This window comes from Coregonus lavaretus (genome assembly GCF_964263955.1).
Source record: "Coregonus lavaretus genome assembly, chromosome: 12".
Taxonomy (NCBI): domain Eukaryota; kingdom Metazoa; phylum Chordata; class Actinopteri; order Salmoniformes; family Salmonidae; genus Coregonus; species Coregonus lavaretus.
In genome coordinates, this window is record NC_139999.1 from 59935631 (window position 1) to 60007719 (window position 72089).

Here is a 72089-nt window from a genome sequence, read left to right on the forward strand (position 1 = left end):
AAATAAGGGATAACGCCAGTTTTGTTACTCCTTTCTACCGATAGAATTGTCGCTGTTGCTCAAGCTAGGCTCTGTTCTCTTCATATCTCCACACAGTTTTGCCCTTGAAATTTATGAAAAGAACAGGATGGACTCAAAAACTGTGGTCACTCTCAGAGGCTCTTTGTCTTTGGCCAAGTGACCAAGTTACACAGAGACAAGAGAGGAAAAATACTAGCTTATTTTTACATGAAACAAAGAGACAGTGGAAATGTACAGGTTTAAGGCTTATACAGCGCATGTGCATAACAGAGTTTGTCAGACTGCTTAGCTTCCAAGATCAGGCGTATTTTGGCTGGTATGGCCTTAAGACATAGAATGAGAGTTTGATAGACTTTAAAGTTTATGTACACCAAAATAGTTGAAAGAATAGCCATTCCATTTTTAAATTGCCTTTATATTATTACTGTTATAAATAAAAAAGTGTTTACAGCAGTACACTCTACTGGGCAAAAGCTTACAGCAACTGGTATTCCTAGGCGGTCTCCCATCCAAGCCCAAGCCTGCTTAGCTTCCGAGATCAGCCGTATTCAGGCTGGTATGGCCTTAAGCTACAGAATGAGAGTTGGATAGACTATTTAAAGTTAATGTACACCAAAATAGTTGAAAGACTAGAATAGCCATTCCATTTCAAAATGGCTTTTATATTATTAATGTTATAAATAATAGAGCGTTTACAACAGTACACTCTACTGGGCAAAATCCTTACGGCACCTGGTATTCCCAGGCTGTTTCCCATCCAAGTACTAACCAGGCCCGATCCTGCTTAGCTTCCGAGATGAGACAAGTTCGGGCACATTCAGGCTGGTATGGCCATAAGCCATTGACTATGAGTTGGACGGACTATTTAAAGTTTACGTAACTTGAAAAAGTAGAGGGACTAGAATAGCCATTCCATTCATTTTAAAATGAGGTGTCATAATACCCATAAAACCTAGCAGTCAAACAGGGAAATGTTTCCGATCGTTTTTCCACCATTAATTTTTCCCATAGGGGAATGTGTTTTAAGTGTTTTCAATGGAAACACTTAAAGTAAGGGGTGTGTTTTGTGTAGGCTAACCATGTAAATATCTTGGACAAGGTGACTTTTATCAATATATTCGGCTCTATTTACTCTCAGATTCGAAAATGCTAATTAGGATCAAAGTAGACATCATGCAAAACTACAAATCCGTGAAACACAGCCCTTAAGTGTTTCTAAAATCCCCTATGGGAAAAATGAATTGTGGAAAAACGATTGGAATCATTTCCCTGTTTGACCGCTAGGTTTTATATGTATTATGCTGTGGTACTCTATAAGACACAGTTGCAAAGAAGAGTCATCTATCTATCTCTATGGCCTATTGTTCACACACGTATCTGCCCTCTCATTGGCTAGAATGGTCCCACCTGACCTCACCTCCTCCCTCCTGCCTTCCATCTTTGAGGACATGTATTTCCATTGTTAAAGCGGTCACTCGAATATCTTTTAAATAGAATAGACAATCTTTGAATATAGTCAGCCTGGAACGTGACCACGGATTCTTTACAGCATGCGCCATTAGATGAGCGCGGGGAACAAGACGCAGCAACAGTTTTTTTTTTCGAACTCGCATACATTTTTCTCAGCACATCAAGGTTATTTAGATTGTTGTCTGTTTACGCTGTTTCTACTGCTTTGGGGTATCAAAAACCCATATTTGAAGTTACATGTAGCTATTGTTAGTTTGCTATTAACAACGCGGTAGAAAAAAACGTTCGTAGCTTCCAAACGAGAGGCCTACTAGCTAGCTATCCTGTTAGCTAGTTTGTTGCAACAAGAAAACGTTACAAGAAACACTCAGGAGTCTTGTCTTGTTTGAGAAGAAAAAACATTTTTCAGGTATGTTAATGTTCGTTAACGTTACTTGCATACCTGAACGTTGTCTTAATACGTTGTATAGTAATTGCTTGCTTGCTAATTTTCTTGTATAACATTACAGTAGCTTAGTTAGCTTGCTACTTCGTGTGTGGTCATAGCTAGTTAGGTAACGTTAGATGGCTAACTTAGCTAGCGTTAGTTAGCTCGCTACCTCCCCTGTTCATCCGTGTGTTACCTAGCTAGCTAACGTGGTCAAGTCAGAAGGTCTTTAGTCAAGTGAACAACATGTTACCTAACCAAGAACATCTCATATGGACAAGCCACGTAATACAAGCCGGTATGGTAAACATACAGACCGCTCATATTTAGCTAGTAGTTCATGTTTTGTGGGGTGAACTGAAGCTTACCTGTTAACAAGCATGTGTTGGCTAGCTAGCGTGGTTAGTATGTTGTGGTACAATGAACGCAATAAATGTATTGCATCAACGGGGTGTAAATACACGATTCTCGTATGACGTGTTGTAGCTAACGTTAATGCATTATTCAAATTATGTTTATCTTCCCCTTTAGTGCTCCATCATCATGGCTGATGACTTTGACATAGAAGCAATGCTTGAGGCTCCATATAGAAAGGTGGGTTTTGGCCTACGGTATTGTTTGTGATTGTATTGTAAATACTGTGTCCATATCGCAACAAAACCATACCTCTTAACTCCAGGGGCGTTTTCCAAATGACCCCACGATGAACGCTGGAATCAATTATTTTAGTATTTTGCAGTTTCTAAAAAATATTTTTGTCAGTGTCTGTCAGACAGGCCCAGGCAATACGTTTGTAATTTGAATGCACTTTATTGTAAATACTGTGGTGGCCTATGTCACCTCTTTGCCCCAGACCCTATATTTCTAGACAAGTAGCCTATTCTATATGTTTCTGTTGTGATGCTGCAGTTCCTTTTGAGACTCTGAATAAACGCCCATCTATCTCTTTTTGTAGACTTGCCTAACGATATCTCACCTCTACTTCCATGAATTCCAGTGTGATCTGTCAAAAAATGAAGGTAGTAATTGCCCAATGTATTGCTGTACTGTGGTCCCCTTGGTAACATAATTGTGGTCATCGAATGGCCAGTCTACAAGGCGAATGCAGTGGATGCACAAGAACATTTTAATTTAGGAGCTGGGTTCTTGATCAGGCCCAGTTGGCATTCTCCTATATTTTATCAACTGGGCTAACATTTTGTGCATGGGCTATGCGAAACCCATTGCTAATGCGCTATACATTTCATTTGGGCGAATCTTATGGTCATGTAGTTGGTAACCAAGAATTTGTCAGCTTTCAAACAATTCCTGTCACATGTCTGAGGAGTTTGTCACAAAGTAGAATCCAGGGCTGTATGTGAGGTGTTCAGAATAGATTCCCTATTTTAGCCTAAATTACAGACAATTGTAGTTCAAGCCTTCTGACTGTTTCACCTCACATACAGCCATTATGCTGCTTTGTGACACTGCAGAACGTTAGCCCAGTCGATTAGGAAAAACACAAATGCTTACCGGGCCTGGTCAAGAAGCCAGTTCTTTTAATTTAAAAGACATACTATGGAGTCAGTATTCAAATATTTGTATGCATGGTGTGGTTGTTCCACATGTTTGACTTTACCCCACTGTTGATTTTAAGACCTCTTGGTAAAAATCTGCCTCTGTATTGATAAAGGTTTGGTAAGCTGACACATTATTGAAATACATGATTGTATGTCCTTTACCTTCAATAAATGAGATGTGTATGGTTAAGTAGAGGAAGCAGGTCTGTTCACAATGTTCACTCTTTTTTCTTATTCTAGTGAGAGAGGACGTGTGGATTTTGTCATTATGCTGCTTTCACCAACAAGTTATTTTACATAACCTGTTTAACAGAAAATTGCTTTTTCTCCATGGTTGACCAGAATGTAATTATTTTTTGCATGCTTATTCACGAGTAAATGTTTATTTCCCCATAAGTCCATTTTATATTTGCCACTGTTTTATGTAAGGGTAAAATTTGATAGAACTAAGTACAAACAGTAGGAAACATGGAACTCTTTTATGCTGCTGGCTACAGCACCAACTAAGGAATTTCATATACCTCATCTAATATTTAATCATGACTTTCCTTGGAAGTCAATATTGCTAAGCAGTCTGAATCCATGTTTGCTTCAGGGCGAGATAGGTGGCATCGCGCTCTTATCGTCCAAGAAACGAAAATGAGTAGAGATCACTAGAATGGCATCCCCACACTGGAAATCGATCAGTGTCTCGCTGCTAGCATGGGCACATTGGTCTTAGGCAAAGAATAGCCGTGGTACTGATCCGGATGGGGCTGCTGAAGACAGATGCACCAGAGATAGTCCCGTGTAGCTCAGTTGGTAGAGCATGGCGTTTGCAACGCCAGGGTTGTGGGTTCGATTCCCACGGGGGGCCAGTATGAAAATGTATGCACTCACTAACTGTAAGTCGCTCTGGATACAGTGAGGGGGAAAAAGTATTTGATCCCCTGCTGATTTTGTATGTTTGCCCACTGACAAAGAAATGATCAGTCTATAATTTTAATGTTAGGTTTATTTGAACAGTGAGAGACAGAATAACAACAACAAGATCCAGAAAAACGCATGTAAATTGTTTTATTGATTGATTTGCATTTTAATGAGGGAAATAAGTATTTGACCCCCTCGCAATCAGAAAGATTTCTGGCTCCCAGGTGTCTTTTATACAGGTAACGAGCTGAGATTAGGAGCACACTCTTAAAAGGAGTGCTCCTAATCTCAGCTTGTTAACTGTATAAAAGACACCTGTCCACAGAAGCAATCAATCAATCAGATTCCAAACTCTCCACCATGGCCAAGACCAACGAGCTCTCCAAGGATGTCAGGGACAAGATTGTAGACCTACACAAGGCTGGAATGGGCTACAAGACCATCGCCAAGCAGCTTGGTGAGAAGGTGACAACAGTTGGTGCGATTATTCGCAAATGGAAGAAACACAAAATAATTGTCAATCTCCCTCGGCCTGGGGCTCCATGCAAGATCTCACCTTGTGGAGTTGCAATGATCATGAGAACGGTGAGGAATCAGCCCAGAACTACACGGGAGGATCTTGTCAATGATCTCAAGGCAGCTGGGACCATAGTCACCAAGAAAACAATGGGTAACACACTATGCCGTGAAGGACTGAAATCCTGCAGCACCCGCAAGGTCCCCCTGCTCAAGAAAGCACATATACAGGGCCGTCTGAAGTTTGCCAATGAACATCTGAATAATTCAGAGGAGAACTTGGTGAAAGTGTTGTGGTCAGATGAGACCAAAATCGAGCTCTTTGGCATCAACTCAACGTGTTTGGAGGAGGAGGAATGCTGCCTATGACCCCAAGAACACCGTCAAACATGGAGGTGGAAACATTATGCTTTGGGGGTGTTTTTCTGCTAAGGGGACAGGACAACTTCACTGCATCAAAGGGACGATGGACGGGGCCATGTACCGTCAAATCTTGGGTGAGAACCTCCTTCCCTCAGCCAGGGCATTGAAAATGGGTCGTGGATGGGTATTCCAGCATGACAATGACCCAAAACACACGGCCAAGGCAACAAAGGAGTGGCTCAAGAAGAGCACATTAAGGTCCTGGAGTGGCCTAGCCAGTCTCCAGACCTTAATCCAATAGAAAATCTGTGGAGGGAGCTGAAGGTTCGAGTTGCCAAACGTCAGGCTCAACCTTAATGACTTGGAGAAGATCTGCAAAGAGGTGTTGAACAAAATCCCTCCTGAGATGTGTGCAAACCTGGTGGCCAACTACAAGAAACGTCTGACCTCTGTGATTGCCACCAAGTACTAAGTCATGTTTTGCAGAGGGGTCAAATACTTATTTCCCTCTTTAAAATGCAAATCAATTTATAACAATTTTGACATGTGTTTTTCTGGATTTTGTTGTTAGTCTGTCTCTCACTGTTCAAATAAACCTACCATTAAAATTGTAGACTGATCATGTCTTTGTCAGTGGGCAAACATACAAAATCAGCAGGGGATCAAATACTTTTTCCCTCACTGTAAGAGCGTCTACTAAATGACGTAAATGTAGAAAATGTAGGTTATGGATTAGTACTCATAGAGCTTGATTTTACGCTAAATGGCTAATCAACATTATGATTGGGGGGGGGAAGCTAGTAGACACTTGTTAAATAACCTAACTGTAGATCTCAGTCCCTTAACTTTTGTATGAATACTTTTTAAAACTATATTTTCTCTTGTTCCCACCCACCTTGATCCTGACGACTTGAAATGTTGCCTCTTCGTCCTCATGCTGTTCTATCTACCTTGCTTAGGATGAGATCAAGCACAGTAGTCCCAATGGCCACGAGGAACGCAGCAAGAAGTAAGTTAAACAGACATGGTTTGGTAACAATCAACACTCAAATGTATTTATTCTTGTTTATTGATCTTTCCTCCTTAACTGCCTTTATATTGAGTAATTCTCTTTCCTCAGGAAAAAGAAGAGCAGGAGCCGAAGCAAAGACCGGAAGCGAAGCAAGAGCCGTGATCGCAAGAAGAGCCATGACCACAAGAGGAGCCGCAGCCGCGAGCGAAAGCGGAGCCGCAGCAAGGAGAGGCGCCGGAGCCGCACTCGGAGCAGAGAGCGCAGCGGCCGATACAGGGACCACAAGACCACCTTGTATGTATGCCTCATCTGGTGTCAGCATCTCCCTTCAGTCTGCGTCACCCCAGTCTGTATAGGAAAGTGTGAGCGTCCCGTTCGCATTCAGCTCCAATTCAAACGGACAATTAAGGCATTGCTTTTTATCAGTAGTTGAGACGAGGGGGAACATTTAGGCTTGCAGGGTAAAGGTTTTGTTCAATAGTCCCCTGTAGCTCAGTTGGTAGAGCATGGCGCTTGCAACGCCAGGGTTGTGGGTTCGTTTCCCAAGGGGGGCCAGTATGAAAATGTATGCACTCACTAACTGTAAGTCGCTCTGGATAAGAGCGTCTGCTAAATGACTAAAATGTAATAAATAAATAAAAAAAGAGAAGAGATGCGGAATAAAGAGCTTCGGCCCTCAGAGTTGATTAGGCTTTGATGGAAGCGTTTAGAAAGGCAAGAGCCACCACATGGACCCCAATACCACTTTGTTTATTTTGGACCCCAGGAGAGTATCTTCTGCAAAAGCTAATGGGGATCCAAAGAAACAAATAACAACCCCCCACTCCCTCCTGCAGTGTCTTGACTGGCACACTTTAATTCCTGGAGTGCCTTATCCCCCTTATGAGATCAGTAATAGTGGCCTTAGATACTGAGATAAACCTTGTTTTCAATCGCAGCTCTGGGCCGAAATTTAACGGTGGTTCCAGAGGGAAGATTGGCCCTCCACCTGTCATCAAGCTAAGGTTTCTATGACACTATTTTCTGCTGTTTGTGTGGGTAGTTTTGTGCTGTGTGACGCTGCAATGAATGAACTCATAGATTCTAATGGAGCCCTTTCTTTCAGCCGAAGGCGTTCCAGAAGCCGAAGCCCTTTCAAGAAAGAGAAGAGTCCTGTGAGGTAAGTGTTTAGACAACTTTACTGTTGCTTTGTCTAGGGGACCTAGGCTTGCCTAATTGCTCTGTAACCTGACAGTGTGCATCAAAATGAAAGTATGATTGTGTGGACAGTGTTGGGTGTGTGTGCCTGGGGACAGCGGTTTTGCATTCCAGGGGGACAGCTCTGGTGTGACTCCATGGTCAGCCAGCCCAAGCAGGTCATTTATGTTCAGTTGGTGACAATTAATAATCAGAAACTCCAAAAGGGCGTCAAATGAAAGATATGAAATCAAAAGCCCCGAGGGTCGGGAGATCACTTGTTCAACTGATTAGCTTGTTAATTTCCCTCACCTGTGCATACCACAGAACTTCTTATGCTCTGGTATAGAGCTTCCTTACCTGGCCTCAGCAGCCATTGCCCCCTAGGTGTAGGATGTGTATCATGGTAGTGTGCTATCTGTGGCTTACCACTCTTAGTCACCTACCACTTTTAGAGAATACACATCAGAGCTCACTGTGATTCAAAGGGGGGGGGGGCATTTGGCCCATAGTAGACTTGCCCAAAACTTGCAGAGGAGCTGGCACGAGATTTTCATTCCGAGTTGCCGAGATTACCATTTTGATGGCAAAATATAGTAAAATACAAGTGCTTTCTGTCTCAAAGATTGAGGCCACTGTGAAAGACAAAATGGGTTTAACTCATAAGAGTAATTCAATGCTTTGTTTCTACAGGCAGCCAATAGACAATCTGACTCCAGAGGAAAGGGATGCTCGCACTGTGTTCTGCATGCAGCTGGCAGCCAGAATCCGACCACGAGACCTGGAGGAGTTCTTCTCTGCAGTGGGAAAAGTGAGTATCTCAGCTGGTAATGTCATTGTTGTCATTCATGCCGAAAAAGTTTGGACCCAGATTTGCCAAGTGTTTGCACCAGTTGCACCAGTTTTTTTCCAGCAAATATTTAAACATGAAACTTTACTATATAATTGATTTCTCCTGACCTTTTTGTTCAAGCCTCAATATTTAATTTTCTCTTGAAGATAGGTGTTGCACCTAGTGCAAATTTGTATTTTTGACTTATCACAACCACGAAGACCAATGGATTTAGCAATGTCTTTTCCTCTCATGCCTAAACCATCCATTTGAAAACAGATTATTCTTGTTCATTTTCAAGGTGAGAGATGTGCGCATGATCTCTGACAGAAATTCGAGGAGGTCGAAGGGGATAGCTTACATTGAGTTTGTGGAGGCCAACTCTGTGCCACTGGCTATAGGATTGTCTGGCCAGCGACTTCTGGGAGTGCCAATCATTGTTCAGGCCTCGCAGGTAATGGTCAGTAATCATCTCACATGGATTTTACATTTTCTATTTATTTTAACTAGGGCTGTCAAAGTGAATTCATGAATTATGGTTAACTTTTGAAATGTTCATGCCTTAAATTTTTCATTTAATCACATCTCCATCTGTTTTTCCGAACGCACCCCTTAGAGCTCAACGCGCTCTGTGCTCTCTCGGAAGCTGCAATAGAGCTGTCTGTCTTGTGGTAGGGTGTCCAATCAAAAACGCATCTTTTGACCAATGGGTAAAATAATGTTAATAGTATAGATAATCCTCTAATAAAACCAATGGTCCAAACCTCAAGTCTCTATCATAATCCATTCAAAAGTTATTGGAGTTCTTACCGTTGTAGGATGGTCAGAATCAATGGCAGCCAGAGAGAAAATGTGGTCAAAAATCTGATAAAAACAAAAAAATATCCGGTCTGTGCAAGAATTAAGGTTACTGCAGTGTTTTCCACAAGCACGTGGAGTAGCCAGCCAGCATCCCCTGTGCCGGCTAAGATTTTGGACAAAAAAGCTCTATTTTGGTCTCTGGGACATTCTAATGCATTGATTCCATCCGAAATAAACCGCGAAATATTGAATACTTTGAGTTTACCTTCCAGATTGGAAAAATTAGGTTTACTATTGTTAACAATTTTAAATTATAGAATTTATGAATTCAGTGTATTATTTTTTGGGGGGGATATCGCCTAGACCTATATGATCAGGACAATTTTAAGTAAGAACATTAAACCTTTTATTAACATTTAATTTGTCTTCTCTTGAGATTTAAAGCATTTTACTGCAAGATATGAATTGTCACAATTATGTTTGTTCTTCAAATTATGTATTTTATTAAAACAGAAATTAAGTAAATAGCCCAAACATTTCAAAATAAATGAAAGGTTAAATATAAAAAAAAAAACATTTTGTGATTTAGCACAACATTTTTCACATGGAACAATTTCTCTAAAATAAACAGAACAGATGCTCAATTAAGTTCTGGGTCCATATGTGTTAAGAGAAGAAATAGAACGACATCAGTTAAATTAGTGAAATAATTAATAAGTGTTTGCAACTCTCTTTGTGAATTGCAGTATGTCATTTATTGAAGAAAAAAAAATACTTGTTTAACAACTGACCTACAGATTTCTTCTTAAATAATCTTGTAAGAGTCTGCTGATTTCCAAAGGCCCATATGCCACTGGGTTAGAGAAATTGTCATTCTTTTTGGGCAGAATTTAGGTTTTATGTGTTGGTCAGTCTGTTTAGCTCAAAATGCCCGCCTACTTGGCGGGCAGGCCCTGAATCGACTCGTAAGATTCACTATTTTTGGAACGGAGTCTGATTTAGTTGCTATACTTCTGAGAACACACACACTTACATCTTTCATAGCAGACTGAGTCAGAACCGTTCACTAGGCCTATCTATTGGAAATCAAAAGCTGTATCTCGCAATGGAATGCTGTATTTAGCAATTTCTTGTCTTGCAATGTCTCACAACTTCAGTAAAGCAGGGCCTATCATTCATGAATAGGCTAGGATATTCTACACGCAACAGACCGATGACTGAACACACACTAGCATCATTAGCTAAGAGAGAGCGCAGGCAAGCCAGCTGCACTGATTTTAATTTTGTGGGGGGAAACCCCCCAAACAATTTTTCCGTTAGGGATTTTTCTTAACGTTAGGATCCCAATTTCGTTTAAATGCTCACACCCCTAATATAGAGGTAAGATTGATATTGATTTTGAGACATGACGTAGTGTTTTCACTTTTTAGTATACACTTTTCAGATTAATTAGAAATTCCAGTTATTTTTTGAAGATTTCTCACAAAAACAAGCGTACCTCTGATGTCAACGGAGCACTGTGCGTATACCAAGAATGTTTATAATGCCATGGCTGAATGCCTCTAGATTCAACACTAATTTCCCACAATGATTTTAATCAAAACAGAACTTCTATTCCATTTAGCTAGAGTTTTTGTTGTAGTTCTCAGGTCAAAAGATGTTGAAACTAGTTAATGTTGAACATGGATAAAAAGTAGCCTAGGCTAGATCTAACTATGATATTTTACATTAACTTTTATATCAGACCTGGCTGAGATGTTATCGTCTTAGAATAGTTTTATTTTGCGATTTCTTCCCCTATAATCAAAATATATTATACTTACAACCCAATGGAATGTGTTTTAAATTGAAACATTTTTAATTACGGTCAAATTTGAAAAATGTAAATTATTCGTAGTTAACTATAGAAAACCATGCAATTTATCTCGATGTAATTATTTAAATCATTCGACAGCCTTTATTTTAACAGCCTGAGGCGATTTGCACCATTTCCCTACGGTCACTTTGTGTGTGTTCTTTCTAGGCTGAAAAAAACAGGGCTGCTGCCATGGCCAACAACCTGCAGAAGGGCAACGCTGGCCCGATGAGGCTCTACGTCGGATCCTTACACTTTAACATCACAGAGGAGATGCTGAGAGGAATCTTTGAGCCTTTTGGAAGGGTGAGAGTTGTTGTATAATGTACCCATAGGCGGCACATGAGTTTCAAGTTTGGGGAAGCTGTTATTCCACACACACAAAAAAATCGCCTTTATAATAAAGTATTCCATGCGTCTATCATCACATTTGCAGACTAACATAAGGTGAAATTCATAATGTGATGAGTAGATTCAGACCTGCCAACCTGCACGCATTTTGTGTACCATGCATGCAATTTGAGGTCAAAGTACGCTGATACGAAAAACGACCCTAAAATATGCAAAGATAGGCTTCTAGTTGACACATTGTGGTTTTTGACTCAACCGTCTGAAGTTGGAGCTGAGCCAATCAGAGGACTTCGGCGAGGAGAAAAAAATCTGTAGCGCTCTGCTCTGACCCGTAGTCATAGTATTATTTTCCTTCCTCAAGCTGGATGGCAGCTCTCCACTTCATCCGTTGATACCACTGTGAGGAAAAAGTTTAGGGAAAATGGAGAACGAACTGTTTAAGTGTTAGTCAAGCACATAACCAGTTTTGTAATTAGCTCCTTATCTAAGGCGTCATTACGACAAAGGTAGTTAGCGACAGCGTTTAGTCAACTAAGCGAACATTTTCTTGCCCGCACATGCTTTGATCGCCAACGGTAGTAGGTGCAAGCGCATTGACGAGCAAGGAAACGTGCTGTGTTGAGGTAGTTCAGAGCGTGTCGCTGTGTGGATGGAAACAGACGTGGCAGAGGGAGCTGTTCCGCTAATAGCATCCTTCACAGAAAGTTATGTTAGGCCTACTAATCTTTAAGTCTATGTTAATTATCAGGTCTTGATCTCTCCTCTTGATATAGCTGTATGTCAACAGTAGGCTCGATATGATAATAGTCAGTTCACCAATGACGACAAAGCATGTTGAATGACTGGTAGCCTAGTAATCAGACCTAACTTGATGGATTAGGGTGTGGCACTCTGAAACAAGCTCAAATAGGCCTAGTTCAGTTTCATATTCCAAATAGCCTACAGTAAGCTAGACTACTACATTGCATCCAGTAATTGAATTCAGTATTTTTTCCCCAAACAAAGTTAAGAAACCAGTTTACAATTCAATTTCACTAGACTATCCACATAAAAACACCTATGAATTTGAATAATCATTATCCCTAAATGTAACCTACAAAATGTAAAGTGTCATTGAGACCACCTCAATTTAATTCAGGAGCAAACAATACTTTTGTGTTGGCTACATTGTTTGATATAATTTCAGACTCTGTTTCAGGAAATGGCAGTTACAGGTTTTTCAAAAATGTAAAATGTGCCAACCTCCTTAGGGGGAAGTTGACTGACCCCCCCGACCTCCCCTCTACCCAACCTTAGGCCTACATCAGCACCATCTTGTCAGAAAATCAGATTGCGAGCCCTGATTGTACATTTAAACGTATTTCTAGTTAGCTACTGAAGAGCAGTCAATTACCAAATACCAATAAGTCTATAGCCTACTGGGGCAGTCTTCTGCCAACATCATTATTAGGCAAAAAAAATATTCATGTAATTCTGTAATTTCATATGACTGGAGACATTAGCAGCATCTTTTTCATTCCACAAAAATGACTGAAATCACAGGCTACTCTGACAAACTGAGATCAATAAAAACAAGCTTGTCTTAAATGCAACCAAAAGCCTAGGCCTATGAAAAGAGGGTAGACACACAGATTGCCTACAATATATCAGTGCAATGCAGATTTTAATCTGTTATCCATTTCCTTCCACCAGATTGAGAGTATTCAGCTCATGATGGACAGTGAGACTGGGAGATCTAAAGGATATGGCTTCATCACTGTAAGTATCACACTCAATCCAGTCAATCTTATCTCTTCCTGTATCAGAAAATTAAATCCCCTCATTGACTACATTTACATGCACACCAGGGTTTCCGTTAGCCGGTAATATCCGGCTTTTGGCCGATTAAAAAAATATAATAAAAGCTGATAAATCAAATTGCCGCTTGCCAAAAAAGAAATCCCCTTGTGAAATAATGTATTTTTGCATGTTAATTTATTTGAAATACCAGTGATGTAGCGCAAGAGCTGCTCATTGAGCTCCAACAGCTGTTTGTTGCTGGTGGTGTGAAACATGTGCTTTTAATAAAGGCCAATCATTGGGCAACAATTCTGAAGGCAATCGTGTGTTTAAAAAAAAAAAAAAAAAAAAAAACAATGGCCGCGATTTGAAAATGGCTATTATTTGTATTTACATTTACATTTACATTTTAGTCATTTAGCAGACGCTCTTATCCAGAGCGACTTACAGAAGCAATATTTCTCAACTGGCAATTGAAGCGCGCTTTCCATTCACCATTCAAGTGCATAGGCAACTAGGAAGGCTTTAGCGCTTCACACTACATTTAACATTTAAGTCATTTAGCAGACGCTCTTATCCAGAGCAACTTACAAATTGAATGCCAAGAGTGTGCAGAACTGTCATCAAGGCAAAGGGTGGCTATTTGAAGAATCTCAAATATAAAATATATTTTGATTTGTTTAACACTTGTGTGGTTATTACTACATGATTCCATATGTGTTATTTCATAGTTTTGATGTCTTCACTATTAATCTACAATATAGAAAAAATATATCATAACCCTTGAATGAGTAGGTGTCAACTGTTGATTGGTACTGTATTTTTTAGCATGATCTTTCATTTTAATAAATTCCAATAACGTGGAGGAAAAAGGTAATTGCACCGCGTATTCTCTAACATCTTCAAATTGCTAATCAGAATTCAGTAAGCATAACGCATGCCGTTGCATGTTCTGTTAAAGATGCACTATGCAGAAATCTTTCGGCTATTTCCTGGTTGCTAAAATTATAATAGTTTGCCTCATTTCAGTTTGCGACAAAACAAGTATAGTGTAGATAATCATTGTACCCTCTAAACCGCTGTGAAATTTGTTTTCCATAACCAAAAATATTGTTTTTCAGCTGTTTGAAGATGGTGCACAAAACCGAAAGTAAGACGCAAAAACTAACCTTATGAACAGGAAGTATAAAAATAACACACAACATATCTACCTCTTCTTAGACTTGCTTTCAATCAGTGACAGATCTATCACTTGCATTTCTATGTGAATTTGGTCAGGTCACCCACAAAGTTACATATTGCAGCTTTAAGATGAATTACCATAAACTAAATGTGATTTGTCATTCTGAGATCTGTGGGTGGATGCCCTAATCAGGTTACGCAACCAATGCATATGGGTCCTGTACATTTCTTAAATGTCAGATAAATGAAAATGCTGCTGGTCAAATGTCCGGCGCCACATTTTCCTAACGGAAACCCTGATGCATACAACACTAAGATTATTGTAAATACTCAGATTAATAAAATGCTTAGATTAAAACGTTTACATGTTTTGCAAAAATATATTTATTTTCCCTTAGTCTGGTTTATATGGACATTTTATTATCTGATGGGACTTTGAACTTTTATTTTGACATTTTTCAATCACACCCATGTTATTTAGGGCTGGGAATTGCCAGGGACCTTGTGATTTTATTTAAAGGTCAATGCAGCCATTTTTTCTCTCTCAAATCATTTCTGGGTAACAATTAAGCACCTAATTTAAGTATTCAAATGGTCAAAAAGAAACTAATAACTTAACAAAGAGCAATTTCTCAAGCAAAAATGTTGCTAGGACTGTCTGGGAGTGGTCTGAGTGGGGAGGGGAAAACCGAAAACTAGCTGTTATTGGTAGAGGTTTGGAACTCTCTTCTTATTGGTCTAACTAATTTACCTAACTAATTGGTGATGTCACCAGGCAGGCGCAAACTCCATCCCACCAAAACAGGCACTATTTTCCAACAGCACACTAAAAGGGCATTATTATAATTTTCACAATATTATTCCAATCTCATTGTGGAAATATAAAACAGGAAAATGTTTTTGACTGCACTGGGCAGTTAACTGTTATTTTGACAGGGAGTCATGCTGAGACCAAGGCTTTTTTTTATATACCGTATTTTCCGCACTATAAGGCGCACTTAAAAGCCTTTAATTTTCTCCAAAAACGACAGTGCGCCTTATAATCCGGAGCGCCTTATATATGGATCAATTGGTTAATTGGTTGATCCATGCTGGTTGTACACGCCGCTCAAGGCGCTCTGTCAAAATGTTTCAGTATGAAAAACCAATAAAAACAATTTAATAATAATGAAATGTTTCAGTACGACTGGTAAACTACAAAGCCGCACCGCTTGCAGCATTACGGCTACCGTTGTCAGTAAACACTGGTACTGTGCTTACTCACAGTCCCACACCACTTGTCTGTGTATAAAGACCCCAAAATGGCAGCTTTCAAGAGACACGCTTACGACGCAGAGTTCAAGCTCAAGGCTGTCGGTCACGCAGTAGAATATGGGAATAGAGCAGCAGCGAGAGAATTCAACATTAATGAATCAATGGGTCTCAACTGTGGTCCAAGCTTTCACGAAGGCAGGAATAATCTCTAAACTGCCAGGCAACAGCAGCGACACTGACTCGGATAATGACGAGAGGGAGCCGGGCAGGTTGGATGCCGTAGTCGCCCAACTGTTCAATTCGGACACTGAAGAAGAAGAATTTGAGGGATTCGTGGACGGGAATGAACTGAAAAAGTGAGCTTTACGTGTTATACGTAACTGAACAATGTTGAGTTATGCACTAACGTTTGATTTAGTGGTATCAGACTGTTTCTTTTACTACGTGTTTACTGAATCAGGGAAAAGTTCCCCTCCACGTTTGGGAGAAGAGTGAGCAAGGCTGGGAGATATTGTTAATATGCACATTAACGTTTGAACAACGTTACCATGGTAGTGAACGGAGTTGTCAGAACGCTTAATCCAGGCTCTGTCGTAGCTGGCCGCGACCGGGAGACCCATGGGGCGGCGCACAATTGGCCCAGCGTCGTCCAGGGTAGGGGAGGGAATTGCCGGCAGGGATGTAGCTCAGTTGGTAGAGCATGGTGTTTGCAACACCAGGGCTGTGGGTTCAATTCCCACGGGGGTATAAAAAATAATGTATGCACTAACTGTAAATCGCTCTGGATAAGAGCGTCTGCTAAATGACTAAAATGTAAAATGTAAATGTTAATAAAGTTTGACTTTATCTGACTGTTTTGTTGACATTCCCTTTAGCACAGCTCCATCTAGTGGATGCATAACGCAACCCCAGTCAATCGTTTGACTATTTTCTATTCTATGCGCCTTATAATCCAGTGCGCCCTATATATGAAAACAGTTCTAAAATAAACCAGTCATTGAAGGTGCGCCTTATAATCCGGTGCGCCTTATAGTGCGGAAAATACGGTAATCATGAGGCCTGTATACTCGTCGATACAAATCGGCCACACGGTGGCGCTATAACGGGCACGTGTTTATCTCTTGATCTGTTTGACTGATGAAATTTAGCGTACACACTCAGAGGTGATTAGCTAACCTGTAAAGTATGGTTCAGTTTGGCCGCATGAGGGCACTGTTGGACATAACCATTCATGTAAGCTCATTGGCTTATTGTGGCCATATAGTCTTGGAAAATATTGCCTTTTGAAGATGTGCATCCATACAGGCTATATACCAAATTTGGTGCCTAGCGGTTCTGGTTGAAGACATTTACATTTTAGTCATTGGTGAAGTGCGAAGGTCCACACCATCTCATGCCAATAGGCCACATGGTGGCGCTATAACAATCTAACATGCAAACTTTGAAAGGTCACGCCCCTCACCCCATTTGACCTAGTCATGAAATTCGGTACGTAGGTCCCTCTTCAAAACAAAAAACATTTGCCTCGAGGACCCATAAGGTCCACCATGATGGATTTCCCTCCATCTTAAATTTTGTGAAAAACACTTAAAACGTTACTCCTCTGGCACCGAATGACCGATCTGTGCGAAACGTAATGTGGCCATCTACAATTGAAGTCGGAATTTTACATACACCTCAGCCAAATACATTTAAACTCAGTTTTTTCACAATTCCTGACATTTAATCCTATTAAAAAGTCCCTGTCTTAGGTCAGTTAGGATCACCACTTTATTTTAACATTTTTACATTTTAGTCATTTAGCAGACGCTCTTATCCAGAGCGACTTACAGGAGCAATTAGGGTTAAGTATGTGAAATGTCAGAATAATAGTAGAGAAATATTTATTTCAGCTTTTATTTCTTTCATCACATTCCCAGTAGGTCAGAAGTTACACTCAATTAGTATTTGGTAGCATTCCCTTTAAATTGTTTAACTTGTGTCAAATGTTTCGGGTAGCCTTCCACAAGCTTTCCACAATAAATTGTGTGAATTTTGGCCCATTCCTCCTGACAGAGCTGGTGTAACTGAGTCAGGTTTGTAGGCCTCCTTGCTCGCACACGCTTTTTCAGTTCTGCCCACAAATGTTCTATAGGATTGAGGTCAGGGCTTTGTGATGGCCACTCCAATACCTTGACTTTGTTGTCCTTAAGCCATTTTTCCACAACTTTGGAAGTATGCATGGGGTCATTGTCCATTTGGAAGACCCATTTGTGACCAAGCTTTAACTTCCTGACTGATGTCTTGAGATGTTGCTTCAATATAGCCACAATTTCCCTTCCTCATGATGCCATCTATTTTGTGAAGTGCACCAGTCCCTCTTGCAGCAAAGCACCCCCACAGCATGATGCTGCCACCCCCCATGCTTCACAGTTGGGATAGTGTTCTTTGGCTTGCAAGCAACCACCTTTTTCCTCTAAACATAACAATGGTCATTATGGCCAAACAGTTCTATTTTTGTTTCATCAGACCAGAGGACATTTCTCCAAAAAGTAAGATCTCCCCATGTGCAGTTGCAAACGTAGTCTGGCCTTTTTATGGCGGTTTTGGAGCAGTGGCTTCTTCCTTGCTGAGCGGCCTTTCAGGTGGTCGATATAGGACTCGTTTTACTGTGGATATAGATACTTTTGTACCTGTTCCCTCCAGCATCTTCACAAGGTCCTTTGCTGTTATTCTGGAATTCATTTGCACCAAAGTACGTTCATCTCTATGAGTCAGAACGCGTCTCCTTCCTGAGCGGTATGACGGCTGCGTGAGACATGGTGTTTATCCTTGCGTACTATTGTTTGTACAGAAGAACGTGGTACCTTCAGTCATTTGGAAATTGCTCCCATGGATGAACCAGACTTGTGGAGATCTACACATGTTTTTCTGAGGTCTTGGCAGATTTCTTTTGATTTTTCCATCATGTCAAGCAAAGAGGCACTGAGTTTGAAGGTAGGCCTTGAAATACATCCACAGGTACACCTTCAATTGACTCAAATTATGTCAATTAGCCTATCAGAAGCTTCTGAAGCCATTACATTTTCCAAGCTGTTTAAAGGCACAGTGAACTTAGTGTATGTAAACTTCTGACCCTCTGGAATTGTGATACAGTGAAATAATCTGTCTGTAAACAATTGTTGCAAAAATTACTTGTGTCATGCACAAAGTAGATGTCATAACCGACTTGCCAAAACTATAGTTTGTTAACAAGAAATTTGTGGAGTGGTTGAAAAACGAGTTTTAATGACTCCAACCTTAGTGTATGTAAACTTCCGACTTCAACTGTATGAACCAAAGTTCTCCAACGCAACATTTTCCAGACTAGTACCTAAAACATGGCTATTGACCAATAAATTAAGCTAACATATGGAGGTGTTTTAACATGGTCATACCATGGATCATTTAGGTATAATAAAATATATATAATTTGGCCTTTACTACTATATAGCCCGTAGAAACGCATTGAATGACATTCATAAATGGCAAAAAATACAGTCAAAATATAACTCAAAGGAATAAGGTTTTGAAGTGTCTGTCCTATATCTAAGATTTATAAGAAAGCTCCGGAAATATACATTTTTGTTGGCACAAAACTACTTCCCATACTTCCATTCGTTTGTATTCAGACAAGTCCGAAGCGAAACTGAAAACGCCATCGCATTCGTGAGAGTCTCCCCTTTCCATAGTGTGGTCATATTATACTGAACAAAAATATATACGCAACAATTTCAAAGATTTTACTGAGTTACAGTTCATATAAGGAAATCCGTCAATTGAAATAATTTCACAATTATTTTATTTCAATTGATTACAGAAGTAGCTCATCTTAGGGCGATTTGTCCTGATGGTGGCACAGTGAGCCCACAGCTTCAACCCCAGAATTGCTGCTTGCAGCTTGAATTATGGTTTGTGTCTGGACCATGGTCTATTTTCAGTGCCCACATTATTCTGACTTATTTTAGAATGTTATAATGTGAATGTCAACGCATAATGCCAGGAGACCTATCAAAAAAAGCATTATTCTTAACGGTAATGCATACTTTTTTTGCATGCAGTTTTGTGGGAGTGTGTTCTCTCTATATTACAACAATTAAATGTAATTTTCACGGACCTCAATTTTATAATGAAGTGTTTGAGAAAGGTTTTCAATTGGTCTGTACAAACCCTGATTAGTGTGCATGTAAACAGTCATTGAAATGGCATGTTTCCTCTCCAGTTCTCAGACGCCGAGTGTGCCAAGAAGGCCCTGGAGCAGTTGAACGGCTTTGAGCTGGCCGGCCGGCCCATGAAGGTGGGCCATGTGACGGAGCGCACAGATGCCTCCAGCGCCAGTTCATTCCTGGACAGCGACGAGCTGGAGAGGACGGGCATCGACCTGGGCACCACCGGGCGCCTGCAGCTCATGGCCCGGCTGGCTGAAGGTAAAGCCAGAGACCCCAGGGCCTGTATTTACAAATAATCTTGAAATCATGCGTACTCTTAAATCACGTCAGATTCTTACTGAGTTTCACTTAAGAACCGATTCATAAAGTGTGAACAAGTACGAATGTCGAGCCCAATATCTTCTCTTTCAGGCACGGGACTGCAAATTCCCCCAGCCGCACAGCAAGCCCTGCAGATGAGTGGGGCCATTGCTATTGGTGCCATGGCCGCTGTATCAGGTAATAAAAGGATGATCAATTGGACAAGCACATCTGACTGCCGTGGCTGGTTTTCTCTGAGCTATTTGGAAAAGGCAGGTTTTATCCGGCATTGATCGAATCTGTAGATTTGCCAGTGAGACGCTATGATTGGTTGATATAATGCGAGGAGCTGGTCTGTGAGACTCGCAAATTAAACATGAATAATGTTCAGTTAGTTTAATGTGATATGACACATTTTGACACTTTATTATTTTTACATTTTAGCTGCCATGAATCCTGCTATGAACATGAACATGAATATGAACAATATGAACATGAATACAGCTATGAACCTGCCATCCCAGCCACTTGCTACACACTGTTTCCAGCTGTCTAACATGTTCAACCCTCAGTCGTAAGTATTGAACTATTAATCTACTTGTTCAATGCAGCATCCTTGTATCCCAAGGGGGCCAGCTGATGAAAGAACACAAACTATAGACTTCTTGGACCTTAAGATGATATTTGTTCCCAAATACTGGTCCCAATCACTAGTCCCTTGTGGGTGATGATTTCCGATCTGGTTTTACAGTGAAGATGACCCAGGCTGGGATGTTGACATTCAGCATGATGTCATTGAGGAATGCAACAAACATGGAGGAGTTGTGCACATATACGTCGATAAGAATTCCACTGAAGTAAGACTTGAATGTAGTTGAATGGTTTTGAAATGGTTGCAGTCTTAAATAGAAATTAATTACAGTTTTTATTTTTAGGGCAACGTGTATGTGAAATGTCCAACCATTCCTGCTGCCATGGCTGCAGTAAACGCATTACATGGTCGATATTTTGCAGGTAAGAGAACTGACTAATGACTCAATTATACACTCACCGGGCAGTTTATTAGGTACTGTCGGACCCCCCCTTTGCCTCCAGAACAGACTGAATTCTTCGGGGCATTGTACAAGGTGTCGGAAATGTTCCACAGGTATGTTGGTCCATGCTGACACGATGGCATCACGCAGTTGCTGCAGATTGGACAGCGGTACATTCATGCTGCGAACTGCCCATTCCATCTCATTCCAAAGATGCTCTATTGGGTTGAGGTCTGGGGACAACACAGGCCACTCAAGTAAACTGAACTCGCTGTGATGTTACAGGCGATGTTTTTCCACTCAATTGTCCAGTTTTGGTGATCGTGTGCGTTTTTAGCTGATAGGAGTGGAACCCGGTGTGGTCGTCTGCTGCAATAGCCCAAGGATCGACGAGTTGGGGGGGGTAGAAGGATTACTTTATCCTATCCCAGGTATTCCTTAAAGAGGTGGGGTTTCAAATGTCTCCGGAAGGTGGTGAGTGACTCCGCTGTCCTGGCGTCGTGAGGGAGCTTGTTCCACCATTGGGGTGCCAGAGCAGCGAACAGTTTTGACTGGGCTGAGCGGGAACTATGCTTCCGCAGAGGAAGGGGAGCCAGCAGGCCAGAGGTGGATGAACGCAATGCCCTCGTTTGGGTGTAGGGACTGATCAGAGCCTGAAGGTACGGAGGTGCCGTTCCCCTCACTGCTCCATAGGCAAGCACCATGGTCTTGTAACGGATGCGAGCTTCAACTGGAAGCCAGTGGAGTGTGCGGAGGAGGGGGGTGACGTGAGAGAACTTGGGAAGGTTGAACACCAGACGGGCTGCGGCATTCTGGATGAGTTGTAGGGGTTTAATGGCACAGGCAGGGAGCCCAGCCAACAGCGAGTTGCAGTAATCCAGACGGGAGATGACAAGTGCCTGGATTAGGACCTGTGCCACTTCCTGTGTAAGGCAGGGTCGTACTCTCCGAATGTTGTAGAGCATGAACCTGCAGGATCGGGTCACCGCCTTGATGTTAGCGGAGAACAACAGGGTGTTGTCCAGGGTCACGCCAAGGCTCTTCGCACTCTGGGAGGAGGACACAACCGAGTTGTCAACCGTGATGGCGAGATCATGGAACGGGCAGTCCTTCCCCGGGAGGAAGAGCAGCTCCGTCTTGCCAGGGTTCAGCTTGAGGTGGTGATCCGTCATCCATACTGATATGTCTGCCAGACATGCAGAGATGCGATTCGCCACCTGGTTATCAGAAGGGGGAAAGGAGAAGATTAGTTGTGTATCGTCAGCGTAGCAATGATAGGAGAGGATATGACAGAGCCAAGTGACTTGGTGTATAGGGAGAAAAGGAGAAAAGGAGAGGGCCTAGAACTGAGCCCTGGGGGACACCAGTGGTGAGAGCACGTGGTGCGGAGACAGCTTCTCGCCACGCCACTTGGTAGGAGCGACCGGTCAGGTAGGACGCAATCCAGGAGTGAGCCGCGCCGGAGATGCCCAGCTCGGAGAGGGTGGAGAGGAGGATCTGATGGTTCACAGTATCAAAGGCAGCAGACAGGTCTAGAAGGACAAGAGCAGAGGAGAGAGAGTTAGCTTTAGCAGTGCGGAGAGCCTCCGTGACACAGAGAAGAGCAGTCTCAGTTGAATGACCAGTCCTGAAACCTGACTGGTTTGGATCAAGAAGGTCATTCTGAGAGAGATAGCAAGAGAGTTGGCTAAAGACGGCACGCTCAATAGTTTTGGAAAGAAAAGAAAGAAGGGATACTGGTCTGTAGTTGTTGACATCAGTGGGATCGAGTGTTGGTTTTTTGAGAAGGGGTGCAACTCTCGCTCTCTTGAAGACGGAAGGGACATAGCCAGCGGTCAAGGATGAGTTGATCAGTGAGGTGAGGTAGGGGAGAAGGTCACCGGAGATGGTCTGGAGAAGAGAGGAGGGGATGGGGTCAAGCGGGCAGGTTGTTGGGCGGCCTGCAGTCACTAGTCGCAAGATTTTATCTGGAGAGAGAGGGGAGAAAGAAGTCAAAGCATAGGGTAGGGCAGTGTGAGCAGGACCAGCAGTGTCATTAGACTTAACAAACGAGGATCGGATGTCGTCAACCTTCTTTTCAAAGTGGTTGACGAAGTCATCCACAGAGAGGGAGGAGGGGGGGGGGGGGGGGGATTCAGCAGTGAGGAGAATGTGGCAAAGAGCTTCCTAGGGTTAGAGGCAGATGCTTGGAATTTAGAGTGGTAGAAAGTGGCCTTAGCAGCAGAAACAGATGAAGAAAATGTAGAGGGAGTGAAAAGATGCCAGGTCGGCAGGGAGTTTAGTTTTCTTCCATTTCCGCTCAGCTGCCCGGAGCTCTGTTTCTGTGAGCTCGCAATGAGTCGTCAAGCCACGGAGCTGGAGGGGAGGACCGAGCCGGCCGGGAGGATAGGGGACACAGGGAGTCAAAGGATGCAGAAAGGGAGGAGAGGAGGGTTGAGGAGGCAGAATCAGGAGATTGGAGGGAGAAGGATTGAGCAGAGGGAAGAGATGATAGGATGGAAGAGGAGAGAGTAGTGGGAGAGAGAGAGCGAAGGTTGCGGCGGCGCGTTACCATCTGTGTAGGGGCAGAGTGAGTAGTGTTGGAGGAGAGCGAGAGAGAAAAGGATACAAAGTAGTGGTCGGAGACATGGAGGGGAGTTGCAGTGAGATTAGTAGAAGAGCAACATCTAGTAAAGATGAAGTCAAGCGTATTGCCTGCCTTGTGAGTAGGGGGGGACGGTGAGAGGGTGAGGTCAAAAGAGGAGAGGAGTGGAAAGGAGGCAGAGAGAAATGAGTCAAATGTAGACTTAGGGAGGTTGAAATCCCCCAAAACTGTGAAGGGTGAGCCATCCTCAGGAAAGGAACTTATCAAGGCGTCAAGCTCATTGATGAACTCTCCAAGGGAACCTGGAGGGCGATAGATGACAAGGATATTAAGCTTAAATGGGCTAGTAACTGTGACAGCGTGGAATTCAAATGAGGAGATAGACAGGTGGGTTAGGGGAAAAATTGAGAGACTACTTGGGAGAGATGAGGATTCCTGTGCCACCACCCCTCTGACCAGATGCTCTCGGGGTATGCGAGAACACATGGTCAGACGAGGAGAGAGCAGTAGGAGTAGCAGTGTTTTCAGTGGTAATCCATGTTTCCGTCAGCGCCAGGAAGTCGAGGGACTGGAGGGTAGCATAGGCTGGGATGAAGTCAGCCTTGTTGGCAGCAGAACGGCAGTTCCAGAGGCTGCCTGAGACCTGGAACTCCAGGTGTGTGGTGCGTGCAGGGACCACCAGGTTAGAGAGGCAGCAGCCACGCGGTGTGAGGCGTTTGTGTAGCCTGTGCGGAGAGGAGAGAACAGGGATTGGCAGAGGCATAGTTGACAGGCTGTAGCAGATGGCTACAATAATGCAGAGGAGATCGGAATGAAATGAACTAAACATCTGGGAAAGGAGAGAGCAAGGCCTCCCTCACCAAAAAAATATAACTCTCCCAACTTCCACCTCAGAAACTATAATTGTTTCACTGAACCACCCGAATAAAACTCTCCCAACTTCCACTTTAGAAATTAGAATTGTTGTAAACTACAGCGGTTCAATGTTTCAAGGACTAGACTCAACTTACTTTATTCAGCTAGCTAAGTATGACGCCATAGCTAACTAGCATGCTAGCATCCAATAACACACAGTTTAGCACCAATACTTGGTTACAACAAACTACCAATAGTGTGTTAACACACTAAACAGATAATTCGTGTCCGTGTCTAGTTCTTTCATAACGCAGCAATGATTAAACGTTGGCTAGCTAGCACAAAGATATTATATTTAGCTACCACAGTACAGCCAGCTGGTAGTGTTGGCTAGCTAGCAATGGCTGCTGTGTTGACTTTGTTTGAAAAACGGCGTCGCTGCGAACGAATGTAGCTGGCTAAAAGGATATTGTATTTAGTTGCTACCGTTGCTAATAGCTACTAGCCAGCTAGGCCAGGAGGTGAGTTAGCTAGCTAGCTTCGTGCTACACACGGCACCGCCGAATACAAAAGTAACCTACAATAACTACATACAACAACTACCCACAACAGCCCACGATGCCTACCTATAATACCTAATAATATACAGCCCACGATGCCTACCTATAATACCTAACTACAATCTAAATACATAGTTTAAGCCTTACTCGACAAAGCCCAAGCTATGTATAAAGCCAAACTTACCCAACGCCAGCTAACTGGGTGGCAGACTGCAATCAGTAGCTGTAATTAAGTACAGCAGCTACCAACCACCTAACGTTAATGCCTCGGATAATGAGGTTAGAAAAACAGCTGAATGGTAGGTAGCTCAAAGTCTATTAGGTCACTTGTTTTGCCCATTTCTAACGGTCAATCAAAAGTAACTGGATGCCTTTCTGATTGCTTTATATACAGTGAGGGAAAAAAGTATTTGATCCCCTGCTGATTTTGTACGTTTGCCCACTGACAAAGAAATGATCAGTCTATAATTTTAATGGTATGTTTATTTGAACAGTGAGAGACAGAATAACAACAACAAAATCCAGAAACACGCATGTCAAAAATGTTATAAATTGATTTGCATTTTAATGAGGGAAATAAGTATTTGACCCCTCTGCAAAACATGACTTAGTACTTGGTGGCAAAACCCTTGTGTGCAATCACAGAGGTCAGACGTTTCTTGTAGTTGGCCACCAGGTTTGCACACATCTCAGGAGGGATTTTTTCCCACTCCTCTTTGCAGATCTTCTCCAAGTCATTAAGGTTTCGAGGCTGATGTTTGGCAAATCGAACCTTAAGCTCCCTCCACAGATTTTCTATGGGATTAAGGTCTGGAGACTAGCTAGGCCACTACAGGACCTTAATGTGCTTCTTCTTGAGCCACTCCTTTGTTGCCTTGGACGTGTGTTTTGGGTCATTGTCATGCTGGACTAGCCATCCATGACCCATTTTCAATGCCCTGGCTGAGGGAAGGAGGTTCTCACCCAAGATTTGACGGTACATGGCCCCGTTCATCGTCCCTTTGATGCGGTGAAGTTGTCCTGTCCCCTTAGCAGAAAAACACCCCCAAAGCATAATGTTTCAACCTCCATGTTTGACGGTGGGGATGGTGTTCTTGGGGTCATAGGCAGCATTCCTCCTCCAAAACCGGCGAGTTGAGTTGATGCCAAAGAGCTCTATTTTGGTCTCATCTGACCACAACACTTTCACCCAGTTCTCCTCTGAATCATTCAGATGTTCATTGGCAAACTTCAGACGGGCAGGTATATGTGCTTTCTTGAGCAGGGGGACCTTGCGGGTGCAGCAGGATTTCAGTCGTTCACGGTGTAGTGTGTTACCAATTGTTTTCTTGGTGACTATGGTCCCAGCTGTCTTGAGATCATTGACAAGATCCTCCCGTCTAGTTCTGGGCTGATTCCTCACCGTTCTCATGATAATTGCAACTCCACGAGGTGAGATCTTGCATGGAGACCCAGGCCGAGGGAGATTGACAGTTCTTTTGTGTTTCTTCCATTTGCGAATAATCGCACCAACTGTTGTCACCTTCTCACCAAGCTGCTTGGCGATGGTCTTGTAGCCCATTCCAGCCTTGTTTAGGTCTACAATCTTGTCCCTGACATCCTTGGAGAGCTCTTTGGTCTTGGCCATGGTGGAGAGTTTGGAATCTGATTGATTGCTTCTGTGGACAGGTGTCTTTTATACAGTTAACAAACTGAGATTAGGAGCACTCCCTTTAAGAGTGTGCTCCTAATCTCAGCTCGTTACCTGTATAAAAGACACCTGGGAGCCAGAAATCTTTCTGATTGAGAGGGGGTCAAATATTTATTTCCCTCATTAAAATGCAAATCAATTTATAACATTTTCTGACATGCGTTTTCTGGATTTTTTTGTTGTTATTCTGTCTCTCACTGTTCAAATAAACCTACCATTAAAATTATAGACTGACCATTTCTTTGTCAGTGGGCAAACGTACAAAATCAGCAGGGGATCAAATACTTTTTTCCCTCACTGTAGCAAGCCTCGGCCACGTGACTCACTGTCTATAGGAGCGATCCGTTTTCGTGACCGAGGTGGTGACTAAATTGTCAGTGATTGGAGTCTTTTTTAATTTTTTATTTTTAATACAATGTTTTGTCTGAACTGTCATAATTTCCTTCAAATTTCCTTCACAGGTAAAATGATCACAGCGGCATACGTCCCTCTCCCGACATATCACAACCTTTTCCCTGACTCTGTGACGGCTACCCAGCTCCTAATCCCTCCCGCTCGCCGGTGATCTCACAGCAAGACACACAAAAGGATTTGTTGGACACTGTATAATTGATTATTTTCCCTTTCCTCTTTTTAAAAGTTTGACATTTTATTGTCTGTGGTCTGTTTTTCATTCCTGCAAGTTATGGCAGTATGTTTTTATTTTATGTTAGTAGATTAATGAAGATTTTTTTTTCCAGCAACACATGTTTTTTTTTTAGACTTTCCTTACGTTGGTGGCAAAAAGAATCAAAGCTTCATTTGCGTAGCCACATCCAAACATGTGTTGGGCAGTGAGGGTGGAGTTTCAACCAGTCTAATAAAGGGATTATAGTCCCTGAAGAGTTTATTGGTGGATCTGGACAATTTACCATTTTATCTTTTGTAAAATGTATTTTTGTTCATACACTGTCTTGTGCTTGATCGCTTTGAAGGGCATGTTTTCCCTGAAGAAGTGTACAACTTAGACACCCAGACACAAGAAAATAGGATATTGATTATTTTTGGAGAAAAAAAAATACAATTCGAACATTGCCGTTTCAATTATACATCAGAATATTATTCAATGTTTTAAGCTCCATGAGCTCTGAAAACGTAATGACTGATTTCAGTTGTGCTCATTTAGAGACATTTGGTTTTTCAGTATCTGTTTTCTAATCAAGATTTGATTTTGTAAAGACCTTGATTAAAACGTATTTTAAAGTCATCCAGTTTCTTTCCTTGCGCAATACTGTCTGTAGCACATACTTTTATCCTCCCATTTGGTATATCCACAAATCTAAAACTGATTGGGGAAAACGTAAATGCTGATGAGACATAGAATCTCAAAGATGTCAACTCAGCGGGCAATATTGAACTCTTGACAGTTATAACACATGTTGCTTTAATGAGGCAATCTGTGATTGCTACATCCATTTTTGGACTTTTCGATTCATTATATGAACCTATTGATTCTTAAATTATTTAACTTAGTTTAGTTCAACTGTCATGCCCCATCCTTCATCTCTTTACCAAAACGGGTGTCTTGTGTGATGTGAAAAACACAGTATTTGGCTAAGCAGTTAACATATGTTGAAAGACAATTCTCTGAGATCATACTATAATTTAGGCCTTGGTATGAATTTGGAGCAACACTATGGGCTCTATTTTAACAAACTTAGCGCAATAGCCAATGTTAGCGCAACTGTCGAGTTGTGGGTTTGTGTGTCGAATATTTGTGCTATTTTCACAGTGGGACTCCAGGGCGCAATAGCTGGCGGTGATATGGTAGGCTGGGTTTTGATGAATAATATGCCAATCAATGTTCTCCATGGCTTAATACATACAATACTATTTATAGAAGCATAATATTTTATGTTCGAGGCACATTCTCAATAGGCAACATACAGTGGGGTCTGAAATTATTTACACCCTTAATAAATATGAACTAAAATTACTGTATAAAATACTGAGCTTTATTGTATGCTTAAAAAAATGTCAAATTATTTATGTTAATACAATTGCTTAGAGAAAGATTTTGTTTAACAAGTAATATTTGTTCTTGCTGGAAGATCCACTTGCCTCCAAGCAGAGGCAACCAGGTTTTGGGCAAAAATGACCTAATTTAAAATCATTCTTTCACAATCTAATTTATTTCCAGGTAAGTATACGGTTTTCCATAACACAGGAACATCCAACGGAAACCGTTTTACCCACACCTTTTCAGCAGCAGGCATGTCAGTAGCCAGTAACATTTTATACAATTTTTTTGTTCTGACACTAGACAGTGCTTTCCATTCATCCCCATGGCCAATGTATAGATTTGGTAATACATACAAATCTTACCCCCTCATCTTTATTCATGACTGAAACCTAGTCTGCTGGAATGCCGCATTTCACTGTTCAAAAACATGCAATATAGTGCCTTTCCGAACAGTGTCATCTACATCATTCACAGTGTCAAAAATGGCCTGGTCTCTTAGAAAATCAGGAATAACTTCATAGACAAAGTCTTTAGTAAGTCTCAGGCCAGCCCTCATTAAAAGGGGATTATACAACACTATAATTAAACAGAATTTAAAAACACAGGTTGAGTACTAGATCCTTATGCTCACACACATACTGAATGTGAGGGAGAAGTTCTCCCCATCCACGAAACTGATGAAACAAAGGAACATGTTCATACATAGGCTTTTTCCAAGCCACTAATAGCCCACTCTCTTCACATCCACCATAATCATGCAAGTAATCCATCTTTGCCATCCAACAAGAAGTTGGAAACAATAGAATTCAGTTATTTAAAAACCCACTCAGGCATCTGTAGCGCACCCAGTATACATATTTAGATAACAGTAAAGAATTTGTTACCACCACTTTCCCTTTTAATTTTAGATTTCTCAATCTCCAAAATGTCAGAGTTTGTTTGATTTTATTTAAGACACCTGTCCTAGTCATATTACAAGCCTCCTTTTCATCAATACCCAAATTAACTCCAAGTACTTTGATATAGCCGTTAGCTCGTTTAAATTGGTACCTACACCCAGTATCAATAACTTGACCCACATACAAGACCTCAGTCTTTTCCACATTCATCTTGGTACCGGATGCTTTCCCAAAGAGCTCAAAACACTCCATAATTCTATTTACACATCTCGAACAGTACAAGTAGTGTCATCTGCATATTGCTGGACAACGCTGACACCACCGCCTGGAAGCGAAATGCCTCGGATTTGGGCATCTGCTTTAAGGAGAGCCACCAGAGGCTCAACCGACATACAGTACAAAGCCGCAGACAACGGGCAGCCTTGTCTCACCGACCTCTCCAATGGGAAAGCATCAGTAAGAAACCCGTTACATTTAACTCTACTAACAGCAGCACTGTATAGCAACTGTATCCAGGCCATCAGTCTGCTTCCAAAGCCAAAAGTTTGGAGCGTCTGCAGTAGAAAGGAGTGTTTTACTCTATCAAATGCCTTGTTTAAATCAAGGCTCAATACTACACCTCCCTCTACAGTCGTATGTCTGATAACATCCCTTATAGTGCATATACTGTCTGGGATGTCTATACAAGGGACGTAAGCCTGTGTCTCTGAAAAAATACTTCCCATTACTTTATTAATTCTGCTAGCAAGAACTTTAGTTAAAATCATATAATCTGCATTTAGAGATAATGGCCTGAAATGTTCCAGTGTTTTTCTACTTCCCTTGTTTTTATACAGAATGGATAACATACAGCTGTCGGGATATATACGCTACATCAGCAGGATAGAACGGCTGACTCCGGTAAGAAAAGGGGTGGCGGTCTGTGTATATTTGTAAACAACAGCAAATCTAATACTAAGGAAGTCTCAAGGTTTTAATTGCCTGAGGTAGAGTATCTCATGATAAGCTGTAGACCACACTATACCAAGATATTTTTCATCTATATTTTTTGTAGCTATCTATTTACCACCACAAACCGATGCTGGCACTAAGATTGCACTCAATGAGCTGTATAAGGCCATAACTAAACAGGAAAACGCCCATCCAGAGGCAGCGCTCCTAGTGGCCGGGGACTTTAATGCAGGCAAACAAATCCGTTCTACCTAATTTCTACCAGCATGTTAAATGTGCAACCAGAGGGAAGAAAAACTCTAGACCACCACTACTCCACACACAGAGACAACTACAAAGCTCTCCCTCGCCCTCCATTTGGCAAATCTGACCATAACTCTATCCTCCTGATTCCTGCTTATAAGCAAAAACTAAAGCAGGAAGCACCAGTGACTTGGTTAATAAGGAAGTGGTCAAACGACGCAGATGCTAAGCTACAGGACTGTTTTGCTAGCACAGACTGGAATATGTTCCGGGATTCTTCCGATAGCATTAAGGAGTACACCACATCAGTCACTGGCTTCATCAATAAGTGCATCGATGAAGTCGTCCTCACAGTGTCTGTAGGTACATACCCCAACCAGAAGCCATGGATTACAGGCAACATCCGCACTGAGCTAAAGGGTAGAGCTGCCACTTTCAAGGAGCGGGACTCTAACCCGGACGCTTATAAGAAATCCCTCTATGCCCTCAGATGAACCATCAAAGAGGCAAAGAGTCAATACAGGACTAAGATTGAATTGTACCACACCGGCTCCGACGCTCGTCGGATGTGGCAGGGCATGCAAACTATTACAGACTACAAAGGGAAGCACAGCCGCGAGCTGCCCAGTGACACAAGCCTACCAGACGAGCTAAATCACTTGTATGCTCGCTTCGAGGCAAGCAACACTGAAGCATGCATGAGAGCATCAGCTGCTCCGGATGACTATGTGATCACGCTCTCCGTAGCCGACGTGAGTAAGACTTTTAAGCAAGTCAACATTCACAAGGCCGCAGGGCCAGACGGATTACCAGGACGTGTACTCCGAGCATGGGCTGACCAACTGGTAAGTGTCTTCACTGACATTTTCAACACGTCCCTGACTGAGTCTGTAATACCAACATGTTTCAAGTAGACCACCAAAGTCCCTGTGCCCAAGAACACTTAAGATAACCTGCCTAAATGACTACCGACCCGTAGCACTCACGTCTGTAGCCATGAAGTGCTTTGAAAGGCTGGTCATGGCTCACATCAACACCATTATCCCAGAAACCCTAGACCCACTCCAATTTGCATACCGCCCCAACAGATCCACAGATGATGCAATTTCTATTGCACTCCACACTGCCCTTTCCCACCTGGACAAGAGGGACACCTACGTGAGAATGCTATTCATTGACTACAGCTCAGCGTAGGAGATGGTTGTGGACTACAGGAAAAAAAAGAGGACTGAGCACATCCCCATTCTCATCGACAGGGCTGTAGTGGAACGGGTTGAGAGCTTCAAGTGCCTTGGTATCCACATCACCAACAAACTATCATGGTCCAAACACACCAAGACAGTCGTGAAGAGGGCACGACAAAGCCTATTCCCCCTCAGGAGACTGAAAAGATTTGGCATGGGTCCTCAGATCCTCAAAAAGTTCAACTGCTGCACCATCGAGAGCATCCTGACTGGTTGCATCACCGCCTGGTATGGCAACTGCTCGGCCTCCGACTGCAAGGCACTACAGTGGGTAGTGCATACGGCCCAGTACATCACTGGGGCCAATCTTCTGCCATCCAGGACCTCTATACCAGGCAGTGTCAGAGGAAGGCCCTAAAAATTGTAAAAGACTCCAACCACCCTAGTCATTGCCTGTTCTAATAATAATAATAATAATAATAATATAATAATAATAATAATAATAATATGCCATTTAGCAGACGCTTTTATCCAAAGCGACTTACAGTCATGCGTGCATACATTTTTCTGTGTATGGGTGGTCCCGGGGATCGAACCCACTACCTTGGCGTTACAAGCGCCGTGCTCTACCAGCTGAGCTACAGAGGACCACGTTCTCTCTGTTACCGCACGGCAAGCAGTACCGGAGCGCCTAGTCTAGGTCCAAAAGGTTTCTTAACAGCATCTACCCCCAAGCCATAAGACTCCTGAACAGCTAATCATGGCTACCCGGACTATTTGCATTTTTTACGCTGCTGCTACTCTGTTTATTATCTATGCATAGTCACTTTAACTCTACCCACATGTACATATTACCTCAATTACCTCGCACATTGACTCTATACCAGTACCCCTTGTATATAGCCTCCCTACTGTTATTTTATTTTACTGCTGGTCTTTGATGATTTGGTATTTTTTATTTATCTATTTTGTACTTGACACTTTTTTTATTTTCTTGAAACTGCATTGTTGGTTAAGGGCTTGTAAGTAAGCATTTCACTGTAATGTCTACACCTGTTGTATTTGGCACACGTGGCAAATACAATTTGATTTGATTTGATTAAGCCGGTAGCCAACGACTCCGGGACTTCCTGACATTGCTCCAAATGATGGTAAACATCGAATAAAACAGGTGCCAATATATCCACAAAGGTTTTATATCAGTCACTCGTCAAGCCATCAGAGCCATGGCTCTTATTACAATGAGCAGACGAAATCGCCTCCCGTATCTCTATGACCGTCAAGTCTGTATCACATATTCTTTCATCTGCAGATATTCTGGCATCCACATCAACACTTCTCCATTTCAATCTTGATCAGTACATTATTTTTGAAAAAGACCACGATAAAAACATTCTATTGTATCTAAAATACCAACCAGATCATTAACTGTCTCCCTCTTCCCATTCTCAAGCTCTGTAATGTCATTTCTAGCTTGCTTTTCTAAACCTAAAAAGAAGGAGGTACACTTCCACCCTTCTAGTGCATACTGTACTCTACTTCTCACAATAGCCCCCATACACTTTCGCTTTTCAAATACATTTACAGCAGCTTGAGCTTGGATGAAACCAGTTATATCATAATCCTTCTCTGTCTCAGCTCTCTCAAGCTTAGTATCAAGCTGCCTGCGCAGCTCAATACCCTCCCGCTTTAAAATAAAGTTTATCTGACTGACATATTTAATAGTCAACTTTTTAATCTCATCCTAGAGCTTCTCCCACCACACCCCAATGTTAACATGCTTAATATGATTATTTAATTTGTTATTAATACATCTAGAAATTAAATCAATATATTTATCTTCTTTAAGCAAGCTGGCATTCAAACACCAGACCTCACCACCTCTACCATGCACACAACATAAAACTGAGTGAAGCATGATCACTCAAATAATTAAAAATATACAAAACATCATGTATATGTTGTCCCACATCCACAGCAGCCAGACAGAAATCAATGAGTCTCTGCTTGATCTCATTTAGTACAATCTGCCGTCTGGAGAACTCTCTCCTAGAAGGGTACTGTTCACGCCACACATCACTTAATTTTTGAGCATACATAACAGTTAACAAGACACTCCTAGAGGAATCTGAACGAAACCTCGTACGTTTGGAAGCATCTAATTTCATTAGGCACACATTTCAATCTCCTACAATGATACAATTCCCCACACACAACGGACTGAGCGTCTTAAAAAACAGAGCACGGTCAGACTCAACATTTGGCGCATAGACATTAATTAATCTATACACCACTGAGCAATAACTGAACTCAATTGCAAGCAGACGTCCATTACAACCTGTGTTAAGTACTCTAACGTCATCCACCCGGTCACTCCTTAGTAAGATAGTTACCCCACATGCACCTCTTTCCCTTGGCTTAGATAAATAGGCTCACTCCAATATTTATACACATTACACATGACTCTATCAGACCATTTAGTCTCTTGCAGACAAATAATATCAGCATTATGCAAAGACAGCACCTGCTCAAACTTGGACATCGCACCCAACACCTGTGCATTCAAAGAGAAAACACAAAGCATAAATATGAGGAACAAGGACATTACCCACATTGTACCGTTCATTTAGGATTAGCATTCGTCATCTTCTCAACACACTTTTTGCCCCTCAATCTAGTGGACAACCGCTTAGAGCGTGAGAGGTCTAAATCACCCATCTCCATGTCCTCATCAGACATCCTTTGGCTTGAAGTATGTGTTAGCACAGCCATTGATTCACAGTCCACTGCCCACTTCTCCGCCATAAGAGGTCCCCCACTGCAGGAATTGAGAGCAGGCTCCGACAGCTGTGAGGCTGTCTGGGCCCCCTCCTCTCCCACACTAGTACCACTCTCTTTAGGCAGCTGGGCCAGGTCTATATCCACATCATCCAGGCTAGGCCCCAAAGGCGCCTCACCTGCCACTTCATCTGCACTTGGTCTCAGCGTGGGCTCAACCGCGTCCGGGCTCAATGACACCTCAATGTCAACCACCTTCGCCTCTACCTCCTCACTCACCCCCTCCTAATCAGAAGACTTGTCAGGCTCACTATCATCCACTACTTCCCACACACACCACACTTTCTATCATGCAAGTGGCACTCTCGTGCGTAATGCCCTTGTTCCTCACATCTTCTGCATGTAAACTCTGGGCACTCTCTCAGTACATGACCAGGTTGAATGCACAGTCTACACACTTTGACCTGTTTATCAAGAATAACTCTAAAGTACTCAGCCCCCTCCAGAGTCTAACATTTTGTAGAATAAGGTAGCGATTGAACAGTGTTCGTAAACTTCACCTTACAAAACCGTGTACCATCCACGATATCAGTCCCTGGCCAAACTCTCCGCTTGATCGTGGAGACTGCAGCCACACCCCAGCTGTTGGCATGGATTTCCGTATCCACGATCTAAGTTAAAGAACGACACCACCAATTCATCGTTCACCAAGTCCTTCGCCATGATCTGTGAATGTTTTATTTTAAAACCATCCATTAGTCTCTCCTTCCCCTTCACATGGCTCATCGTTATTTCATGCCTCTGGTTTGCTTTAAAGCGGCAGCCCACCACAGAACCACACACTTCCTTAATGCCACGTAGTAACTCCATCATTGTGATTTTCTCTTCACCCACTATCTCCACCACCAACGTCAGATGCCTCTCATATCTCTTGTCCATTCCAGCTGTCGATGTCATGATATCCGTCCAAAGCTCTCTTGCGCCACACAAATACAGAAGAAAAACACGCACAAAAAAAAAGGTGTCCCCCAACCAACCAGGCTGATGGGGGAAACGACGGCAAAAACATTATAGAAACTTATATACTTCCTACAAACACTCCTCTCTCCACAACTCTCCAAACTCACACTTCAACACACACTTCCTGATTCCACCAGAGGGCGTATTCAGGCTGATATGGCCGTAAGCCATGGAATAAGAGTTGGATAGACTATTTCATGTTCATGTAACTCAAAAAACTTTGAGGAACTAGAATAGCCATTCCATTTTAAAATGGACATTATATCATTACTGTGTTTAAAAGAGTATACTCCACTTGGCAAAAAGCTTACAGCACCTGGTATTCCTCAGCGGTCTCCCCACCAAGTACTTACCATGCCGCTTCTTCACCTTCTTGGGGCTCTGGGCGGCCTTTTTAGGTGTAGCGGGCTTCTTGGCCTTCTCGGGGGACTTCTTTACATTTTTTTTTTTTACATTTTAGTCATTTAGCAGACGCTCTTAACCAGAGCGACTTACAGGAGCAATTAGGGTTAAGTGCCTTGCTCATACTTTATCCTATCCCAGGTATTCCTTAAAGAGGTGGGGTTTCAAATGTCTCCGGAAGGTGGTGAGTGACTCCGCTGTCCTGGCGTCGTGAGGGAGCTTGTTCCACCATTGGGGTGCCAGAGCAGCGAACAGTTTTGACTGGGCTGAGCGGGAGCTATGCTTCCGCAGAGGAAGGGGAGCCAGCAGGCCAGAGGTGGATGAACGCAATGTCCTCGTTTGGGTGTAGGGACTGATCAGAGCCTGAAGGTACAGAGGTGCCGTTCCCCTCACTGCTCCATAGGCAAGCACCATGGTCTTGTAGCGGATGCGAGCTTTGCAGCAACGGGCTTCTTGGCTGCTACCTTATTGGGCTTCTTAGCCGCGGGGGCATCTTTGCGGCCACCTTCTTTGCTTTGGGGGCTGCGGCTTTCTTTGCGGGCTTCCTCGCCTTGACAGCTTTTGTTGAGCTTGAAAGAGCCGGAGGATCCGGTGCCCTTGGTCTGGACCAGGGTGCCCTTGGTGACGAGGCTCTTGACTGCGATCTTGACGCGGGAGTTGTTCTTCTCCACGTCATAGCCGCCTGCTGCCAGAGTCTTCTTGAGCGCGTCCAGGGACACGCCACTCCTCTCCTTGGAGGCGGACACAGCCTTGACGATGAGCTCGCCTACGCTGGGTCCTGCTTTCTTGGGCTTGGCTGCTGCCTTCTTCTTGGGTGCCTTGGCCGGCACGGCGGGTGCTCATGCGACTTCTGCCATGTCTGTCATTTGGTCCGGTACACAAACACGTACAAAACTACGACCTTAGAGGAGTAATTTGCTGTAGACACTGCTCTGCGCTATTGAAGCTCCACACAGAGCAGGGGGCTGGCCTTAAATGCGACATTAGAACCATATAGAGTCAAGCCACCTAGCTCGGCTTCTCCGGGCTAGCTAAATACTCTTTCACTTGTGTTTTCTGTTCACCAATATCGGACCAAAATTCACAGACGGAGCCGTGCTTTTGGTCCAAAAGCGAACAGGCCAACGAGCAAACTTGTCTCCGTTCAGAATAAAGTAATGTGGGCCGCGGAAGCCCAGTGCATTTTGTTGCGCTGGACTGTCAGGTGGAGTGGTGCGCGCTGGTTTTCCTGTGCTATTTGTCTCCTAAATGGGCTAAAAGTGCATCCAATTGCGAGCAGCACTTGTTGTGTAGTGAGCGGAAATGTCTGGCAAGGGAATTAAATGGTTTGGGATCCCATGATGTGGTTCGGGGTGTTTTAAAGAAGAGCTCTTTTGGGGACCTTAAAACACATGCACTCATGGCTGAGACTAGAGTTGTACTTCAAGTTTCAAGTTGTATTTGTCGTATGTACAGGATCCACATGGTATACACTGTCCAACGACATGCTTACCTGCACTGTGTGTGTGTTATTGTATTAGTACTTTTTGTGCACCTGCAGTGTGTGTTGTATTTGAACAGGCTACACAAACGCACCACACCGCGCGGCTGCTGCCTCTCTAACCTGCTGGTCCCTGCACGCACCCCTCACCTGGAGTTCCAGGTCGCAGGCAGCCTCTGGAACTGCCGTTCTGCTGCCAACAAAGCTGACTTCATCCCAGCCTATGCCAACCTCCAGTCCCTCGACTTCCTGGCGCTGACGGAAACATGGATCACCACTGAAAACACTGCTACTCCTACTGCTCTCTCCTCGTCTGACCATGTGTTCTCGCATACCCCGAGAGCATCTGGTCAGAGGGGTGGTGGTACAGGAATCCTCATCTCTCCCAAGTGGACATTCTCAATTTTTCCCCTAACCCATCTGTCTATCTCCTCATTTGAATTCCATGCTGTCACAGTCACTAGCCCATTTAAGCTTAATATCCTTGTCATCTATCGCCCTCCAGGTTCCCTTGGAGAGTTCATCAATGAGCTTGACGCCTTGATAAGTTCCTTTCCTGAGGATGGCTCACCCCTCACAGTTTTGGGGGATTTCAACCTCCCTATGTCCACATTTGACTCATTTCTCTCTGCCTCCTTCTTTCCACTCCTCTCCTCTTTTGACCTCACCCTCTCACCGTCCCCCCCTACTCACAAGGCAGGCAATACGCTTGACCTCATCTTCACTAGATGCTGCTCCTCTACTAATCTCACTGCAACTCCCCTCCATGTCTCCGACCACTACTTTGTTTCCTTTTCTCTCTCGCTCTCCTCCCACACTACTCACTCTGCCCCTACACAGATGGTAATGCGCCGCCGCAACCTTCGCTCTCTCTCTCCCACTACTCTCTCCTCTTCCATCCTATCATCTCTTCCCTCTGCTCAATCCTTCTCCCTCCAATCTCCTGATTCTGCCTCCTCAACCCTCCTCTCCTCCCTTTCTGCATCCTTTGACTCTCTGTGTCCCCTATCCTCCCGGCCGGCTCGGTCCTCCCCTCCAGCTCCATGGCTTGATGACTCACTGCGAGCTCACAGAACAGAGCTCCGGGCAGCGGAGCGGAAATGGAAGAAAACTAAACTCCCTGCCGACCTGGCATCTTTTCACTCCCTCCTCTCTACATTTTCTTCATCTGTTTCTGCTGCTAAGGCCACCTTCTACCACTCTAAATTCCAAGCATCTGCCTCTAACCCTAGGAAGCTCTTTGCCACATTTTCCTCCCTCCTGAATCCTCCCCCCCCCCCCCCCCCCCCCCCCCTCCTCTCTCTCTGTGGATGACTTCGTCAACCACTTTGAAAAGAAGGTTGACGACATCCGATCCTCGTTTGTTAAGTCTAATGACACTGCTGGTCCTGCTCACACTGCCCTACCCTATGCTTTGACTTCTTTCTCCCCTCTCTCTCCAGATAAAATCCTGCGACTTGTGACTGCAGGCCGCCCAACAACCTGCCCGCTTGACCCCATCCCCTCCTCCCTTCTCCAGACCATCTCCGGTGACCTTCTCCCCTACCTCACCTCGCTGATCAACTCATCCTTGACCGCTGGCCATGTCCCTTCCGTCTTCAAGAGAGCGAGAGTTGCTCCCCTTCTCAAAAAACCAACACTCGACCCCACTGATGTCAACAACTACAGACCAGTATCCCTTCTTTCTTTTCTTTCCAAAACTATTGAGCGTGCCGTCTTTAGCCAACTCTCTTGCTATCTCTCTCAGAATGACCTTCTTGATCCAAACCAATCAGGTTTCAGGACTGGTCATTCAACTGAGACTGCTCTTCTCTGTGTCACGGAGACTCTCCGCACTGCTAAAGCTAACTCTCTCTCCTCTGCTCTTGTCCTTCTAGACCTGTCTGCTGCCTTTGATACTGTGAACCATCAGATCCTCCTCTCCACCCTCTCCGAGCTGGGCATCTCCGGCGCGGCTCACTCCTGGATTGCGTCCTACCTGACCGGTCGCTCCTACCAAGTGGCGTGGCGAGAAGCTGTCTCCGCACCACATGCTCTCACCACTGGTGTCCCCCAAGGCTCAGTTCTAGGCCCTCTCCTTTTCTCCCTATACACCAAGTCACTTGGCTCTGTCATATCCTCACATGGTCTCTCCTATCATTGCTACGCTGACGATACACAACTAATCTTCTCCTTTCCCCCTTCTGATAACCAGGTGGCGAATCGCATCTCTGCATGTCTGGCAGACATATCAGTATGGATGACGGATCACCACCTCAAGCTGAACCCTGGCAAGACGGAGCTGCTCTTCCTCCCGGGGAAGGACTGCCCGTTCCATGATCTCGCCATCACGGTTGACAACTCCGCTGTGTCCTCCTCCCAGAGTGCGAAGAGCCTAGGCGTGACCCTGGACAACACCCTGTCGTTCTCCGCCAACATCAAGGCGGTGACCCGCTCCTGCAGGTTCATGCTCTACAACATTCGGAGAGTACGACCCTGCCTTACACAGGAAGCGGCACAGGTCCTAATCCAGGCACTTGTCATCTCCCGTCTGGACTACTGCAACTCGCTGTTGGCTGGCCTCCCTGCCTGTGCCATTAAACCCCTACAACTCATCCAGAATGCCGCAGCCCGTCTGGTGTTCAACCTTCCCAAGTTCTCTCACGTCACCCCCCTCCTCCGCACACTCCACTGGCTTCCAGTTGAAGCTCGCATCCGCTACAAGACCATGGTGCTTACCTATGGAGCAGTGAGGGGAACGGCACCTCTGTACCTTCAGGCTCTGATCAGTCCCTACACCCAAACGAGGGCATTGCGCTCATCCACCTCTGGCCTGCTGGCTCCCCTTCCTCTGCGGAAGCATAGTTCCCGCTCAGCCCAGTCAAAACTGTTCGCTGCTCTGGCACCCCAATGGTGGAACAAGCTCCCTCACGACGCCAGGACAGCGGAGTCACTCACCACCTTCCGGAGACATTTGAAACCCCACCTCTTTAAGGAATACCTGGGATAGGATAAAGGAATCCTTCTACCCCCCCCCCCCCCCCCCCCCCCCCCCCCAATTGTAAAGTGGTTATCCCACTGGCTATAGGGTGAACGCACCAATTTGTGAGTCGCTCTGGCTAAGAGCGTCTGCTAAATGACGTTAATGTGCCCTTGAGCAAGGCACTTAACCCTTATTGCTCCTGTAAGTCGCTCTGGATAAGAGCGTCTGCTAAATGACTAAAATGTAAATGTAAATTTGTAGCCTACTATTTCTACATAGTGAGAGTGTGTTTGTGTTGTCTTTTTTCTGGTAGGTAGGCTGTCTCTACTAATATATTCTTCACCTGCTTGACTCCGCAGCGTGACTCGGCTCGGTCTTTGTGTCTGTGGGTCTTGGTGGCTGGCTGGCGCTATGGAGGCTGGCGCCCCATAGGCTTGGGCGTGTTGATATAGGCCTAGATAGAGGCAGTCTCTCTCTCTCTCGCTCTCTCTAGCTAGTACATTCATGCGAGTGAGTGAGTGAGTGAGTGAGTGAGTGAGTGAGTGAGTGAGTGAGTGAGTGAAACAAGGGCTGCATATCTCCTCATGTGGTTGGACCGGGAGAAGAATCCCAGCAGGTGCATGTTGTTCAGAAGGCTGATTGCCGCTTCTTTTCTTTTCCTTGTTGTATATGCTATCCCCAATGCAGTCTTTGGAATCGGATTCCACTACTGCTCCAATGACTATCATAAGACCCACTCACTTACTGTGTTATACTGTGACTTGGCCTACAGACACGCACACATTCATATCCCCACTTTGTCACGTGGAAGCCACTGCCTTTTATCCTGTTGCCTCGTGAGTGTAGTGTAGTTCTTGCCGTATACTAAATCCATTCCAACCACCGGTCAAGATTCCTACACCCCGTCTCCACCTGTCCTACTTTCTTCAGGTCTATAGTTTGCACTCTCACTACCTCCCTCAGAGAGGTTTACTCTATAGGGTGCCCCAGTTGAAGAGGATATCTCACTTGTCAGGTCTGTAACCTGTTTTTGCGTACTTCAGACTTTCAGACAGAACCTACCCTTCTATGGGTCGCACTGCCATTTCTGGTAATTCCCTACTTTCACAATACTACACCTGTCCCTAACCTGTCCCTAAACCCCCCCCCCCCCCCCCCGCTCGGTATGAGCAACTACGTAGTCCCAGGATGTACATGGTGACATACATATGGTGATGTCCTTCCCTAAAGTCCCTAGTACTTCCCCTTTCCCTACGTCTAGCTGTCTCCTATGCCTTCGTAGACTGTGCTCAGGTATTATTTTATCAACTTGTGTTAGGTTAACTACTACTTCTGACTGATCAGGAGGGTTTGAGTGTGTTAGGAATATGGCCCCCACAATCAGACAGCTACCTACCATCGGGAGACCTGTGAATCCCCACCCTCGCCCTGAGAACATGTCAGACGCCAGAGGCCAACCCATTGCTTTACCTTCTATCGAACTCACACAGGGATGATCAGACAGGGTAAGGGAATCTTCGTTAAGGAGCCAACCCCCGAGCCCTAGTGGTGATCAGTTCTTTCTCCTAACTTTGTGTTTGTTCATCAGGTGTAACTGGGTTTACCTTTTTGCAGTGTGTGACATGCACCCAGGTGGATCTAATATGACTTCATAGGGCCCTTCCCAACAGGCCTGCTTCCAGTTTTTCTTCTTTAAGGGACTGGATCCACACCCAGTCTCCTGGTGAGATAGAGTGGGTCACCTTCTCCTTTAGTTCACCTGTGGGGCACAAAACCTCTGACATACGGGTGTGGTTAATAAACTATCTTCACACATACATGTTCAGCTCTCAATTTCTATTGTTGTTGGGGTTTTTTAAAAGTATTTTGTCCTCTCCTTCGTATATATTTATTTTTTAATCATATCTCTCCCCTTTTGACACATTATTTGCCCATGTGTCAATATTACCACCTACCTAAACAATCCCTTAGGTAATTTATCAACCAATTGCCATGCCTTTCATTTTTGAGATTGTCTTTTGCTTCTTTATTGCTCCTCCCACTTCCTTTGTCTTTTATGGCAGCTAAATTCGACTTTCATCCAGTTCAGAATCAATTAGTAATCCAATCATCAATCTCTTATCTTGTAAAAACACTTATGTTTAGTTCAAACTCTGTTCTACCCAGGCTCTCCCGGGCCTGACCTGAAGACTGATTGTTGGACATGACAAGTCCATATTTAGATCACCTAAGTCTTCTGTCTAGCAACAAAGAATAAAAACCTCTATGTTCGTGATTAACCCAGTTATATCTAATAGCCCACCAAAAAAAAACCTCATCATCTTTAAATCACGACCAACTTTCTTCTATATCTCGCAGTGGAGTGGCTATACTGATCCCCATTTGGTGTATTCTGCCAGTCAGTAATGTTTTTCCCCTGTTTTATCCATTTACCTAGTGATAACCATTCCTCTGAATGTTCTTTCACTAGGGCAGTCCTTCTCAAATAGTGGGGCGCGCCCCCCTGGGGTGGCTCAGAGCGATGCCAGGGGGGGGGGCGCGTGTGACCCCGGGGAACATGCTTTTTTTTGCCGCAGGGAGTAGGTTTTTTTTGCACCGAACAAGAGCACACAGCACCCTTAAGAGACACCATGGAAAAATATTTAACAGGGATGAGAAGAAAGGCGGAGAGAGACGGAGATAATGAGACAAACGTAAGTCTCCCGAAAGCTAAGACGAGGAAATATGACGAAGCGTATGTAGCGCTTGGCTTCACTGTGACTACGGAAAGACCGGTATTTACTGTGTCTAAAAATGTTGGCAGCGGACAGCATGAAGCCAAATAAATTAAGGCGTCACTTAAAGACATTACACCCCAATCACGCTGATAAGCCGCTTGAGTTTTTTCAGCGAAAACGTGCCGAATATTGCCAACAATCGTCCCGCTTTGTGAATCCTACTTCAGTAAACCAACGAGCACTGTTAGCATCATATAAGGTGGCGTACCAAATTGCTCAGTGCAAAGAAAAACGCTCCATAGCAGAGGAGCTGATACTGCCTGCAGCATTAGACATGGTCTCTGTCATGCTGTGTGCTGCAAAAATAAAAACTATCACTCTGTCCAATGACACTGTCTCCTGACGTATAAATGACATTGCTAACGATCTTAAAGAACAACTGGTAGATAAACTCAAAGACAAATGTTTTGCCTTACAGTTCGATTAAGCAAGTGACAGCAACAAAGACTGTTTGTTTATCGCTTATGTACGTTTTGACATGACAAACTCCCTGTGTGAGGATCTACTTTTTCGTAAATATGTCAGAGACAGAGCCACAGCTGAAGAGCTATTCAAAATGCTGGACTGCTTCCTGACTGAGAATGGGCTAAAGTGGGAGAACTGCATTGGTGTTTGCAGTGATGGTGCACAGACCATGGCAGGGATGAGAAAAGGACTGGGCACTCATCAAGAAGGCCTCACCTAATGCTGAGTGGACACACTGTGTTATACACAGAGAAGCACTGGCATCAAGGCACCTTTCCTCTGAATTAAGTGAGGTTATGACTGACATTGTAGGTGTAGTCAATTTTATAAAGACCAGACCACTAAAAACAAGAGTCTTCTCTGCTATCTGTGAGGAGATGGGAGCTGAACATCAAGCTGTGCTGTTTCACAGTGAAGCGAGGTGGCTGTCATGAGGAAAAGTATTGTCCCGAGTTTTTGAGCTCAGAGAGCAGATAAGAATGTTTTTGGAGCAGGAGCACAAGTATGACCTCGCAGAAATTTTTTGTGATGAGAACTTCCTGGCAAAGCTGGCCTACCTGAGTGACATATTTGGAAAACTAAATGAACTAAATCTACAGCTTCGAGGGAAAGATAAACACCTCCCTCAGGTCACAGACAAGATCAGCTCTTTCACTCGAAAGCTTGCAATGTGGGGCAGGCGACTTGATGAAGGAAATACTGATTCATTCGAGAACCTGCATGAATTTGTTGACACTACTGACTATGATGCCACCTCAGTGATTCCATATATTAAGGAGCATATTTCATCACTGATGGGATTCTTTAAAAAGTACTTCCCTGAAAACAGTTCCCAATATGACTGGGTGAGAGATCCTTTCAATGCACCAGCTCCAACTGGTTTCAGCTCTGCAGAGGAGGACCAGTTCATTGATATGACGTCTGACTCCACATTGAGACTGAAGTTCACATCACAGACACTGAGTGAATTCTGGCTGAGTGTAGAGAGGCAGTATCCACTCTTAGGGAAGAGGGCCATGGGCATTCTTCTTCCTTTTGCAACATCTTATCTTTGTGAGACTGGCTTCTCTGCTGTTGCTGCACTGAAGATCAAGTACAGGTCCCAGCTAAACATTTAGCAGGAGCTGAGAGTGGCAGTATCATGCTTCAAACCCCGCTTCGAAAAGCTGTGCACTGCAAAATGTGCTCATTGTAGCCATTAATCCTGACTTCCTCATTTTGATTTTTAAAAAATCAGCACAAATTGCTTTATTCATTTTTGTTTTATAGGTCAAATTGTTTCATATATTGTGCTCTTGAGTTAATGTTGCTGATCAATTTGAATGTATTATTATTTCTTGATTATATTGAATTTTATTTTTCAGTATCAAATGGTCAAAAAATGTTTACAGTTTAAGGATTTACATTTTTTTTACATTTCAGGCAAATTGATGCACTTTAAGTATTTTCTGTTACAGACTAAAAAACAATGTTAATAAAGTTATTCTTTGTTGTAAGTTTAGTTTTCTTTAATGTTAATAAGGACACAATGTTATGCAGAGGTGTACTTATAACAATTTTATAGACAAATGATACTATTTACAGTCGCGGCGGAGAGTTGGGGGGCGCGAAATGTTTACTTCTTCCTAGGGGGGGCGTAACAGAAAATCATTGAGAAGCACTGCACTAGGGCAACATGGGGGCTCCACCTTTCTCTGTACAGCCTCTGGCTCTGTGAACCCATTTTAACCCAATAGTTTTTTCTGTGGTTTTTAACACTTCTTCCTCATAATCTGGGTTAGGGCCTGGGTGCTCATTACACCATACTGTACAGTGTAAGTCATCTACTGTCATCTTAGTTGATCCAATCACTAACTCATTTCCTAGGTCTATTAGTGCTTTCGGTATGTCTGTAAGTCCCCCTCTTAGCAGATCCTGGCTATACCAATAGCATGGTTTTCCCTCCCCGCTCAATACCATATTATCCCTTACGACATATGCCTTCATACCCCTCAGCGTAGGCTTCACAGCTACGTTCAACCGAATCATGGCATCCCTTCCTAGTAAATTTACTGGGCACAGGCTTGATACCAGTACAGGTATGCATACCTCTCCCCCTGAATCTTCATGTTGTAAAGTCACAGGGGCTGATAATCGCTCCATAAATTGATAGCCCGAGGCCGAGCGTACCATGATTTTTTCCCCATTAATTCTAATTATTTTCGACATGCCCCTGTGTCACACAAGAATTTAATATTTTTCCCCAATATTGTTAAGGTGAGGTATGGTTTCTGTTCTTGCTGCAGAGCCAATTCAATTGTTTCCAATTCAAACACTTCCCACCCCGTATCAATGGGTTCCTCTGACCCCTCTCTTCTCTTAGGGTGCACTACACCCTCTATAGCTCTTACTACATCTCGCTGTGTCCACGCCCTATATACATCCAGTATGTCTGGTGCATGCTCCTCCCCAGCCCTTGGGTTCGGCAAGGCTATCAAAGGATACTGGTCATCCCCTTCCTCATCATCTAACCACTCTCTCTTCCCTGGCTTATTATAGTCTTCTAATCTCTTCAACTCCCTGTGTTTAAACTCTCTGTGTTTACTTTCTCTAGCTCTTCCTGCCTATTTCCTCTCTACCCTTCTATCATTACTGAATCAATGATAATAACTGCAATAACTATCAATAATAATTATAATAACTTACGAATTATATTGTGCCCTTTTTCTGATGTTATAATTGTAGTCTATTCCATCACTTTAGTTTAAAATATAAATGTATTTATAACAAATCCAGAACCCACCACAGGCTGGCGCTATTTCCCCAGCACAACAGCCAATGCCACTTGCTTCCCCGTAACCAAAATAAATTATCGTTGTACCAACTATTTATATTTTCCCGCTAACCCATTTCAGTTCGCTATTCAATTTCTTTAACTGTTCTCTCTGATTAGGCCCTAATTAATAAAACAAATGCTTGATATCGTTGATCAGCATACACTTAATGACATTCCTACCATCTGAACAATGTACTGTCTCTCACATCCCCCCCCCCCCCGCTCCTTCCTACATTATGGGGGAGGCGCATGGTGTCCTTATAACATATTTTCATAGACCTTTCTAGAATACTTCTATTTAAGCTATCTAATTCAACCTTTCACATTTCTCAATCCACATAGTAATCTACGTATATAGCCCCACTGCGAAAGCTTTACTCACTGTCCCTACCTGTTTTCGAACCAGGAACCCTCTACATACATCGCCAGGCATTCCACACCATCTGCAATGCTCTCAAAGTAACTACTTCCAGTTCATAGAGCAAGTGACGTCACCAAATGAAAGTCGCACTAGCTTTCACCTCATTCAGCAACACAAAGTAATGCTATCTCTCCCTTCACCCATTCTCTATTGAATAAGTGAGTCTTTCTATTTAACCCCAAAACACGCTACAAATAGTCCATTCAACATTACCAAACCAAATACTCCATCGTACCCATTCACTCAACACATCAGCAGTGGAATTTACACTCATAGATGCAGATTGTTACTCCATGCCTTGAAATGATAAATAGATTTCCACCAATAGCACCATTACAATGATTTCTCATCTTACCCTCTGACACAAAATGTACTACGTTAGCTCTACCATGATAATTAGTTCAATTGAACCCTCTATTTGCTTTGTACTATATTATACATTACGTCTAAAACAACATTACTTATGGTCAGTTTATTCCACCATCACATGATCCAACAACGCCACAACCTTAAACTCATATGGGGCGGCAGGCAGCTTAGTGACCAATAGCGCCGCGCCAACAACCAAGAGGTCGCCGGTTCCAATCCCCGTGCCGACCAGGCGAAAAACCTGCCGATGTGCCCTCGAGCAAGTCACTCAACCCCAATTGCTCCCATAAATCGCTCTGGACAAGAGCGTCCGCCAAAATATAAAAAATGCAAATGTAAATGTTCTCTACTTTCTCACCGATGATGTACGTCCACGTTCGGGTGAGCAAGCCCATACGTATATACCATTATAAATGTATAGGTACCTCTCAAACAATCCCCCCAAAAGCCACACTTTCGCTGTCTCCAGCCCCTCCCCTTGCAACTCTTCCTTGTCCAGGGGGAACAGGCTTTGTGAGGAGCTGTGAGGAGCTGTTTCTCGTTTTAGCGCGTTTCCAATATTCTGCCGTTATTCAAAGTACTCCAGTCCATTAATCCAAATCAAATTATTCCCACCTAATTAGTCAAAGTCGGTGCATATCTACATCTTAACGATAAACCGAATTATTTCGGTCTAATTATTTAACCAGTATTTTGCAGGGTCATACATCAAACGTTAAATCAAATAATAAACCAAATAGCCTAAACCAAGCACCTAAAACCAGTATTATGCTATGTCAAACATCAAACATCAAATCAAATAATAAACCGAATTGCTTTGACACAACTATTCAAAACCAGTATTATGCTATGTCAAACACCAAATATCAAATTTCAATCATATCAGCTCAAACGTTTCAGTTCAGTCACACTCATTCATCACTTTACATTTTATGTTTTCGATTGTCACTGACGGATTATACGGTTTGAGGAACCACAAATCCAACAGATATTCCAAAATTATACAGTTTGGACAGCCACAGACGTCTTTTGATTCCCAATTAGTTTTCTATCAAGGTATACAGGTTTATTAATTTTAATAACCCCTATTCACGCTTTTATTCGTCTGTGATCATTCGCGCACTCATGCATACAACAACACCCAGTGTCCCCCTGATCCTAGCCGTATCTAGCCCTCTGATACGTGTCAGTAGCGTAACACTATCTAAAATGTAAGTGCCCGTTATGATCCTAGCCGTATCTCAGTGGATATGTGCCACAACGTTACACTTTGATCAATTAATCCCTGTATATCACAGTTCCACCATTGGTGGTCCAGAGACTTCAGTATGCTCCTTGGTCCTAGCCATATCTCTCTGAATATGTGTCAAAGAAACAATACTCAACTAAAATTTTGGCGCTCCTCTGATCCTAGCCATATCTCGATGGATATGTGTCAGTAGCCAACGCCCTTGGCCAATATTTCCCTGTGTCAACAGTTCTCACCCCTGGTGATCCTAGCCTGGGGACTTCAGTATTTTTCTCCGAACCTAGCCATATCTCTCTGGATATGTGTCAAAGGAACAATACTCAATGGTACCAAGGTTTAACATCACATTCACCAAAGGTTTGCATGTTACAATATTGTGCTTATCTACTCATAATAGTTTCATAATTTAGTTCACTTACATCAAACAGGTGTTTCACAAAATTAATTTGGATAAAGCCAATGTGCAGAACTTTAGTTATATAACAATAGGTATCTGCTTACCTTTTTTAGTAGTCCGGACTCTTTGTGAAACACACCGTCCAATGACAGAGATGACCAAATGGGCCGGACAATACCCAGCGAAGTCCCTTTACCAGATCACGTCGGAAGTCACTAATTGTTAAATTGCGTCAATTCAAATCTGGTATTAGGAACAAAAGAGGTCAACACGACTTCTAAGATATACTAGTATTTTAATTAATGCAAAACCTTCAATGGTAAATATGAGGTTCGTATATACGGGCTCCCTGAACTACCTCGCAGGGCAGACAGAGAACTAATCCATTGTTTCAGATTGTTCTTCAAATACTCTTGACAGTTCTCAGTTCCCGCTCTCTGTTGGCCAATCAGAGTAGAGACTGAGCGTGGTTTAGACTTACTCAGCCAATCCGTTGGCGCACGGGCTAGTCCCAGCCCCTTGGCGCATCCCTGTTACCAGGCATACGTTCTTATCATAACAACCTGTCATGGTGAGAAGAGCCAGCTCCCCTAGACACCATTCCTACGTCCAAGGATGGTTCACAGATCACAAAGGACCAGTATAGTCTAGTATTTGGAGACACAAATTATTATCTTATCTTACCCCCTAAAACAGCTCTTCACATCAATCACAGCTTGCCAGGTAAAACAACCCACATGAGCCCAGTCTAGAAGGCATTCTTTCTAAGTTAGTCATCCCATCAATTATGAGAATAATAAATCCCCAACAAAACCTAACTTCACTTACACAAATTGCACTGAAAATCGGTGGTCAGCTAGCTAGAAGGGTGTCGTTAGCAGCAAAACGTACCATTATTTTCCAGTTCCATTTTAAAATGTTGAGCTCGAGGTGATTTAGTCCTCCAACCGCTAGAGAGTGTCAGAGGTTAGGGGGAAATTAGCTACAAGTTAGCTAGCTAGCTAGCTAGCTAGTCTAGGCTACGTTAGCTAGTAACACATGACCAAACGAGAGCTCGCTAACCATCGGTCACATACGACCCAACAAATGCGCAGACAAAACATGTAATCAAAAAACTGTCATTAAAATAATGTGCATTTGTCAGGCATAGATTTGACTTGCAAAAGCGGCTGATTTTTGCGCATCATTTCCTGTATTTATGTTAAATTATTTGGAATACATTCACCACACTAAATCATGTTCACACGCACAAACAAATAATTTACTTCAAGATTTAAAGTTTAAGAGAGTGAGTACTCAATTGGACGACATTTCATTGTTACATACCTAGTATATAATATATAATTAATCATTTAGCAGACGCTCTTATCCAGAGCAATTAGGGTTAAGTGCCTTGCTCAAGGGCACATCGACAGATTTTTCACCTAGTCGGCTCAGAGATTAGAACCAGCGACCTTTCGGTTACTGGCACAACGCTCTTAACCACTAAGCTACCTGCCGCCCTCTCTGAGCTTGTCAATTTCAGCATTTTGCTCTACTTACCGTGAAGTAAAATCATAATAGTCATCATCATAATAGTAGTACATTACAGTATATATTTGAGTAAAATAGTACAATTTAAAGGGAGTATGTCAGGGTCAATTACTGACAAATGAGAACACACTAATCCTCAGGGGTCATTTTGGGGCAAAACGCACCACTTTGTGAAGGTTTTGTTTTGATTGAAGAGCAAGAAAAGTATTAATTGGTTAATTAACTTCTTTCCCTTCTAAATGCGTTTGCCTAAGGACAGCCAGTATGCACATATCTAAATGTTATAAAACATTGTTTATTTTTTTGCCACTCAGAACACAGACATTTACCTTAAGGGGAGTTACCCTCATTTTAGACTTCCCAACCATACATTTTCATGACAGTGTTCCTAATCTGCAGTAGGCAAAGCAGTTGAAAATCGGTAGGTTAACACCAAACCGTGAAGTGATTATGAATTCAGAGCAGTCGGATTAGGTCATAGTCAAATACATTTGAACAAATGAACACCAATATCACACGGAAAGGGATGTGAGCATTGCATTGTGGAAAGCAATGACACTTTACAAGAACATGTATTGCAATGCGAAGCATGTATTTCTAGATTAAACACTGATTCAGTGTGGTGAACAAGTACCTGTATGATTTGGTGTGCTCTACTTGAACATGTGCTTAGAGTTTTGAAACCACTGCCTATATGATGAGCTGTTGTTGTATTTTTTTTTTACCACATACTTATGAAAATTGCACCGGTTGAGAGATGATGGCTCTCTGAGCCTACGGTGAAGAGTACTTCTGATCCAGCAGGTGGTGCTAAGGTGCCTCTCTATATTACTTGAATGATGAGTTGACTTATTCCTTATAGCGGCTATTGATTTTAAGGCCAGTGTTGGCAAACATTACTTCTGCTCCAGCATGTGGCCATGAAATCCCTCCCTATATGACTTGACTGACCAGTTAGTTGATGGACTCCTTATAGCTCTTAATGATTTTAAGCAGAGTGTTGGCCACATGAATTCTGGTCCAGCAGGTGCCTTTTATTTCAACGCCTCAGGCAAGTAAAACGTGCAATACGTAGCTTTTAGACGGGTTAGTTAACAACATACATGGTGAGAAATGTAGAGGTGCGCGTATATAATAAGCCATTTAACAGACGCTTTTATCCAAAGCGACATACAGTCATGTGCGCATATATTTTGACGTCCCGGGGATCGAACCCACTACCCTGGCGTTACAAGCGCCATGCTCTACCAATTTAGCTACAGAGGACCACGAATAAATATATCAATTGTGCCTTTTTGATGGAAATATGGAGGTGGGATTTTGGAGATCAAGTCATAATTTACGCGCGCTCTCTGCGAATAAGGCGGGCCAGCTGGATTTCCTAGGACACGATGGTCACCCTCTTTGCGTGGATGGCACACAGTTTGGTGTCCTCGAACAGACCGACCAGGTAAGTCTCGCTAGCCTCCTGCAGGGCCATCACGGCGGAGCTCTGGAAGCGCAGGTCGGCGATTTTTCTCCACAGGCGCTGGAAGGGCACAATGCGAATGAGCAGCTCATTGGCCCTTTGGTAACGACGGATCTCTCTGAGACACGGTGCCGGGCCTGTAACGGGGAGGCGCTCCTGCGCGCAGACTTGGCGTTGAGCTGCTTCCTGTAGGCTTTGCCAAGGGTGGATTTGCAGTCGGAGTATAGCCTCGAAATGCCCATGTGAAATGTATAAAGCCGGCAGTGGCATCTGCTGATTGGACACCATCTCCCCACCACCCCGATTGGCCCATTGCGGAGGACTCCTCTGTCGGTTACTGGAAGGGATGCTTTGCTTCTTTTTTTTAGGACCGCGCGCCCAACACAATACACTGGGCGCCCAAAACAATAGTAAACTAAGCGCGTGCGTACAATCGCACACTGCTGGCCCTTTGCGCGCAATAATAGTCGTCAAAGTCAAGAGTGAAATCTTGTGTTATATTTTAATGCTAGCCTGTTATGGCAAATGAGGCCAATGGTACACTGCCTGCACACAACTACACACTGCGCGCCGGCAAAAGCACACTGTGCGCGCGCAACAGCACACTGACGGCCCTTTATGCGGAATAATAGTCTCCAAAGTCCAGAGTGAAATCTTGTGTTCTAATCTAATGCTTGCCTGCTATGGCAAACGAGGCCTAGTAGGTGTTATTGTTCATTCATGGCCTCATGTGGGAACATGATATAGTGCCATGTATGTAAGAAATAGTCGACATAATTGTGTATCCACCCACTCAATTGGTTGGCTCTTAAAATAGCCTTTGGAGGTTGAGTTGTCAAGTTGAAGCCGCAGTAGCGAATTTACTTGGCTTTGACGGTCTTCTTGGGGAGTAGGTAATGGGGAATGATGTGAGGCTTCATGTTTGCACGGGCAATGTCTCCGACCAACTCCAGGATCTCAGCAGTCAGGCACTCGAGCACGGCAGCCAGGTAGACTGGTGCGACAGCACCCACACGCTCGGCGTAGTTGCCTTTGCGCATCAGCCTGGGCATCTCGTAATCCATCTTGATTTAAATGTTCATGTAAAATTTGTTCCCAACATTGAAACATTTCTGTGTTTGTATGTTATTTTTTTTCCAGCAAGATGAAGGGGGTGATGTCCTGCAGGACCTAGCACAACATGTAAAGAAAATCGTTGTGTACTAACCTGGGATATTTACGTTAAGGATAATGTTTACCAATCGATGACAGTATTGACTCAATACGGGGTTTGCTTTCCGCTATCCGTCGCCGTTTAAATGTCTGACATATAACCGTGCTCGAGAAAACCACAGGTAGCATAATGTATTTCAGCAGATTTCGTGCATTTCTGTGTGAAAAGACACGAATTTACAGTGGGGAAAAAAAGTGTTTAGTCAGCCACCAATTGTGCAAGTTCTCCCACTTAAAAAGATGACCTGTAAGGCCTGTAATTTTCATCATAGGTACACGTCAACTATGACAGCCAAAATGAGATTTTTTTTTCAGAAAATCAAATTGTATGATTTTTAATGAATTTGTTTGCAAATTATGGTGGAAAATAAGTATTTGGTCGATAACAAAAGTTTCTCAATACTTTGTTATATACCCTTTGTTGGCAATGACACAGGTCAAACGTTTTCTGTAAGTCTTCACAAGGTTTTCACACACTGTTGCTGGTATTTTGGCCCATTCCTCCATGCAGATCTCCTCTAGAGCAGTGATGTTTTGGGGCTGTAACTGGGCAACACGGACTTTCAACTCCCTCCAAAGATTTTCTATGGGGTTGAGATCTGGAGACTGGCTAGGCCACTCCAGGACCTTGAAATGCTTCTTACGAAGCCACTCCTTCGTTGCCCGGGCGGTGTGTTTGGGATCATTGTCATGCTGAAAGACCCAGCCACGTTTCATCTTCAATGCCCTTGCTGATGGAAGGAGGTTTTCACTCAAAATCTCACGATACATGGCCCCATTCATTCTTTCCTTTACACGGATCAGTCGTCCTGGTCCCTTTGCAGAAAAACAGCCCAAAAAGCATGATGTTTCCATCCCCATGCTTCACAGTAGATATGGTGTTCTTTGGATGCAACTCAGCATTCTTTGTCCTCCAAACACGACGAGTTGAGTTTTTACCAAAAAGTTATATTTTGGTTTCATCTGACCATATGACATTCTCCCAATCCTCTTCTGGATCATCCAAATGCACTCTAGCAAACTTCAGACGGGCCTGGACATGTACTGGCTTAAGCAGTGGGACACGTCTGGCACTGCAGGATTTGAGTCCCTGGCGGCGTAGTGTGTTACTGATGGTAGGCTTTGTTACTTTGGTCCCAGCTCTCTGCAGGTCATTCACTAGGTCCCCCCGTGTGGTTCTGGGATTTTTGCTCACCGTTCTTGTGATCATTTTGACCCCACGGGGTGAGATCTTGCGTGGAGCCCCAGATCGAGGGAGATTATCAGTGGTCTTGTATGTCTTCCATTTCCTAATAATTGCTCCCACAGTTGATTTCTTCAAACCAAGCTGCTTACCTATTGCAGATTCAGTCTTCCCAGCCTGGTGCAGGTCTACAATTTTGTTTCTGGTGTCCTTTGACAGCTCTTTGGTCTTGGCCATAGTGGAGTTTGGAGTGTGACTGTTTGAGGTTGTGGACAGGTGTCTTTTATACTGATAACAAGTTCAAACAGGTGCCATTAATACAGGTAACGAGTGGAGGACAGAGGAGCCTCTTAAAGACGAAGTTACAGGCCTGTGAGAGCCAGAAATCTTGCTTTTTTGTAGGTGACCAAATACTTATTTTCCACCATAATTTGCAAATAAATTCATTAAAAATCCTACAATGTGATTTTCTGGAGAAAAAAAATGTTAATTTGTTTGTCATAGTTGACGTGTACCTATGATGAAAATTACAGGCCTCTCTCATCTTTTTAAGTGGGAGAACTTGCACAATTGGTGGCTGACAAAATACTTTTTTTCCCCACTGTATGTGCTACTTAATTCGTGCGAAAAGACACCAATTTAACCAGTAGGCTACACACAACAACCATAAACGGATAGCCTATTTTTCTTTATTTTCTTTATTATGGCTAATTAAACGTTATGAATATACAGAAATGTTGTCTTTATTTAATAATGTTTCAAACATTGTAGTTGTATGCCTATGTACTGTTTGAGATTTTCTGAACATCATTTGTGAGAAAATACACACATTTACGTGCAACTTAATTCTTGGGAAAAATTGTTTTATTAATGCTAACGCTGTTTTCTATGCTTGATTTCGATTAATACTTTGGGATACTGGTGCACTTTTGGTCAGAAAGGCCCCTTTTCCGTGTAGGCAACAGTACACGATTTTCTTCATAATGCATTTCATATTTCGTAGAGTCTAAATTACACAATTTTCTTCATTATTCATTTAATACATGTTAAAGAGGTTAATGTAAAAATAATGAAATATGTCGGCTTTCACTTATGGCACTTCCAAGGCCTTTCTATTGTGGTTATGTCAATCATATTATATACTTAGGCTATTGTAACGCGTTCAACCAGTTAGCAAGTCAGAAATGTCCGTTTCCTAGTACCGACTAGCACTTGAATGCTGTATTATGCCAACTTCACATTCTCGTAGAAAATGGGAAGTTGTAACTCCCACATGATTGTGTTCAAGTGGTTTTGAAGTCGGAACAATTCTTAAACCAATAAGATTGGCAACAACATTTTCACTATTTCTCACTTGTAATTCCTACTTGGAGGGTCATTCAAGTGAAACTTCCCAGTCGGAACTAGGTATTTCCGATAACTCTGATAGCACCCTGAACACGACATTAATATGTGTGATCGACAACAGTAGGGTCTGGGTCCCGGCGTGTCCAGTCCCCATACCCATTCCATAGGAGTGAGTGTCAGTAGTCTACTATATGTCCGTGCTATGTGAAGTAAGTATGGTGATTATTATTAAGGTTCTGGTCGTCTGAGATACCAACAAGTAAGGCTATACAACATACAATATCAATAAATATATATTTTCTCCTATTAGTGTATTTGAGTTTGTTCTGTCGTTTCTGGATGATTTAATTGAAATTGCAACCAACTTTCTATGGCTTGTTTTAGATATAGTGATATTTGAGAGATTATTTCATTTCAAATAACTGAAAGTGAGAGGTTGTAATTTGAATAAAGGGGGGAAATGCCATTACTGAACATGTGGTGATTAGAACAAAAGATTTTACTCTTGACTTTGGCGAATATTATCGCGCGGCAGTGTCCTAATGCCTGCGCGCAGTGGACTATTGGCATCGTTCGCCATAGCAGGCTGGCATTAGATTAGAACATAAGATTTCACTCTTGACTTCAGCGACTATTATTGCGCATAAAGGGCCGGCAGTGTACTTTTGCGCGCACATTGTGCTTTTGCCTGCGCGCAGTGTGCAGTTGCATCCGCGCAGTGTACTATTGGCCTCGTTTGCCATAGCAGGCTAGCATTAAATTATAACACAAGATTTCACTCTTGACTTTGGCGACTATTATTGCGTGTAAAGGCCAGCAGTGATCTATTGTTTTGGGCGCGCAGTGTATTATTGCGGGCGCACGCAAAGTGTATTGTTTTTTGGCGTACAGTGAGTTTTATGGGCGCGCAGTGTATTGTTTTGGGTGCGCAGTGTACTGTTTTGGGTGCGCGGTCAAAAAAAAAGAGAAGCAAAGCATCCCTTCCGGTAGCCGACAGAGGAGGCCTCCGTAATGGGCCAATCTGGGTGGTGGGGAGATGGTGTCCAATCAGCAGATGCCACTGCCGGCTTTATACATTTCACATGGGCATTTCGAGCCTATACTCCGACTGTCTAAGAAGGAAGCTAGCGCCATGGCCAGAACCAAGCAAACCGCTCGCAAATCCACCCGTGGCAAAGCCTACAGGATGCAGCTCGCCGCCAAGGCTGCGCGCAGGAGAGCCTCCCCGTTACAGGCCCGGCACCGTGTCTCAGAGAGATCCGTCGTTACCAAAGCTCCACTGAGCTGCTCATCCGCAATGTGCCCTTCCAGCGCCTGGGGAGAAAAATCGCCCTGTTCTTCAAGACCGACCTGCGCTTCCAGAGCTCCGCCGTGATGGCCCTGCAGGAGGCCAGCGAGGCTTACCTGGTCGGTCTGTTTGAGGACACCAAACTGTGTGCCATCCACGCAAAGAGGGTGCATATCGTGCCCTAGGACATCGAGCTGGCCCGCCTTATTTGCAGAGAGCGCGCGTAAATTATGAACTGATCTCCAAAATCCCACCTCAATATTTCCATCAAAAAGGCATAATTGATCTATTTATACGTGGTCCTCTGTAGCTCAATTGGTAGAGCATGGCGCTTGTAACGCCAGGGTAGTGGGTTCCATCCCTGGGACCACACATACGTAAACATGTATGCGCACATGACTGTAAATCGCTTTGGATAAAAGCGTCTGCTAAATGGCATATTATTATTATATACGCGCACGTCTACATTTCCAACCACTTCGCCGGGAAAGAGCGACGCTACCGGCTACGGAAGAGACACCAACGGCCGGGTGAGTCTATTCAAAGCTACGTGGCTAATCTGAGGGATTTGGCTAGCTCTTGTAACTACGGGACACTTCAGGACGAGATCAGCAGGGATCAGTTGATAGAGGGGACGTTATGTGAAAAGACATGGGAGAAACTGCTTTTGGAATCGGATAATTTACAACTAGATGGAGCTATTAAAATAGCACTCCAGGTTGAAGCGGCGTTGGAATGCTCTTCAATGCTAACAGACAGCTCTGCAGCATACACTCGGCCCCCAGCCATTCTCACACAGCAGCTTCAGCCCGAGCAGGCGCACTACAAGCACGCCCTCCCACGTCGATAGCTGCATGGACACAGACACCGGCATGCCCGTGCAGCAGGCACACAGACAAACCAACAGAAGTAGCTGTGGCAACTGTGGGGCTAGCTCTCACAATTCAAGGGCTTCAAACTGCCCAGCCCGTGGGAAAATATGCAAGAACTGTTCAAAATACAATCACTTTGCGAAAGTGAGTGTGTCGTTCGGCCCCTGCTACTAGCTCGAAGTTGTCGATCATCCAAGTGTCAGACTGGGTCCGAGCCCGACGGCCTCAGCAGTGCAACAAAATGCCCTCATTCTGGTCGGACCCCTTGCAGGTCAGTCGACAACTGGGGCCCGCCATATTTCATGATGAGCAATGGATCACGCTGGCACGCTAGCCGCCTCAGAAAAGTCCCTGCCCCTCGAGGAACACGAAGGCACACAAAACAGACATGCAGGCCAGAGACGCCACCGGATGGACCTCCTCCACCACTACCACCCGAGCCCCAGCCTCTGTGGGCTCCCCAAGGGCCAGATCCACAAGCGGTGGCGAATGAAGAAAGGCCTATGCGGGCACGAACTCGCCCTGCTTATCTGGGGGACTACTTAACCTCTTTTCATTCTTAGGCTCCGTTAGGTGTCTTAGTCAACCTCCAGGTTAATGGACTGAACTGGCTAGTTTGGAGAGTCCATCCGTTTAAGGGTTAATGTTTATTTCTTACAGGTATCACTCTGTGTGGTCCTCTGTAGCTCAGCTGGTAGAGCACGGCGCTTGTAACGCCAAGGTAGTGGGTTCGATCCCCGGGACCACCCATACACAAAAAAAATGTATGCACGCATGACTGTAAGTCGCTTTGGATAAAAGCGTCTGCTAAATGGCATATTATATTTATTATTATTACTCTAGGTTCTTGCCCTATGGACATTTTATATATGGTACCAGTCCCTGGTTTTGGAAAGGGGGGTAAATGTTATGTATGGTACGACGTGCTGTACGTCGTACTGTACGTTGTTATGGTTTACGACAGTGTGCTGCTTTACGGATGAATGGGTTGTCAGAATGTGTGGCACATGTCATTAAACGACAGAGTGATGTACAATGTGAAACTGTGCAGATGTCCGTTCTTCTACAGCTAGGCTAGATATAACAAATATGACTCAAGTAAAAGTAAAAAGTAGTCATCCAAATAATTACTTGAGTAAGAGTAAAAAAGTACTTGGTGAAAAAACTACTCAAGTACTGAGTAACTGTTGAGTTACGTGAGTTTATTTTTTAACACAAGGCAACAATCAGACAGACAAAAATACAAAATAATCATCTTTAGGCAAATTATAGTTCATCCAACAATAAAATAAATTAAAATGAATTACAAAATAGCTTAAATTAAAATAATTCCGGTAAATTCAAGTACTTATCAAATAAAATAATAATAATAAAAAAATAAGCACAAGTAACACACATTTCCAAACCTTTATACTTTTTTTTACCAGGCAGAACTAGAATGAGGCAGCCCATAAACTCTCATAAACTGTGTATGTGTGTGTCTCCACAGTGACAGAACAACAGAAGGAAACACACAAACATTTCATACCAGGTATGCTGAACAGAAAACTGCACACCAGAAGGAAGCGGACAACATAAAATAATCAATAGGTGTTGATTAGGCCTACTCAGTACCTTTGTATTGCATGGCAAGCAACAGCCCTTTTTCTGTGTGCCTAGAAATTAATATTCTGATCTGTGATTAGGCCACACTGCACATCTCACTGAGCAGAGGAAAATAGCAGCAATACACATCAACTGAAAAAGCACCAGTCCATGATAGATGGCCAAATAAAACAATATTGCAGGCCTAGTATCCCAGAACACAAATTAAGCTGAATGCATGTTCTCTAAAAGGCATCAGAGCAGAGTGATGTAGTTGTAGATGGGGCATTATGTTTACTTCCAGCTCCAATATCTAGCAAGAAAAGTCAGCAAAAAAAAAGTCACACTTGTCCCCACCCCCCCAAGATAAGCAGCATAAAGCATGTATGATGTGTCTTTACAATGGAGTTATACATTAATAGCTCTGTGCTCTCTAGCACAACCATTACACAGTTAAGGGGATTACACGCTTTGCTCAAAAGCAGCTGAGAGAGGAGCAGCTTCCATTTTTACATTTACATTTTAGTCATTTAGCAGACGCTCTTATCCAGAGCGACTTACAGGAGCAATTAGGGTTAAGTGCCTTGCTAAAGGGCACATTTACATCATTTAGCAGAGCGACCTACAAATTGGTGCATTCACCCTATAGCCAGTGGGATTTTTTTTGGGGGCGGGGGGTAGAAGGATTACTTTATCCTATCCCAGGTATACCAAGCAAACCGCTCGCAAATCTACCCGTGGCAAAACCTACAGGATGCAGCTCGCCGCCAAGGCTGCGCGCAGGAGAGCCTCTCCGTTACAGGCCCGGCACCGTGTCTCAGAGAGATCCGTCGTTACCAAAGCTCCACTGAGCTGCTCATCCGCAATGTGCCCTTCCAGCGCCTGGGGAGAAAAATCGCCCTGTTCTTCAAGACCGACCTGCGCTTCCAGAGCTCCGCCGTGATGGCCCTGCAGGACGCCAGCGAGGCATACCTGGTCGGTCTGTTCGAGGACACCAAACTGTGTGCCATCCACGCAAAGAGGGTGCATATCGTGCCCTAGGACATCCAGCTGGCCCGCCTTATTTGCAGAGAGCGCGCGTAAATGATGACCTGATCTCCAAAATCCCACCTCAATATTTCCATCAAAAAGGCACAATTGATCTATTTATACGTGGTCCTCTGTAGCTCAATTGGTAGAGCATGGCGCTTGTAACGCCAGGGTAGTGGGTTCCATCCCTGGGACCACCCATACGTAAACATGTATGCGCACATGACTGTAAATCGCTTTGGATAAAAGCGTCTGCTAAATGGCATATTATTATTATTATTATATACGCGCACGTCTACATTTCTCACCATGTATATTGTTAACTACGTATTGCACGTTTTACTTGCCTGAGGCGTTGAAATAAAAGGCATCAATCCAAATGGATTATCTACAATAGTCAAAGTCGCATGGCCAAATCAGGAAGGCTCCGCGCATGCGTTGCTGTATTCAGCACGGTTGAATGCATTCAGAGTCAGAGGTTGAGGATGTGTCTCTCTGGCGGGAGGTAAGCTTGGCTTATAAACATACAGAGGTGGGTAGAGTAGCCAAAAATTGTACTCAAGTAAAAATACTGTTACTTCAGAATAATATGACTCAAGTAAAAGTAAAAAGTAGTCATCCAAATAATTACTTGAGTAAGAGTAAAAAAGTACTTGGTGAAAAAACTACTCAAGTACTGAGTAACTGTTCAGTTACTTGAGTTTATTTTTTAACACAAGACAACAATCAGATAGACAAAAATACAAAATAATCATCTTTAGGCAAATTATAGTTCATCCAATTAATTAAATAAATGAAAATGAATTACAAAATAGCTTAAATTAAAATAATTCTGGTAAATTCAAGTACTTATCAAATAAAATAATAATAATAAAACATTTAAAAAAATAAGCACAAGTAACACACATTTCCAAACCTTTATACTTTTTTTTAACCAGGCAGAACTAGAATGAGGCAGCCCATAAACTGTGTATGTGTGTGTCTCCACAGTGACAGACAACAGAAGGAAACACTCAAACATTTCATACCAGGTATGCTGAACAGAAAACTGCACACCAGAAGGAAGCGGTCAACATAAAATAATCAATAGGTGTTGATTAGGCCTAATCAGTACCTTTGTATTGCATGGCAAGCAACAGCCCTTTTTCTGTGTGCCTAGAAATTAATACTCGGATCTGTGATTAGGCCACACTGCACATCTCACTGAGCAGAGGAAAAGAGCAGCAATACACATCAACTGAAAAAGCACCAGTCCATGATAGATGGCCAAATAAAACAATATTGCAGGCCTAGTATCCCAGAACACAAATTAAGCTGAATGCATGTTCTCTAAAAGGCATCAGAGGAGAGTGATGTAGTTGTAGATGGGGCATTATGTTTACTTCCAGCTCCAATATCTAACAAGAAAAGTCAGCAAAAAAAAAGTCACTTGTCCCCACCCCCCCAAGATAAGCAGCATAAAGCATGTATGATGTGTCTTTACAATGGAGTTATACATTAATAGCTCTGTGCTCTCTAGCACAACCATTACACAGTTAAGGGGATTACACGCTTTGCTCAAAAGCAGCTGAGAGAGGAGCAGCTTCCCCCATCTAGACTGCCACAGGCAGACAACAGATTTGGCAATATTCTAACCTTTAGGCTGACACTGGCCCTTTGACTGGTTGACTTCAGTCAACACTCCAGGAACTCTTTGGCACAGTAACATGAAAACCCTTTTATATTGAAGGCCCCACTGGGAGTTTGTGTGTGTGTGTCAAAACATGCAGAAACAAACTATTTCACCAAAGAATCGCTCAGTGATGTCACTATTAAGCTTCAACAGTAGCTGGCTCTCAAGGTTCTTGCTGTGAAGCTGTGATCGTTTAGCAGTGAACAGGAGTCCTGCATGACTGAAAAGTCTCTCACAGGCTGCAGATGCAGGAAGACCTGTGTTGACTTTGAGTGACAGCTTCTTGATGCGAGGAAAGGTGTGGAGTAGATCCATACCTGCAGGGGACAGACATGAAAGGTACCTCTCCAGCTCTCCTACTTGTGATTTTCCCAACTCCATGGATGCAAAGAAGTCGTCTTCATCAGAGAGGCCGCTGTTTGCGCTGGTGACATCATCCAAGTCGGTGTTGAGGTGATTTCTGATGTAGTCAAGGCCTGTGGGTTTTAGGGCAAGATAAATCGTTTTTCAAACGAATTAAGTCTGCACATTATTCTTACCCTTCTACTGTATAGGCTGTCAAGCTGCTGATGTTTGACATTAAAAGCTACCTGAGCTTCTAACTATATTGCCACCCTGTGGTTTGTCACTGACACACTATAATCCTAAATTACAGTAATATTATACAGAGTTATATAGGTCAATGTCTACTGGTTCACATTTGAATTGATAAACAATTATATTTACCAGCATTCAAGATGTTCTCCTCTGTGGTCCAGGATGTTCTGAATCTTGGTAGGAGTATTGCTGCTGCAATCAGCTCAGGCTCTTTCATGACGTCTCCAAAACGTTTCTGGATCCCTTGCTGCAGGGCGTGAACAAGAGGTGTACACATTTTGCAAGTTGACTCCAACCTCTTCAGCTTGTCCCGCAACTGGTAAGGTGTTGGCAGCAGGAGGCCCATATGCACAGATGATTCCCCTTGGAGGATATTAAGGACCATGGCAACAGGCTTCATCACAGCAGCATACTCGACCAAAAACCCAATTTCAGCTGGATTGAACCTATAAAAGATGTAACGATAAAACAATTACTTATAGCTATTTCTGGTACAATGTGTTTATTATGCATTGTACATGTTAAATGCACAAATAAATAAAAATAAAATAAATTAGTTAAATTATTTCATTCAAGTCATCCACAATTGTCACACCACCATGCAAAGAAAACTTAGTTACTTGAGACAAGTGGAATCACCCATTAATCAGCAAGGCTTATTTATTTCTATTATTCTTTTAAAACAAAATATACATTTTGTCAACTTACATCTTTATCTTTAATGCTGTGCAGACATTGCGAATTGCTTGTTCTCCTTGCTCTCGGTGAATGCGCACAATCCTTTCTACAGCGAGGAACAGGGAGCTCCAGCGTGTCTGATTGGGTCGGAGAAACAGCAGCTTGCATTCACGTTCCACTGTTTACATTTACATTTACATTTTAGTCATTTAGCAGACGCTCTTATCCAGAGCGACTTACAGGAGCAATTAGGGTTAAGTGCCTTGCTCAAGGGCACATTTACGTCATTTAGCAGACGCTCTTATCCAGAGCGACTACAAATTGATGCATTCACCCTATAGCCAATGTGATAACCACTTTACAATTATATATATATATTTTTATTTTTTTTATTTTAATTTTCTTTTATTAATTTATTTATTAATTTATTTATTTTTGGGGGGGGTACTTACTTTATCCTATCCCAGGTGTTCCTTAAAGAGGTGGGGTTTCAAATGTCTCCGGAAGGTGGTGAGTGACTCCGCTGTCCTGGCGTCGTGAGGGAGCTTGTTCCACCATTGGGGTGCCAGAGCAGCGAACAGCTTTGACTGGGCTGAGCGGGAACTATGCTTCTGCAGAGGAAGGGGAGCAAGCAGGCCAGAGGTGGATGAAGGCAATGCCCTCGCCTGGGTGTAGGGACTGATCAGAGCCTGAAGGTACGGAGGTGCCGTTCCCCTCACTGCTCCATAGGCAAGCACCATGGTCTTGTAACGGATGCGAGCTTCAACTGGAAGCCAGTGGAGTGTGCGGAGGAGGGGGGTGACGTGAGAGAACTTGGGAAGGTTGAACACCAGACGGGCTGCGTCATTCTGGATGAGTTGTAGGGGTTTAATGGCACAGGCAGGGAGCCCAGCCAACAGCGAGTTGCAGTAATCCAGACGGGAGATGACAAGTGCCTGGATTAGGACCTGTGCCGCTTCCTGTGTAAGGCAGGGTCGTACTCTCCGAATGTTGTAGAGCATGAACCTGCAGGATCGGGTCACCGCCTTGATGTTGGCGGAGAACGACAGGTTGTTGTCCAGGGTCACGCCAAGGCTCTTCGCACTCTGGGAGGAGGACACAACGGAGTTGTCAACCGTGATGGCGAGATCATGGAACGGGCAGTCCTTCCCCGGGAGGAAGAGCAGCTCCGTCTTGCCAGGGTTCAGCTTGAGGTGGTGATCCGTCATCCATACTGATATGTCGGCCAGACATGCAGAGATGCGATTCGCCACCTGGTTATCAGAAGGGGGAAAGGAGAAGATTAGTTGTGTATCGTCAGCGTAGCAATGATAGGAGAGGCCATGTGAGGATATGACAGAGCCAAGTGACTTGGTGTATAGGGAGAAAAGGAGAGGGCCTAGAACTGAGCCCTGGGGGACACCAGTGGTGAGAGCACGTGGTGCGGAGACAGCTTCTCGCCACGCCACTTGGTAGGAGCGACCGGTCAGGTAGGACGCAATCCAGGAGTGAGCCGCGCCGGAGATGCCCAGCTCGGAGAGGGTGGAGAGGAGGATCTGATGGTTCACTGTATCAAAGGCAGCAGACAGGTCTAGAAGGACAAAAGCAGAGGAGAGAGAGTTAGCTTTAGCAGTGCGGAGAGCCTCCGTGACACAGAGAAGAGCAGTCTCAGTTGAATGACCAGTCCTGAAACCTGACTGGTTTGGATCAAGAAGGTCATTCTGAGAGAGATAGCAAGAGAGTTGGCTAAAGACGGCACGCTCAATAGTTTTGGAAAGAAAAGAAAGAAGGGATACTGGTCTGTAGTTGTTGACATCAGTGGGATCGAGTGTTGGTTTTTTGAGAAGGGGTGCAACTCTCGCTCTCTTGAAGACGGAAGGGACATGGCCAGCGGTCAAGGATGAGTTGATCAGCGAGGTGAGGTAGGGGAGAAGGTCACCGGAGATGGTCTGGAGAAGAGAGGAGGGGATGGGGTCAAGCGGGCAGGTTGTTGGGCGGCCTGCAGTCACTGGTCGCAAGATTATATCTGGAGAGAGAGGGGAGAAAGAAGTCAAAGCATAGGGTAGGGCAGTGTGAGCAGGACCAGCAGTGTCATTAGACTTAACAAACGAGGATCGGATGTCGTCAACCTTCTTTTCAAAGTGGTTGACAAAGTCATCCACAGAGAGGGAGGAGGGGGGGGGGGGGTGGGATTCAGCAGTGAGGAGAATGTGGCAAAGAGCTTCCTAGGGTTAGAGGCAGATGCTTGGAATTTAGAGTGGTAGAAAGTGGCCTTAGCAGCAGAAACAGATGAAGAAAATGTAGAGAGGAGGGAGTGAAAAGATGCCAGGTCGGCAGGGAGTTTAGTTTTCTTCCATTTCCGCTCAGCTGCCCGGAGCTCTGTTCTGTGAGCTCGCAATGAGTCATCAAGCCACAGAGCTGGAGGGGAGGACCGAGCCGGCCGGGAGGATAGGGGACACAGGGAGTCAAAGGATGCAGAAAGAGAGGAGGGTTGAGGAGGCAGAATCAGGAGATTGGAGGGAGAAGGATTGAGCAGAGGGAAGAGATGATAGGATGGAAGAGGAGAGAGTAGTGGGAGAGAGAGAGCGAAGGTTGCGGCGGCGCGTTACCATCTGTGTAGGGGCAGAGTGAGTAGTGTTGGAGGAGAGCGAGAGAGAAAAGGATACAAAGTAGTGGTCGGAGACATGGAGGGGAGTTGCAGTGAGATTAGTAGAAGAGCAACATCTAGTAAAGATGAAGTCAAGCGTATTGCCTGCCTTGTGAGTGGGGGGGGATGGTGAGAGGGTGAGGTCAAAAGAGGAGAGGAGTGGAAAGAAGGAGGCAGAGAGAAATGAGTCAAATGTAGACGTGGGGAGGTTGAAATCCCCCAAAACTGTGAAGGGTGAGCCATCCTCAGGAAAGGAACTTATCAAGGCGTCAAGCTCATTGATGAACTCTCCAAGGGAACCTGGAGGGCGATAGATGACAAGGATATTAAGCTTAAATGGGCTAGTGACTGTGACAGCGTGGAATTCAAATGAGGAGATAGACACATGGGTTAGGGGAAAAATTTAGAATGACCACTTGGGAGAGATGAGGATTCCTGTGCCACCACCCCTCTGACCAGATGCTCTCGGGGTATGCGAGAACACATGGTCAGACGAGGAGAGAGCAGTAGGAGTAGCAGTGTTTTAAGTGGTAATCCATGTTTCCGTCAGTGCCAGGAAGTCGAGGGACTGGAGGGTAGCATAGGCTGGGATGAAGTCAGCCTTGTTGGCGGCAGAACGGCAGTTCCAGAGGCTGCCTGAGACCTGGAACTCCAGGTGTGTGGTGCGTGCAGGGACCACCAGGTTAGAGAGGCAGCAGCCACGCGGTGTGAGGCGTTTGTGTAGCCTGTGCGGAGAGGAGAGAACAGGGATAGGCAGAGGCAGAGGCATAGTTGACAGGCTGCAGCAGATGGCTACAATAATGCAGAGGAGATCGGAATAAAATGAACTAAACATCAGGGAAAGGAGAGAGCAGGCCTCCCTCACCAAAAAAATAAATAAATATATATATATATATATATATATCTCCCAACTTCCACCTCAGAAACTATAATTGTTTCACTGAACCACCCGAGTAAAACTCTCACAACTTCCACTTTAGAAATTAGAATTGTTGTACACTACAGCAGACTGTTATCAGACTGGTTGACCTGCTGGTTTTATTCCAAAGAGCATGACACTTTGCAAAATCAGACCGAGACAGCCTCTTGTAGGTTTCGTTTGCAGCTCCTCCTGCAGTAGTGGCATCAACTGTGGATATAAGATTGAGGAGATGGCATGCACACTTTTGGTGCCTTGGAAGTTGGTACTCAAGGCCTGTGTTGTCATCCAGAATAGCAGACACATCTTGACACTCCACCTCTGACTCACTCTGATGTTCTGTTGCATCATCAAGGGTGGAGTCACTCTTCTTGTACATTGATGGCTTCCTCCTTTTTCTCCTCACCATATAATCAAAAGGCCTTCAGGAAGTTTGAGCCACTGTCTGTTGTCGCCATGGTCAATTTTTCCCTGATGTGGTACTCAGAATGTATTTCCTCTAATGCAGCAGCACGGACATCAAACGTGTGCGAGCCTTTGACAGGTCTTACAAGCCAATGCAGCGGAGTGCCTCTCCAGTGAGGTGTTGTCTATCCAGTGACAGGTGACACCTAAGTAGCTACGTTGTCTGGCAGACCAGCAGTCTGTTGTGGTAGCAACATAGTTCACAGCACTCAGCTTTTTGATGATTATGCTCTTCTTGTGTTTTGCAGCTTCTTGTATTCTTGTGCATAACGTTTTCCTTGTCATTACTGTTTGAGGTTGCAAGGTTTCTATCAAAGTCTTGAAGGATGGCGTCTCAACCACAGAAAATGGTTGGTTGGCCTCACATACAAAATTTAGCACCAGCTTGTCAAGCGTTGCTTGTGTTACCCGTCCTGGGGCAGCGAAGGCTGTGATTTTTGCATTTTTCACAAGAGTATCACTGGAAGAGGAGGACTTACGCTTTCTGTGGTTCTCTAGTAAGTCTGTGTACTTTGCCAGTTTGTTGGGGAGAACCCTCTGTGGATAAAAAAAAACTGTAATTTTCATCATACATGTCAACTATGACAGACAAATTGAGAATTTTGTTTGCAGAAAATCACATTGTAGGATTTTTTATGAATTTATTTGCAAATGATGGTGGGAAATAAGTATTTGGTCACCTACAAACAAGCAAGATTTCTGGCTCTCACAGACCTGTGACTTCTTCTTTAAGAGGCTCCCCTGTCCTCCACTCGTTACCTGTATTAATGGCACCTGTTTGAACTTGTTATCAGTATAAAAGTCACCTGTCCACAACCTCAAACAGTCACACTCCAAACTCCACTATGGCCAAGACCAAAGAGCTGTCAAAGGAACCAGAAACAAAATTGTAGACCTGCACCAGGCTGGGAAGACTGAATCTGCAATAGGTAAGCAGCTTGGTTTGAAGAAATCAACTGTGGGAGCAATTATTATGAAATGGAAGACATACAAGACCACTGATAATCTCCCTCGATCTGGGGCTCCACACAAGATCTCACCCCGTGGGGTCAAACTGATCACAAGAACGGTGAGCAAAAATCCCAGAACCACACGGGGGGACCTAGTGAATGACCTGCAGAGAGTTGGGACCAAAGTAACAAAGCCTACCATCAGTAACACACTACGCCGCCGGGGACTCAAATCCTGCAGTGCAAGACGTTTCCCCCTGCTTAAGCCAGTACATGTCCAGGCCCGTCTGAAGTTTGCTAGAGTGCATTTGGATGATCCAGAAGAGGATTGGGAGAATGTCATATGGTCAGATGAAACCAAAATATAACTTTTTGGTAAAAACTCAACTTGTAGTGTTTGGAGGACAAAGAATGCTGAGTTGCATCCAAAGAACACCATACCTATTGTGAAGCATGGGGGTGGAAACATCATGCTTTGGGGCTGTTTTTCTGCAAAGGGACCAGGACGACAGATCCGTGTAAAGGAAAGAATGAATGGGGCCATGTATCGTGAGATTTTGAGTGAAAACCTCCTTCCATCAGCAAGGGCATTGAAGATGAAACGTGGCTGGGTCTTTCAGCATGACAATGATCCCAAACACACCGCCCGGGCATCAAAGGAGTGGCTTCGTAAGAAGCATTTCAAGGTCCTGGAGTGGCCTAGCCAGTCTCCAGATCTCAACCCCATAGAAAATCTTTGGAGGGAGTTGAAAGTCCGTATTGCCCAGCGACAGCCCCAAAACATCACTGCTCTAGAGGAGATCTGCATGGAGGAATGGGCCAAAATACCAGCAACAGTGTGTGAAAACCTTGTGAAGACTTACAGAAAACATTTGACCTGTGTCATTGCCAACAGAGGGTATATAACAAAGTATTGAGTAACTTTTGTTATTGACCAAATACTTATTTTCCACCATAATTTGCAAATAAATTCATTAAAAATCCTACAATGTGATTTTCTGGATTTTTTTTCTTCTCATTTTCTCTGTCATAGTTGACCTATGATGAAAATTACAGGCCTCTCATCTTTTTAAGTGGGAGAACTTGCACAGTTGGTGGCTGACTAAATACTTTTTTCCCCCACTGTGTGTATGTATACAGTGGGGAAAAAAAGTATTTAGTCAGCCACCAATTGTGCAAGTTCTCCCACTTAAAAAGATGAGAGATGCCTGTAATTTTCATCATAGGTACACGTCAACTATGACAGACAAATTGAGGAAAAAAAATCCAGAAAATCACATCGTAGGATTTTTAATGAATTTATTTGCAAATTATGGTGGAAAATAAGTATTTGGTCACCTACAAACAAGCAAGATTTCTGGCTCTCACAGACCTGTGACTTCTTCTTTAAGAGGCTCCCCTGTCCTCCACTCGTTACCTGTATTAATGGCACCTGTTTGAACTTGTTATCAGTATAAAAGTCACCTGTCCACAACCTCAAACAGTCACACTCCAAACTCCACTATGGCCAAGACCAAAGAGCTGTCAAAGGAACCAGAAACAAAATTGTAGACCTGCACCAGGCTGGGAAGACTGAATCTGCAATAGGTAAGCAGCTTGGTTTGAAGAAATCAACTGTGGGAGCAATTATTAGGAAATGGAAGACATACAAGACCACTGATAATCTCCCTCGATCTGGGGCTCCACGCAAGATCTCACCCCGTGGGGTCAAAATGATCACAAGAACGGTGAGCAAAAATCCCAGAACCACACGGGGGGACCTAGTGAATGACCTGCAGAGAGCTGGGACCAAAGTAACAAAGCCTACCATCAGTAACACACTACGCCGCCAGGGACTCAAATCCTGCAGTGCAAGACGTGTCCCCCTGCTTAAGCCAGTACATGTCCAGGCCCGTCTGAAGTGCATTTGGATGATCCAGAAGAGGATTGGGAGAATGTCATATGGTCAGATGAAACCAAAATATAACTTTTTGGTAAAAACTCAACTCGTCATGTTTGGAGGACAAAGAATGCTGAGTTGCATCCAAAGAACACCATACCTACTGTGAAGCATGGGGTGGAAACATCATGCTTTGGGGCTGTTTTTCTGCAAAGGGACCAGGACGACTGATCCGTGTAAAGGAAAGAATGAATGGGGCCATGTATCGTGAGATTTTGAGTGAAAACCTCCTTCCATCAGCAAGGGCATTGAAGATGAAACGTGGCTGAGTCTTTCAGCATGACAATGATCCCAAACACACCGCCCGGGCAACGAAGGAGTGGCTTCGTAAGAAGCATTTCAAGGTCCTGGAGTGGCCTAGCCAGTCTCCAGATCTCAACCCCATAGAAAATCTTTGGAGGGAGTTGAAAGTCCGTGTTGCCCAGCGACAGCCTCAAAACATCACTGCTCTAGAGGAGATCTGCATGGAGGAATGGGCCAAAATACCAGAAACAGTGTGTGAAAACCTTGTGAAGACTTACAGAAAACGTTTGACCTGTGTCATTGCCAACAAAGGGTATATAACAAAGTATTGAGAAACTTTTGTTATTGACCAAATACTTATTTTCCACCATCATTTGCCAATAAATTCATTAAAAATCCTACAATGTGATTTTCTGGATTATTTTTTCTAATTTTGTCTGTCATAGTTGACGTGTACCTATGATGAAAATTACAGGCCTCTCTTATCTTTTTAAGTGGGAGAACTTGCACAATTGGTGGCTGACTAAATACTTTTTTTCCCCACTGTATATATATATATATATATATATATATATACACACACACACACACACACACAGTATCTCACAAAAGTGAGTACACCCCTCACATTTTTGTAAATATTTGAGTATATCTTTTCATGCGACATCACTGAAGAAATGACACTTTTCTACAATGTAAAGTATTGAGTGTACAGCTTGTATAACAGTGTAAATTTGCTGTCCCCTCAAAATAACACAACACACAGCCATTAATGTCTAAATCGCTGGCAACAAAAGTGAGTACACCCCTAAGTGAAAATGTCCAAATTGGGCCCAAAGTGTCAATATTTTGTGTGGCCACCATCATTTTCCAGCACTGCCTTAACCCTCTTGGGCATGGAGTTCACCAGAGCTTCACAGGTTGCCACTGGAGTCCTCTTCCACTCCGCCATGACGACATCACGGAGCTGGTGGATGTTAGAGACCTTGGTTCCCTCAATGAACTGTAGCTCCCCAGTGCCGGCAGCACTCATGCAGCCCCAGATCATGACACTCCCACCACCATGTTTGACTGTAGGCAAGACACTTGTCTTTGTATTCCTCACCTGGTTGCCGCCACACACGCTTGACACTATCTCAACCAAATAAGTTTATCTTGGTCTCATCAGACCACAGGACATGGTTCCAGTAATCCATGTCCTTAGTCTGCTTGTCTTCAGCAAAATGTTTGCGGTCTTTCTTGTGCATCATCTTTAGAAGAGGCTTCCTTCTGGGACGACAGCCATGCAGACCAATTTGGTGCAGTGTATGGTCTGAGCACTGACAGGCTGACCCCCGACCGCTTCAACCGCTG

General features: G+C 43.7%; 1 protein-coding gene across 8 annotated transcripts; it reads left to right on the forward strand.

The window, feature by feature from the left end:
• The first annotated feature begins 1463 nt into the window (after window positions 1-1463).
• LOC311139078 (RNA-binding protein 39-like) lies at window positions 1464-27963 on the forward strand. 8 transcript variants are annotated; one of them, XM_084173953.1, is made up of 17 exons: window positions 1464-1900; window positions 2450-2512; window positions 2874-2937; window positions 6225-6274; window positions 6386-6571; window positions 7216-7281; window positions 7383-7436; window positions 8147-8264; window positions 8587-8745; window positions 11110-11247; window positions 12985-13050; window positions 19748-19952; window positions 20106-20192; window positions 20439-20568; window positions 20746-20851; window positions 20930-21008; window positions 27179-27963. In XM_084173953.1, exons 3-17 carry the CDS (start codon window positions 2905-2907, stop codon window positions 27280-27282), a joined length of 1581 nt encoding a protein of 526 aa, XP_084030079.1. In that variant the 5' UTR covers window positions 1464-1900; window positions 2450-2512; window positions 2874-2904; the 3' UTR covers window positions 27283-27963. The 8 variants fall into 8 exon arrangements, with proteins under 8 accessions (XP_084030079.1, XP_084030080.1, XP_084030083.1 ...); XM_084173954.1 differs by having other exon boundaries at window positions 8587-8739; XM_084173957.1 differs by lacking the exon at window positions 7216-7281.
• Window positions 27964-72089: the final 44126 nt, after the last annotated feature.

What these genes read in the sequence shown, in the direction of transcription:
- LOC311139078 (XM_084173951.1), top strand. Translation starts at nt 2,462, where the DNA reads ATGGCTGATGACTTTGACATAGAAGCAATGCTTGAGGCTCCATATAGA. An exon ending in TTGAGGCTCCATATAGAAAG is followed by an intron (nt 2,513 to 6,224) that starts GTGGGTTTTGGC and finishes TACCTTGCTTAG; the next exon opens with GATGAGATCAAGCACAGTAG. An exon ending in ACATGGTCGATATTTTGCAG is followed by an intron (nt 21,009 to 27,178) that starts GTAAGAGAACTG and finishes TTTCCTTCACAG; the next exon opens with GTAAAATGATCACAGCGGCA.